Here is a 72,089-nt window from a genome sequence, read left to right as displayed (position 1 = left end):
ACCTTGGGCTTCTTGAGGAGGGTGTTGATTTCGGCGTGCTTCCAGCTTTCCGGGAATGTAGCTATTTTGAAGGAGATGTTAATGGCCTTCCATAGTTAGGGTGCGATAGATGCATCTGCTTTGTTGAATAGGTGGTGTGGACACGGGTCTGATGGAGATCCTGAGTGGCTGGAGTTCATGACCTTGCGTGTCTCGCTGTCGTTGACGTTGGACCAGGAGGTCATGCGGATGGCGCTGGTGGTGTTCACAGGGGAGGTGGAGTCTGGCGTAGTCGGGTGGTTGTGGTGTTGAAGCTGTCGTGGATGTCAGCGATCTTGCGGTGGAAGACGATGGCTAGTGAGTCGCACAGTTCTTGTGAGGGTGGGATGTCGTTGGCGCTGGGGTTGGAGAGTTCCTTTATGATGCTTAAGAGTTCTTTGCTGTTGTGTGTGTTGTTGTGCAAGCGGTCTTTGAAGGAGGATCTCTTGGCTAATCTGATGAGGTGGTGATGTCTGCGGGTGGTGTCCTTGTGGGCTATGTGGTTGTCCGGTGTGTGTTCGTGGAGCCATATTTTCTTCAGTTTCCGGCATGTGTGTTTGGAGGTCTTAAGCTCGTCGGTGAACCAGGTGGCTCTCTTGCTGGCATGGCTGTTGGAGGGTTTCTTGAGTGGGGCGAGGGTGTTGGCGCAGTCGCCGATCCACTGTCTGATGTTGCGGGCTGCGGCGTCTGGGTTGGTGGGGTCAGTGGGTGGGTTCTGGGCGAGGGTGGTGATCAGCCAGTCTTCGGTGACTTTGCTCCAGCAGCGGCGAGGTAGCTGTTAGATGCAGTGGTGCGTAGTTGGATTCTTGAGGTGAAATGAATGCAGCAGTGGTCGCCTGTGGAGAAGATGGGGTCCAGCGTGTGGACGGTGGCGTGGGTTGGTGTGGTGATGAGTTGTTTGAGGGCGAGGTTGTCGATCAGGTTGGCGGAGTTGGCGTTGTTGTTGTTCTCGAGGGAGAAGTTCAGGTCCCTGAGGAGGATGTAGTCCGTGGAGGCGAGTGCGATGGAGTCGCTAAACTGAGCCCGGGGTCCGGTGGTCTGTAGATGAGTGTTCCTCTGAGGGTGGTATTGGGATCGGTGTGGATCCGGAAGTGCAGGTGTTCAGCGGTGTTGACAGTGTCGTCTGCGTGGGTGGCAACCTTGAGGGAGGACTTGTGGACGATGGCTATTCCTCCTCCGATTCCGTTGGCGCGATCCCTGCGGGTGATCTTGTAGCCGAGGAGTCGTTCCACCAGGTCTCGGTCAGGAAGGCCACGTCTGGGGCGGAGGTGTCGGCGCGATGCCTGCAGAGCGGGTGTTGAGGAGTATGCAGCGGAGGTGGTTGGGTCCAGTCCTTGGAGGTTTTGTGGTTCTGTCGCAGGTGAAGCTGCAGGTGCGGCTGGAGAAGGGTCCATGGGTCCGTTTTGGGGTGGCCTGGAAGCAGGTGTGGTTTCGGCCGGCTGCTGGCGTTGTAGTGGAGTCTGGTGTTGTGGCGTTTGCAGGGTCCAGGGGTTCTGGCACTGGGCGCGGCCCAGGCGCTGACGGGCGCAGACGGGCTTGCCTTAGTGCGCCTTTGGTGTGCCAGCGCAGCACCTTTGGCATGCCAGCGCAGCGCCCGCTGCCCGGCAGCACAGCTGCCGCGCAGCTGCCACCATTTTAAGGGGAGATGGGAGGGAGGAGCAGCTGGGAGGTGGGAGGCAGGGTATAGCGAATGGGTGCGGGGAGCGGGGCCGCAGGGGCAGCAGCGGCGGGAAAGTGAGCAGTGGGCACGGGGGGCGAGGAAAAATAGCGCCCAGGAATGAACAGCAAAGAGACCAGGGATGCAGGGCACAAGCGCTGGTGGAGCTGCAGCAGGGGGGAGCGACCTACCTGGAAGGTCAAGGGTCGCTCTCCTCACCACGCAGCTGCCGACATTTTAAGGGGAGCTGGGAGGGAGAAGCAGCTGGGAGGCGGGAGGCAGGGGATAGCGAATGGGTGCGGGGGCGGGGCCGCAGTGGCAGCTGCGGGGGGAAAGTGAGCAGTAGGCACGGGGGGGTGAGGAAAAATAGCGCCCAGGAATGGGCAGCAAAGAGACCAGGGATGCAGGGCACAAGCGCTGGTGGAGCTGCAGCGGGGGGAGCGACCTACCTGGAAGGTCAAGGGTCGCTCTCCTCACAGCACAGCTGCCACAATTTTAAGGGGAGCTGGGAAGGAGAAGCAGGTGGGAGGCAGGAGGCAGGGGATAGTGAATGGGCACGGGGCAACAGGGTCAGCAGGGGCGGGAAAGTGAGCAGTGGGCACCGGGGGGGTGAGGAAAAATAGCACCCAGGAATGGGCAGCAAAGAGACCAGGGGTGCAGGGTACAAGCGCTGGTGGAGCTGTAGCGGGAGGGAGCAAACTACCTGAAAGGTCAAGGGTCACTCCCAGCGAGCCCAGGCAAGTGTCACCTCATCTCACACATTGTTGGGAATATCTGGGGCGTGGCTTAGCTGCCGATGGTGCTGGTCGCATAAGAACCTGCATAAAATGAGGCCTCGCACCCGTGGACACCACCGGAGCATGGAGAAGTAAAGTGTGCCTACCTGAGCGCTCCCCTGAGACCTGAGGGGTGATTTTGGGGAGCTTTTCGCTGCTCTTCCGACCAGCTGCTGAAAGAGGCGAGGCAGACGCAAGATGGCGGCTATGCGTCTGTAATAGCCTCCGGGACGGACCTTTTGGCGATCGGGGCATTGCGGGGAGGGGCTGCCTATGGTGGAATGGGCGCTGGCAATGATTGGCGGACGCCACTTTGAAAGGAGAGGTGTCGGCAGAGGGCAGAGGGAATCCTGACCTGAGCTGTCGCGGCCTCCGGAGAGGAGAGCTGCAGGGAGGTGAGCTGCGCTGGGAGAGTCAGGACCATCACTGTGCCCAGGCGGCGACCGCTCATGAGCTACGGAGCGTGGCGTGCCACCCTGAGGGAGCATTACCGATGGATCGGAGCGGGGCTGTGGAACCGCCCGCTGGGCTACTGGACGTTAACGAAGTGCGAGGAGCAGCCTCAAAATGGCGGTGGATGCATAAAGGTGGCCCAGAGGACTATGCTGGAAAAGATCACCGGGCATAGTGGAGGAGCTGCCGGAGGGGCGTAATTGCAATAGAAGGTGGCTGAGGATTCCCCGCTCGTTGAGGTGGGGGGCAGTTCCTGACTTGCACTGCGGCGGCCGTTTGCCCACGAGGACGCAGGGTGGACAAAGGAGCTGAGGAGACTGTGATCGCTGAGGAGCCAGGGCGGAGAGCGCAGACACATCGGGAGTTGACAGAGGGCCCGACTGTACACTGGTGAGCGGGGTGCTGGGGGCCCGGGCCTGCGATCTGCGTAGGTTGATGTCGGATCCCGGGACCACGGCGCTCAGTGAGCTGGGGTGCGGGGGAGGGTGAGAGCTTATGGAGATCTGCGAGAACGTTGGCAGTCAGAACAGCTGACACAGAGGGGCTGGCAACTGGGAAGCCGGTGAGAAGCACGAGTGGACCAAGAGGTCGAGAGCAATAAAGGTCCAGGGGCTGAAGTGTTGCGGTTAGTTAACCCCCCCCCCCCCCGATGGAGAGGAATTATCTGGAGCGTGGATATTGGATATTTGGCAGACTCCAAACATGATTGCGGGCCATGAGGCTGGCTGACCTGGGGCGTGTGAGCGAGTGGAGGTCCGGACAGTAGGGAGCGGGGGCAACAAATAACCCCGACAGAGACCCTGGGCGTCTGCTCACTTCTGGATTGAACTGTTTGGGGAGCTCTGAGATAAACCTCTTCTATTGTGTGCTGGAAAGGGCTCCACGAGGGTGCAGTGCTGACAACCTCCGTCCACTGGACGACCACTGAAGCCTTTGCGAGCCCATAGGGGGCTGCCGCGAGCCCCTGCTGGGACCTGTTGCTGCACCCGCAGAGGAACAGAAAGAGCTGAGCCCAGCGTTCATGGCTCTCTGGGCTAGAGACTGGGAGCTGAGGTGCCTGGGGCGGAAGATTGAAAAGACCTGCCTGAACAGCCGCTGACTCTCCTCAATATGGGGAAATTGAAGGGGAGGAAAGACAGGGCTCAGCCGCAGTCGGACGGCGAATCCCCTGGGCGGAAGGGGCAAGAGGGCCAGAGAGCGTCGCAAGACCTCCACTTGCAGCACCAATTCGACAAAATTCTACCAGCCATAGCAGACTCCAGCACAGTTCTAAAACAAGACATAGCGCAGGTCGCCACGGGTCTAGGACTACTACGAGCGGACCACGCCAAATTGGTAGACAGGGTTAAGCTGGTGGAGGGATCGATTCAGACCGTCGAACCGGCACAAAAGGAACTGAAGGCAGCGGTGTCGAATGCTTTTGATCGTATCGGAGTGCTGGAAAGGCGAGCCGAGGATGCGGAAGGCAGGAACCGGCGGAACAACATCCGCGTAGTTGGTCTTCCCGAGAAAACGGAGGGAACGGACATGGTGCAATACCTTGAGACCTGGCTGAAAACAGTAGTGGCGCCGGAAGGTTTATCTTCGCACGGATAGACCCTATCAAGTTGGAAACAGTAAGGTCAATCTGTTCCCGGATTATACCTTTGAAACCCAGAGGCACCGATCATCCTTCCTGGCCGTTAAGAGAGAGCTGAGGGAAGAGGGACTTCAGTACTCCCTGCTCTTCCTGGACAGATTGAGAATCATAGTGGATGGTAAAACATGTTTCCACGACACTCCAGAAGATGCATGCGCCTGGCTGGAGTCCTACAGAGCAGGGACGGATGGACATAGCCGTGAGTTGCAAAGCTTAACAGAAGGGCTGCCACCACGGAAATCACAGAGACTTCGACAAAAGCGGCGAGACATGTGGAGGCCCTCGTTGTCACAGGCGGAAGCGGTAAGGCGAGGGGTGCTGGAGGTGATATCAGCTATGTCGGGAGAACAGGAGAAGGGTTCCCCAGGAGGGTCCGACTCAGAGAAGAATAAGGGACAATCCGACACGGAAGCCTCGGAAGCAGACAGTGTACGACTACCAGTGGTCACGCCAGAGACGGCTGATGGGATATTGGACGAAGGTTGAAGTGACTGGGAAGATAGATGAGAGGCTGCTGGGAGGGGGATAGGTAACCTGGAGGACTGCATCGGTCGTGGGGGGGCGGAATAATTGTCCATCAAAGGGTATGCACTGCGTGTGCACTATTGCTGAAATGCTCGGGGGAGGATCAGGGACTGATTGAGGGGTGGCGAGGTGGGAGGCCCTCCGTTAAGTGGGGCTAACATGAAGCGGATGATGTACGAAGGTTGGGCGGCGGCCCGTTGGCACAAAGTCCCCCTCGTTGCCCATAAGGCATGCCTTCAGCCGCCGCTGATAGGCTTAGATGTGTATTCACAATGACATTGGTTTGGATGGGAACTAGCTGTTTGGTTCTAGGACCTGTTCTTGGGGGGGTGGGTATGTTGGGTTGTTGGGAAGGGGGTTGGATCTGGGGGTACACCGGTGCGGTATCAGGAATTTGGCTTGGAATGCAGACATTACACGTTTATGACTGGGGATACAGCTGATTTACGATGTATTACCTGGAATGTGAGGGGGCTCCACACGATGACAAGACGCCAAAAGATACACGCATATCTAGTTCGTAGAGGGGTCCACATAGCATTGCTCCAGGAGACTCATCTTACCAAGGCAGAAGGGGTAGTGTTACAGAGGAGGTGGAGAGGACAGATATTTCGCACCACATACTCAGCATTTGCTCGGGGACCACTGATATGGATCAGGGCCGGAGTTCCTTTCAGGTGACAAGGCAGACAATAGATCCAGAAGGCAGGTTTGTGGCCATAGAAGGTAGACTCTGTGGCAGGGACATAGCGATTTGTAGTGTTTACGCTCCTAACGTTGACCAGACGCGCTTCTTGGAGCGATTGTCCGGCTCACTGGCTCATTATCTCGCAGGCTCTGTGGTGATAGGGGGGGGATTTTAACTCTATAGCGGACGTGTCAATAGATAGATTTTATCCCCCATTACCAGGTTCCCCTGTACATAGATTGGCTGAAAGCAGGCTGGATTGGCAGAGCAGGTGGAACCTGTTGTATGTGTGGCGAATGCGCCATCCACTTGACCGGGACTACTCCTATTTTTCAGCGATACATGACCTGCATGTTCGCCTGGACACGGTGCTGTGCTCGCCGTTAGTAGTGCCCTCTATAATGAATACTGAATATCTCTCCAGAACGATTTCTGATCTTAACCCGCTGTTTTTCACTGTGCGTTGGGTGACAGGAGAGTCGGCCATCCGCACTTGGAGGCTTCTGCCTGAATCGCTGGAAGATCCGGTCTTCCAGGGGGTAGTGAGCAAAGGGATCACCCATTATTTTGATGAGAACGCTGGTTCGGCCACTGCAAGGGCGATAGAATGGGATGCCTTTAAGGTAGTCATCAGGGGGATCTGCATTGGGAAACACGCAGGAGTGCGATAGGTGCTGCTACAAGATGTGACCTGGGCCGAAGGCAGACTGCATAGGGCGGAGTTAGCAAGGCCTGGTCATCCTGAAACTCAACAGGAGGTTCTGGCAGCGAAAGAAGAGGTTGTAGCGGAGGTAGAGAGACTGCAATGTTTTGATTACAAAGCCTACACTGCGAGAACACACGTGGAGGGGAACAGGGCAGGAACACTACTGGCTTGGCTGGCCAACCCAGCAAAGAGAGGCTCCCCTATATTGGCACTAGAAGATAGGAATGGTAAGGAGGTCTACACCCAAAACAAGATTTTGCATTGTTTCCTGCAGTATTACGAGGACCTGTACGACAGCTCATTAGTGGCGGGGGACCTTGAAATCGACTCCTTCCTGGGAGGAGTAACACGCCCATACTTGGAGGACAAGCAGGTGAAATGCTTAGGCCAGGATTTAGAAATAGGGGAAGTCAGGAGCGCTATCAAACACATGGCCCGAAATAAAACACCGGGAGTATACGGCTTGCCGATAGAGTTCTATGCGATGTTTGTGGACTTATTAGCACCAAGGCTCCTGGAGGTATACAAGGAAGCCAAAGAATCGGGGCAACTGCCTTCCTCCATGCGAGAGGCTTTGGTGATCCCGCTTCTGAAACCTGGTCGAGATGGGAAAAACACGGCCTCCTATAGATGTTGTCCATGCTGACCACCAATTACAAGAGCTTGAGCAGAATTTTGGCGACCGCCTCCTAAAGCATATGACAGACCTAATTCATGTAGACCAGGACGGGTTTATCCGGACTAGGAATACATCCACTAATGTTAGGAGGTTGATGCGAATACTCGAGGAAGTGCAACCAGGAGCGCAACAACCAATGGTGTTATCGGTCGATATAGAGAAAGCTTTTGACAGCTTGGAAAGGCTATATTTGTATAAGACCATGGAAAGGTTTGGCCTAGGAGCTGACTATGTACGGTGGACGAAAGTATTGTACACATCTGCCGTGGCCAGAGTGCGAGTTGGATCGTTGATCTCACCTCAGTACCCAGTGGCCTGAGGAACGAGACAGGGGTGCTCGCTTTCCCCCTTGTTGTTCGCGCTAGCAATAGAGCCGCTGGCGGCGAGGGCCAGATTGGGCGAGACCTACGATGGCTTATGGTAAAGGGGGGACCAGCAGTATATTTCGCTGTACGCTGATGATTTGCTGATGTTTCTCGAGGATGCAGAGAACGCGCTGGAGGGAGCTACGAGTCTGTTGTCAGAGTTTGGAGACATCTCAGGGTTACGGGTGAACTGGTCCAAAACGTGCCTATTCCTGATGAGGCAGGGAGAGCCCCAACCCATTACACATCGAGAGGTGCAGTGGGAACCAACTTGTTTAGCATACCTGGGGGTGCATGTCTATCATAGTCCCACTGATGTACTAGAGCAGGGGTACTCATAGTAAGGCCCGTGGGCTGCTGGCGGCCCGGCAAGCCTTCCCCGGCGGCCACGGACCTTTTAGACATCGTACCAGAGTTTTTTTTTTTTTTTAAAGGCTGTCTGCAACCAGAGCTGACTACGAGACTCTGCTGCCTGTGGTGGCCGAGCGATTTCCGCCGTAGTCAGAGTGGGGCTGCAGGGGCGCTGAGAGGTGAAAATAGCCTCATTAACATGCTAATGGTCTTTTAAAGAACTGTGAAAGGCTTGGGTGCTGCTGTGTGCGCACGCCTGGAAGCTGTCACAGCCCAGGAGGGGGGAAAGGGGAGGGCACACAGGCAGGGAACTGGCCCAAGCCCAATATTTACTGCCGAGACCCCCTCCCACCCCCTGGGCTCCTGTTCGTTGTTAATGGCCCTTCTGGTAGAGCCCGTAGCCCCGCTCCGCTCGCCATCAGGACCAATCATCTCCACCGCAGCCCGCGCGCGGCTATCGGTGGCTTCTCTTGCCCTGGGCTCCCGCTTTGATATGCTAATCCGCCCGAGTCCAACACTCTGCAGAAACCATATTAATGTTGCTCATACCGAGCCCGGACTCCCCGCAGCTGCGTATGTACAGATCCAATTTCAAAAGAAATTAATGAGGGCGCATTCTCTGCTTTTAATGAGTCAAAAATATGTTTGTTAGTATGTTTCCCTGTAAAGCGCTTCAGCCGCAAAATCTCAAAGCGCTGTATTGGTAGTTGGTGTAATGTAATTCTATCGATTGTTGACTTCTTATTGGCCTCAGAGAGATGAAAGGTCGAGGGGGTGCGCCAGAACTGGAACCGGTGGTTTGCAGGCTGCCCACAAGCCCTTGCAGCGTGTGCATTATTCCACTGAGCAGATTTACATGGTTCCTTTACATTCGAAGAAAGTGTAAACTGCCTTTAACTAATAGTCGGGGCGTTTAATAATACCCCCTTGTTATTCTGCATGAAAATTCTGCCCCCTTTGGAGCTGCCACGTCTAAATATTTGGATAAAAAGATAACACGCTGACACTTGGCCCCTGGCGTTTGTGATGTGAAGTCTGGATGGCAAACTCCAGCGAAAAAAAATCAGAGAAGCTACGGTTTGGCTGCTTTTGTGATCACGCAGCCGTTATTGCCCCCGGCATCTTTCGATGCTTAAACAGCGCCATCGCCCCTGGGCCAGGAAGAGAGGCCCCGGCATCCAAAAGAGCGCCTCTCCCATCACCCTGGGCAACGTAAAATACAAACCACTTTGTATCAAAAACATTCTTTTCCACTGTTGGGGGTCGGCAGGGGGAGTTCTGTGGAATTAATATGATCTGATATAGTTTGCATTTTAAGAGATCTCCGGCTTGTCAGATCGCTTCGAGTGGCAGGTCTTTCCACGCTTTAGGAGCAATGTAGTAGACGTGAGGGAAGGGGAGGGAGGGAGGGAGAGGGGGAATAGGGGGAAGGGGTGTGAATGTGAGGGAGGAAAGGAGAGGAAAGGAGAGGGAAGGAAGAGGGAGGGAGAGGGAGGGAGAAGGAAGGAGAGGGAGGGAGAGGAAAGGAGAGGGAGAGGGAAGGAGAGAGGGAGAGGGAGAGAGACAGTCAGAATGAGGGAGCGAGAGGTAGTGAGAGGGAGTGAGACAGTCAGAGTGAGTGAGACAGAGGGAGACCGGGGAGGGAGAGAGGGAGATAGAGGGATGGATTGAGGGAGGCAGAGAGAGAGAGCTAGAGGGAGGGAGGGAGACAGAGAGAGAGAGAGAGAGAGAGAAAGAGAGAGAGAGAGGTGTGTATGCCGGGTATGGTAGCTCAATGGACGAAGGCGTCTGCTGCGGGGACCTGACCCCGCCCCCACCGGTGCGGCACTTGGACACAAACCACACTGTAAATTTGCCCCCCGAGAGAAAGTTTGTAAGTACCCATGTACTAGAGGGTAATGTGGGGAGATGCGTGAGAGCCCCTAAGGGCAGTATGGCCTCCTGGGCTGCACTCCCGCTGTCACTGACGGGTTGAATAGCCCTCTTAAAAATGATAGCGCTTCCTAGACTACTGTACTACTTTAGAACACTACCAATATGGATCCCATGTTCGGTGTTCAAATCGCTAAAATCACTCATAGTGGGATTCCTGTGGGGATCTAGCAGCGGAGAGTGGCGCAGGACACGCTAACTAGACCTAAAAAGGAGGAGGGACTAGCGGTCCCAGATTTTGAGCTGTATTATCTGGCGGCCCAATTACAAATACTGACACAGGCGGTAGCAAGTGAATTTAGAGGGCCAGAACATCAAGGAGGTAGGGGAATCCCACGCCACGTCCTATCATATACAATTATACAACAAAAGTTGGACCTTAGGGATCTCACTATGGAAGAAAAAACACTGAGACTGTGCTGGAATCGATCCCAGCGCAAAGTGGGAGTCTTACACCCCTATGCGCCTGAAATACCACTGGGGATGGCAACAACGCTGCTGCATGGCGGCGATTGGACGCCAATACAGGACTGGGAAAAAAGCAGGGCTCCAATTCCTTGGTGATCTGTACGGGGATGGGGTGATGCTACCCTTTCAGGTGCTACAGGAGAGGTACGACCTACCCAGGGGAGGATTTATTATACATGCGGCACTGACAAGAGCGATACAGAGGCACTGGTGAGGAGGGATGGCAGAACCTAAAACAACAATGGCGTGCCAATACACCATGATGGCAGCTGGGACTTTCAAGGCGGTTACCTGCCTCTATTCCAGGATGATAAACGAAGGGCTAGCACCCTTAGACACCTTGAGAGGAAAGTGGGAATCGGACATAGGGAAACCTATACCTGAGACAGCCTGGGCACAGATAGTACGAAGGGCCTGGAAGAGTTCAAGGAATGCGATATTCCAGTTAGTGCATTTCTATATACTCCACAGAGCATATTTAACGCCAGGGAAAATGAGGAAATATTTTAAGGTAGAAGAGGCAGCGTGCCCTAGGTGTGCGAGGACAGGAGTAAAATTGGAGCACATGCTGTGGTCCTGCCCTAAGATGGGGAGTTATTGGGAGGAAGTGGGAGACACCCTGAATACTACCATGGAGCTGCAGTTGACCTTCAACATGGCCACAAGCGTTTTGCACTGGTTCCCTCACACGCCTAAAACCAAGGTAACAAGTAAGTTTGTGGACATGGGACTAATATTAGCGAAAAGGGAAATAACAAGACACTGGAAGGCGAAGGAGGGACCTAGTAGCAAGAGATGGAGGGCTGGGCTTTTAAAGTGGGCGGGGAGCGAGAGCACAATTAGGTACCAGCAGGCGAGACGGCTTGACAATGACAAGGCATTAGAAACAGCAACAGCATGGGAGGCACTAGTACAGGCATTACGGGACTATCAGACGAATGAAGACTAAGGAACGGACAACGGAATGGGGGGGTGCCCGAGCAATAACAGGTAAATGAAGTAAAACTGTCAGTAGTAATTGGTAGCTGGCACATGATGGAAAGTCGCAGCAGGTGATACACGGTGGGGTGGAAGGGGGAGGGGGTACAATGAGAGCTGAGGGTATATTGAAGCAAGTTAAATTAACAGTAGCAGATGTTGATAAATGATCGCCAGAAGATGCCACCATAGCCATGTTGATTAGCATAAGAAGGATATCACAGAGAAGACTAGAGAGGGGACTGGTTTACCTTGATGGAAGATGATCAGTATGTGTGTGCATAATGTATATTTGAACTCAATAAAATTCTTTTAAATCCAGCAGTGTCAGGCAAGTCAGGCAAGTCAGGTATCAAATCAGTTTTCCCCTGGCTAAAGGGTCTCTTCAACCACATCACCATCACCGCCACCGAATTGGAGGCTGTCTTTGTCTCTACCAATGCCATTGCTGCCTCCTGGAGGAGGAGTTGCAGGAAGCGATTTGGGTCATGGCTTGGGTTATGGCTTGATTTACGACGCTGTGCCTGGACTTACTCCCAGTAGAGTACTATCAGACATTCTCTGTATTACTCCTACCCCGTCTACTGGAAAAGCTTTGTGACGTTCGGGAGCATGGAACGCTACTTCAGTCTAGGTTAGAGGCAGAAATAAATATGATCCCCAAGCTAGGTAAAGATCTGTTAAATCCTGTATTTTTGAGACCATTTTCACAAGTTTGGGGTGGACACTAAGATGCTAGCGAAAGCCTGCACAACTAAATTGCGCAGTGTGGTGTCTCACTTAGTGCACTGGGATCAATGTGGTTTCACACCTGATAGGGGGACCCACATTACTCTGAGGAGGTTATCACACATGCTTCATTCCATTGCGGATGGGGAACTGGAGGTGACATTGATCACCTTGGATATCAAAAAGGCAGTCAATGCCCTTAACTGGCAGTATCTCTGGGAGGTTCTCCCGAGGGTGAGTCTTGGCCTGGTCTTCTGTACTGGCTGTAGCTGCTTTCTGCTGACCCTGTCACCGAGTGTGATCTGGGCAGGTGGTGTTGGATAGTATTCCTATTATCCTATTAGGAGGGGCACTAGACATGGTTGGCCCCTCTCACTGCTCTTTTTTTGCCATAGCAATTAAGCCTATAGTAATCTGCCTTTGTAGTGACATTTCAAATTGAGGTATAGAGGAGGGTGGTGTGACTTATGTTGTTCCCCCTTCTGCAGACAAAGCACGTATATATGTAAAAGAGAGCTGTTGCAGCACTGCTGTGGATCATGACCTTTGTTGCTCCAAGTTTAAGGTGCCATCTAGATAGACCACCACTCGAGAGGAGGATTTAGAAGCCCTTCCACCTTGTTGCCACCTCCCACTTGCCAGCCGTGAGCGACAGGCGCTCCCCGGGGTACAGGTCCCAAGATCCGATCTTCACCAGGAACCTCTAACCAGGCCCACTCAGCTTCAGGGGTGGTAAATGTTAGACCTGGCACCTTGGCGTGGGTCTCCCTTCCGTTTTTGCTGTTGCCTCATGTGTTTTTACTGGTGTTAGATGCTTTGGGTAATGTGCCACTGATGTCCAGTGCTACAATGTGAGTGCTCCCTATTGTAAATTAATCTATGGATTAGTGATTCCATGATTGGCTTGTTTGGTTTACTTGTCAGTCCCTAGTACAGTGCACTGAGTGAGCCCAGGGCCTGTAAATCCAAATGCTGCTGGTGGGCTTGCAACACTGGTTGTGCCACCCACAAAGGCAGCCTTGTAAAATGTGGCTCAGGTCTGCCATTGCAGAGCCTGTGTGCAGTCTGGTATTGCCATGCTTACTGGGCAAGTGCACCCACTTACCAGTCCCTAAACCTTCCCTTTTCTTCATATCAGATACCCCTATGGTAGGCCCAAGGGCAGGGTGCATTGTAAGTATAAGGTAGGACAAGCCCTGAGGTATGTGGCATTTCCTAATAGTGAATTGCAGCCATTTTTATTTTTCACTATTGCAAGGCTACCTATTCCCCATAGGCCAGAATGGGCAGTTTGATTATTACATCTTATAATCCTAACACACTCAGGGAACTAGGTGGAAATTCGAGTTTAGTATGCCTGAACTCAGAATGATAAAATACATCTTTTAGTGAAGTTGGTTTTAACATTCTATATTTGAAAATACCATTTTTAGAAAGTAGGTATTTTCTTGTCTAACTATACAAGCCTGCCTCTGCTAGGTTGTGTATTCCTTGTCTTGAGTTTGAATGACAGGGGCTGGGGGATTCCAGGAGACAGGGTGAGTCAGCCCAGTGATGAATAGAGAGATCTGCATCTAGATGGGAGGGAGGAGTTGCACCTGAGACCTGAATAGGGCTGTGCCTTTCCTCTACAATGCTGGCTCCACCTCCTGTGGTGCGTCTGATGTCTCAGCTCTGCACTGTGAAAGGAAAGAAGGAATCATGTCAACAAAGTCCTCCAGGACTGACGAGAACTGGTTTGGACTACACAAAGGCCTCTCTGCCTTCAGAGAACAAAGAGAAAAGTAGTATAAATATTGGGACCCAGACCCAAGAACTTTAGATCACTTTGGTAAACAAGAAGAAACCTTTGCTGAGGAGAAGAACCTGAAGAAACTGAGGAGAGATAATCCCTAAGCTGAAGTGCTGCTTGGGGTATTGGCCTGCAGTGGTTGCCTGACTGCCAAAGAGAGGAGAAAGGAACTCTGTGTGCTTTATTTTCAACTTGTAAAGGATCTCCAAGGGCTTGAGAGAAGAGCTTGCCTCCTACTGAAGTCTTAGGAACAACAGACTTCAACCACCAGCTCCCCAAGAGTTCTTTGGAAGTGCCTGCAGCTGTTATGGGCCTTCTGAGGGACTGCGTGTCGCAAAGAGCTAGAAGCGCGACTCGCGAAGAAGAAGCGTGTCACCGTTGCAGCCACTGAGGCACATCACAGAGATGTCGCTGCTGTAGCTGTCGCATTGCACGGCATCAGGAGAAACTTCTCACAACATCATAGAAGCGTGTCTTAACTACTGCTGTTGCATCACTGAGTAAGGATGTCGCCACTGTAGCATTGCACCGGAGATGCACCTCACATCCATGGAGAAGCATGCCGCCATCGCAACACCTGTTGCCGCATCACTGAAGAAGGGTGTTGCCGCTGCAGCTGTCGCACCGAGCAGAAGCATCTTTGCAGTTCGTAGAAGAGTGTCGCCGCCAAAGCCACTGTCGTTGCATCACTGGACAAGGGTGCCGCCGCTGCAGCTGTCGCATTGAGTCGAAATATCTCGCAACATCGGAGGAGTGTGTCACATCAAGAAGAAGATGCTATCTTTGTTTCTTTGCAGCAGATCTTCAACGAATCACTGTCTTTGCGTGTAAGGAAGTACCGCATCACCATCCCTGCAACACTTTTGTTGTAGAAGCGTTACCCATCTTAAGGTACATTAACTCAAAGTGTTGCAGTTTAAGATCTAAAGAGAACTAAGCTAATTCTACCATTTTAAGTACAGTATTGTGGATTTTTGCTGTTTGTGGTCTTGTGTTAAATCCATATAAAGAATACTTATTTTTAATATACAACTTGTGTGGTGTCCATCTGTAGTGTTGTCACTTGGTTACTGTATGTGTTCGCAAATGCTTTACACACTGCCTCTGAGATAGCCTGTCTGCTCGTGCCAAGCTACCAAGAGGGTGAGCAGGGGTTATTTTAGGAGTGGACCCCCTTAGCCTGACTAGAGGCAAGGGTCCCTATTTGTCACAATTACCTACCTGTGCCAATTAGAGACCTCCAAATATAACGTAAAGAAGTGTGATTGGTCTGCAAGCATTACCTTTAATTTCGCTTGGATAACGGAGTATATATTACAGTGCCATAGCTCTCAATTTCTGCTTAATTCCCCTAAGAATAAGCCGCTGCTGAACCTGTCTTGTATAATCCGGGAAAATTTGTATCACATGGTTCTCAAGCTGTAGGTCTCCAGTCTGCCTGACTGCCTGCAGTATAGCATTCTTGTCCCGGTAGTTAAGAATCTTCACTATCACAGAGCGAAGGGTCTCGGCAGGCGGGCTCGGCATCAGGGCACAATGAGCCCTTTGTACCACAAACAACTGACACAACCGTGCCAAAGAAGGTATTGTTTTTATCCAGTGTTCAAGGAAAACCTTGGGGTCCGACCCTCCACATCCTCTGGGAAACTCACAAAGCACAGATTACACAGCAAGACCATACCTCCGTTGCCTTGGCCCTAAGTTCCAAGGTGTCTGTTTTGGTCGACAGGGATCTCAACTCGAGCTGCAGGGGGCCACCTCCTCCTTAAGTTGGGAGACATCCCACTCTGTGGCTAAAGATCCCTACGCCATCTTGCAGGATCCGCTCTCAGCAAGCCATTGCCTGGGAGACAGTGTCTATCTTTACCTGGACTGCAGCACTCAAGGCCTTGATGGCAGCAAGTGTTTGGGTGCCCCTTGGGCCCTGCAGGACCAGTGGGGTTTCCACAGAGTCTTGCAGTGGGGAATTGGCCATTGCACTTGAACCTGAGCCCCAAATGTGTCCTTCTTAGTTTGCTGGACACCTCTCTGTTGTCTATTCCTCCCCATGTTAGGCTCTGCAGAGGGCATGGCTCCCAAATGGGCCCCTCCTTGTGTCAGGGAGTATCAAATTATACTACCACCAGGGGAGGCGTTCAGAATATCGCCCAAGTCAATGCAGGATTCAAGGATCTGTTAAGCGGATGTTGAAGCTGCTTCGCTACAACATCTCAGTTGTATGGGTGATAGCCGTTAGGGCCACCAGCCAATCCCCAGTTTCTTGGTTATTTCCCTCAGGGAACCACCTTCCCTAGCCATGTGGGCCATAGGGCCCAAGTCATCAGCTTGATCATGGGCGCATCACAGCCAATAGAGTGCCTAAGGATATCATCATCTACTTATATGAAGATGGTGATGTCACATCCTAGCACCACACCCCTGCAGATAGGCCCTGCAGTAGTCCTTAGGCTGCTGGTATTCAGGGTGGGTGGGGAGGGGCAAAGTCCTATTCGCTAGAGGCGGCAATGCAGAGGACTACATATAAGCCATACGATATGGGCCCTCCCACCACCACCAAAGACCAGCTGTCCTGCCCCCCCAGCGTAACAGCAGCCCACAATAGTGCTCACCGGCTGTAGCTGTCACTGGCCACCCAGAACACAGTGCCCCAGCTCACTCCAGTCACTGGATCACTGCTGCCTCCTCAGTTCTGCCGCCAGTGCCATCAGGTACCAGCTGGCTGTGGCCCCCGAGATAGAGACCGTGCAGTCATGTGGCAAAGCAGCCACAGTTCTCACCACACGGAGCATACCAGGCAGCAAAAAGCAACTGGAGGGAGAAACACACACACCTGACTTTTCAGGTACTAGCAGATCAAGACACCTCACCACCTACCTTTCGGCTGCTGCGTTTGTGGGCACCAGCAGTTCTCATCCAAATCCCCCTGACGCACGAATTCATCCCTAAGCCCCAATTACAGGACCTGGGCTCTTTCTGGACTCCCGCCGCTGCACTGCCTCAGGTCCGGCCCAGCCGCAGCTCCCAAAATGGAGACTGCAGATGCGCCTCTGCCATCAGTGTCCTGACTCCATCCCCAACTCCTGATTTGTCATGGCTTCTGCCATGCTGCTCAAAGGTCATCTCAGCGCAGGCTCACCAGCAACAGCGAGTGGTCCAGTGGCTCACGAGCAGCTCCGGTGCTCCTCAGGGGCCCAGAGCGCGTTGAATGCAGTGTGGGCCCCGAACACCTCTAGACAGCCTCGCAGCAGCAGGCCACTCACAGATGTACGGACGCCTCCAGCAACCCTCTGGAGTTGAACATAAGGCCTCCAGTCATCTTTCCTGTGGGAAGTCCACAGACCTAACATCATTTCAAGTAGCATTGAAAAGCTAGTATTTTCCAAATAAAAATAAATCAGCCTTTTGGTTAATGAAGGGCAGGTTTCTTTAAACACTTAGGGTCTCTTTAAAATTTAACATACACTGATATCATGTTTAAAATAAATGGGCATTTCAAAAAGCAAGGGTCAAACTCATTTTGTTTTTGGCCTCATATGAAAATTATTTCATACATGTGTAGAGAGCAACCCGGACGCTCTATAACAATGTTCAACATGAATCACTCCTCAGGGCGCGCTTGTCCTGAGGAGATAAATAATTAATTGGGAGCCAGGTAGGCTGCATTGTGTACATGGGCTGACACGCCACACTGGCTACGAGGCCGGTTCCAACCAGCGACTCTCCTGCTCATCTTTTTCTGCCACCTCGCCAGACTCCAATCTGACCTAGGGTGCTGCTCTGCCAAGCGTGCGGCAGCGGGCACACCCCAATCCTCCATGCTGAAAGGGAAACCACACCCTCCACTGCGCTCGGAGGGCATCCTGTCCCCCAGCGGTGACCATTGGAGGCTCCAACGATGCCTCTGCTGACAGCCAGGTGGGAGCATCCTCAGCTGCCTTCCTCCATCTCCACGGACTACCGGTCGGCAGCTTGCATGTCCCCGCCTGATGCCCAGCAATCAAGCGTTGTGCTCTCTCCTGTGGCCTCACATCGGCTGGCGGTGGCCCGTCCTGACGAGACGTGAGCACCAGGCCCAGGTAAGAACAAAATGTTCCCATCAGGGGACTGGGACATCGCCTGCAATATGCAAGATCAGCTTGCTGCGCCTCACAAGGCCCCCGGGGCTGTCCTACATCTAAAATAAATAAATAAAAGAATGAGAAAAGTACTAGTTGCTGGGGTGCAACGCAAGAGTAACAAAAAGAAAAGAAAAATGTAAACATATCAGGATAAATAAGGAAATCAAAAGGGGGAGCAGGAACAGATAATTGAATTAAGAAATAGATAATAAAAATACAGAAAAAGAAGGGGCACATAATGAAAAAGAGGACAAAAGAACAAGAGAGTGAGACCCCAGCCACCATGAGCACTGTGGTACATAAACAAGGATGCGTAGTCCAGGTGTAGTAGTAGATCCCTCTTTATTAGCAGGTAGTAAGGTGGCAGGTTACAGCATAGGAAGATACAAGGAGAAACCCCACCAGGAGAGAGCTACCAGCTCCTCAGCCTCAGATGACCAACAGACAATCTCCACACAGGGAGGCACACTAACATTCCATGATGTCCCAGGACATTCTGATAAAGTGGTAGAGAGGGAAAATACATAGAACCATTTACCACACATCCTCTTCCGTTAACAAACAACAGCAAGAAAGAAGTTAAGACGGAGCAGAAGGATTCAGAGGAGACTGTAGACACAAGAGCTAATCAAAGGGACAAATTGAAAAGCAGGAAACTCAAGCAAGAAAGCAGAAACAAAGGACAATAAAAAGAGGCATGTAGAAAGATAAACGTAAGATGCACAGATGAACTAAATGCAAATTACATAACATGCCCATCCACCCTCCTTAATAAAACAAGGTAGCGAACCTGGCAAACCAAGTAGGGTGAAACCACAAAATGACAACATGTGTGCAGATGGAAGTAAGCACAATAAGATGAAACAGCAACCCACACAGAAAAAGGGGATGCCTTGCAATAAAGATTAGTGCATGACATGCACTAACAACCTCCCCTCCAAGGGTACACCAAACAAGGCAACCTTTAAACTGTGGAACGAAACAACTCCCCAGGAAAGGGTACACCAGAGGAAACTAACGCCCCTGGAACAAAGTACACAGTAGCCGCACACTGGCAATAGTGGAGCAACTACACCAAGAGGTAGCGCTGACAACGCACCCCTACAACCCACATAGAGTGATGCAACTTAGACCAATACAGACAACCTCCCCTAACAAAAGGGTACACAATTGAACAATGTAGAAATTGTTCAACGCAACATCACTAAATGGCGGCGCTGACAATGCACACCACCTTCCCCAGAAAAGGGTACACAAGGATACCAATTCTTGAAACTTTTGAACAAAATAGTTACATGCAGACAACCTCCTCTAATAAAAGGGTACACCACGAGAAAGTGCGCAACGTAACTTCTCCAAAGGGTAACATCAAGACCCTAGGAAACAAAAGGTAGGCACTGACTAGCACCACAACCCCACAACCTCCCCTAAATAAGGGTACACCATAAGTACTAACCCTAAGTACATGGATGGGGTAAGATAAGACACAAACACCCTAGCTGCCCAAGCAGGGGGAAACACAGGATACACACCCTGTGAGACCAAAACTACAACATCCCCTATATATATACAGGGTACACCATAAGGTACAACATCGCCCTAGTTACACAATATGGCATTGACTAGCCACACGCCCTGCCCTAAGTAAGGGTACACCGTAGGGTAAGATGTTGCCTCAGGAAACTAAACTCCCCACAAAAGAGAACAACAAAAAGTACTAGGTCACCCAAAGAGAGTTCTGTGTAACTCTAGGTGTATGTCAAAGCAACCACAACAACAGACACAATATGCTCAAAACATACACCCACCCACAACATGCACGGAGATACTAAAAAGTTCACCACAATGACATACTACAACCTCCCAAAGGTGAATAGAACAATCCATTATGCCCAACACACATATCAACCTACAACATACACAGAAATACAAATAATGTAAAGCATAGGCAAATGAAGAGAAAAAAAACAAAAAGTTTTTAGCTCCGGTGAGCGATTTCTCACCCGAGATCTTCATAGCCAGGATTGTCCATAAACTCCGAAGCATGACTTAACACCAGGTGACGTGCAGGCAAGTCCAGAAAAGTTTCCACAAGATCCTCCACTCAAGGAAACGAAACATCCAACCAAGGGAAGAAAAATTGCTGAAGAAGAACATCCAATGTTGAGATATCGACTGCCCCTGTGCCAGCATTTGAGAGGAGGAGAAACTGAGTGATGTGTGAGAACTGTACAGTGACTTCGACAGTCCAGAAGAGGAGTTCGTCAAAAGTTAAAACATCCACAGACTCTGCACAGACTCTGCAAAGGACAGTTGAACCACATAGAAGGCAGAGCGATAAACGTCCACGAGGGAAAACGACCACGTAGCTTGAAGGTTGTAGCTTCATAGAACCAAACTACTGTTGGCGACGCCTGTGTGAGAACAAAAGTACTCGAAGCTGCTGCAGACTGACATCATGACGCTCCGCCTGGAGCTCCCCGAGTGGCTCAAAGCACGCTGCTGCACCAAAACACATCAAAGCAGCAGAAGCAGTACAAACGAAGACAGACGTCATAGAGTCAAGACGGGTGCCGCTCTGAAGAGGTAAGAAGTGCGCAGCTCGTGCACATTTCGAAAATTTAAACATGTCAGCTCAACAGTGATGCGTGCGCCCCGTGCGCATTTCCAAATTTAAAGATGCCGGCACAACAGTGACGGAGAGGTGTCACCCACAGCTTCAAAGTTGTACGTGCGCCCTGTGCACTTTTCCCAAAATGAAAGATGCCGGCAAAACAGAAATGGAGGGGCGGCCACTGATACTTTTAACTGTGAGAACGGCCAAGACCCCACGACACTCTGAATAGGTGAAGTAACACTCAGGGCAAAGTAAAACACTGTCCACATAGAAGTAAAAAAAACAAGACTTCACAGACTTCACAGGTTGCTGTGCTTGAGAGAGTGTACTGCCAGCGCCAGGGCAGCACCATAAGAGCAAACACAAATAGTGCTGAAAATAAATGCCCACACTGCGTAAAAATACACAAAACACAGTGGTTGTAATAAAGGCGAACTGTCAATGCAAACAAGAAAGCCGGAAGGCACAACAGGGTGATCAGGCCCGCTGAAACAGTGACTCTTGTAGCTGGAAACAGTCAGTGTCCAGATGACAAAGAAACGGCAGTTAGTTCTCTCACAACACAGACGTCCAGGGTGCAGGCTGTCCAAGATAAAAAGGACACTGGTGGGGTTTGCTGGACGTTACTCCAATTAGAAAAGAATATAAACTTACTTCTGTTTGAATTTTGACTAGGTCCCAAAACAGTCCTTGGTTTCCTTAGTGTTAAGTTGCAGTCCTCTTTATGCGCAGGATAGGTTAGTCCAAGAAACGTCGCCAAAATGTGGTACATAAACAAGGATGCGTAGTCCAGGTGTAGTAGTAGATCCCTCTTTATTAGCAAGTAGTGAGGTGGCAGGTTACAGCATAGGAAGATACAAGGAGAAACCCCACCAGGAGAGAGCTACCAGCTCCTCAGCCTCAGATGACCAACTGACAATCTCCACACAGGGAGGCACACTAACATTCCATGATGTCCCAGGACATTCTGATAAAGTGGTAGAGAGGGAAAATACATAGAACCATTTACCACAAGCACACCACCACACGCAGGTGCAACTGACCCATTAGCAGGTGCAGCTGCACCACCCCAACATCATTACCATGCCGCGGTGATTCCGCTCCTGTCATTCACTGAGCTTGCTGGCCCAGCGACTGCTGCCCCGGCTGGAAATCCTGGTTAGGGCACCTCAAACACTACTTCAGGGGCACAAGAGAGACAAACAGAGCAGTTCAGATATATTTGCTCATGTACTATGGTGGTGGAGTGTTGTGTAACCTCTTGAAGACCCTCCGAGACACGGGAGATGATGCTTTTGAAGCTGCAGTGGCAGCCCTGAATCAGCATTTCTAACCCCAAATCAATCCGGATTTCGAGCGCTTCAAGCTGCAGAATGCCAAAGAATCCGAAAAGGATTCTGTTGATGTTTTTTATGCCTGAATGAGAAGGCTCGCAAGCACATACACATTCCAAGACCAAAGGGAAGAAATACGGGCCCAAATCATCCTTTAGGGCTGGCCGGTGCTGTTACCGTGGCAAATCCTTTGTCAACCAGGAATGTCACTAGATGACATCCTTATACCGGCCAGATCCCACAAGTTGTCAAACTCCCAAGCCGACGAGATGCAGGCAGCCCTCAACAGGGGCGCAGTTGCACCCAACACCCCCCGGGACATCCAAGTCAAGGAGAAAAAAGTGGAGGCCATCCAAAAACACCCTTGCCCTGCTGGTGCTGCCCTGAATACGCCGATGAGCGGGCCCTGTGGAATCTGTGGAGCAGCACATCAACAAACAGGTGTCTGCTATTGAAAAGGGTAGGTCTGCTCCCAGTGCAGAAAACAGAATCACTTTGCCAAAGTATGCAGAAGCAGGAGATCCAGAATAGCCTTCAGCAGGCCATGTGGCCCCACATCCAATATTAGGCAGCTGTCGATTGATGACCACCTCACCCAAGAGGATACCACACCACCAGGGCAAGGGTTCGACATGGAGGGAAAGGAAGACAATGTGTTTATAGTATCCATTGCAGGCCATGTGGACCAATGGCGATGGCCGCCTCCCATGTGCTTCATTCAAGTGGCAGGCTCCACCATGCAAGCATTCATTGACACCGGGGCATCAGTGAATGTCATAGACTCTGAGCAATATGAACGCCTCACACTGTGCCCCCCTCTCTCATCAACCAATGTGAAGATATACACCTGCTGCAGGATCTAGTGAGAGGAGTGATAGAGGTGGAAATGGCCAATGACAAGCATGCAAAATGGCAAGGTTCCACGTGATGGATGGGAAGAACGACACTCTCCTCAGCTGCCACATGGCGGAGGATCTATAGCTGGTTTTCTTTGCCAATCAAGTGTTCGACTCCCCCGCCAATGCCATCCTACAGGAGTTTCTGCAGCTGTTAGAAGGCTTGGCAAAATTCAAAGACAAGCAATTCAAGCTACACATTGACTCCTCGATCAGGTCGACAGCAATGAGGCACAGAGGCGTATCCTACCACCTACGACCGCAGGTGGAGAAGTTGAGGAAACTTGAGGAACTGGGTGTCATCAAGAGAGTCACAGGCCCAGCCCTGTGGCTGGCACCTCTGGTCATCGCCCCAAAGCCCAAGCAGCCTGGAGCCATCCGGCGGTGTGTCAACATGCCTCTTCCCATCCAGAGGAAACAACATCTGACAACCACCATGGACTACATTGTGGCCGACCTCACCGGCAAAAAGTGGTTTTCCAAGCTCGACCTAGATGCTAGATACCATCAGCTGGAGCTTGCGCCAGAGAGCAGATATATCACCACATTTTCCACCGACGTGGGCCTGAGGAGGTACAAATGACTGAGCTTTGGGGTCTCGTCGCCCACCAAGATCTTCTAGAATGCTGTCCAGGAGACCCTGTCTAGTTTGCAAGGTGTCATAAACCTCAACAATGACATACTGGAATTCTCGGACATCCTAGAAGAACAGCACATGCACCTGAGAGACCCACTTCAATGGCTGGTAGTCAGTGGCCTCACCCTCAACAAGGGGAGGTGCTCATTCCGACAGAAATCAGTTGATTTCTTTCGATACATCTTCTTGCGTGAGGGTGTCCTGGTAGACCCGAAGAAAGCAGCTGCCATTAGGACAGCTTAAACACCCACCACCCCCATTGAAGTTTGCAGTTTCCTGGGGATGGCCATTCATACTAAACCTGGCCTCCCTGTCAGAGCCGCTGTGATCCCTCACAAGCAACGGTGTGCCCTAGGAGTGGACCCTGCAAATGAATGCATCCTTCCCCTCCATCAAGATGGCGGTAATGGACAAAACAGTCATGGCATAATTTCACACAGGGAGGCGCACCAAGCTGGTTGTCGATGCAAGCCCAGTTGACCCAGGGGATGTTCTCCATCAGGAAAGGAAGGAAAGGAATGGAAATCCATTGTGTACGCCAGCCGAGCACTATCATACACTGAGACACGGTATGCCCAAATTGAGAGGGAAGCCTTCACCATCAAATGGGCATGCAAGCTCTTCCACCTGCATCTTTATGGGCTCGAATTCTGGGTGGTGACAGACCACAAGCCTCTGAATCCCCTGTTTTCTGGAACGCCAAAGCTAACTCACCCCAGGAGGATAGAAAGATAGGCTGTCCAGCTTCAAGCATACAGCTTCAAGGTCAAAATTTGCCCAGGTGCCAGCAATCCAGCTGACTTTTTATCATGCAACGCCATTGTGGTGGACACACAGCAGCCACATGCAGATGAAGAGCACACCGAAGAATTCATAAAAATGATAACCCAGGATGCGTGCCCCAAGACACTGATGCTGGAGGAAATCGGGGTGGCAACAACCCAGGATGAAAACCTGATGAAGGTCAAAGAAGTACTGCTCTCCAGGGGATGGCAACACTTCCTCAAAGGAGCACACTCCCTGAATGCAAAGGATCACCACACAAGGCAGCAGTTATGGAGAGTCCGCAGCGAGCAAAGTGAAGGCAAACATGGGATTGTACAGGATTGTAGTCAAAACAAGGAACAGCAGCAAAGTGTTGTTCCCGAGCATGGGTGCCCTGGTCGAAGAGATGATTGGGAAATGCCATTCATGCATTTGCTTCATACCGGAAGTGAGCCAGCTCCGGCCGCAGTCATCACAGAGGAGCCCTGCACCGAATCATAGTCCAACATAAGCATCAATTTTGGGAGCTTCTCCGATAGTCGCAGACAGACTCGCACTCAAAATTCCCCATCATCAAAGTGATCTCATCCACAGCCTTTCCCCAAGACCAAGCCGTCCTCAACAAGACATTTTCGATTATGGGCCTCCCCGACGAGATCAAATCTGACAACTGACCCTCATTCCAGGGCAGGCAAATTCCAGGAGTTCCTGGCAGGATAGGCCATTTGACACAGGAAAATCTTTCCGCAATGACCACAGGTGAACAGCGAGGTCGAACATTTTATGTGTACTCTCAACCGGGCACTAAGGATTGGAGTGGAAAAAGAGGAAGAAGCTGAGAGTTCTCTCTATCAGTTCCTGCACGCATAACGACAGACCACACTCAGCACCACCTGCTGTGCCCTGTCCCATCTGCTTTTCAGGCGTGCCCATGGGACAGCATCCTGGTGGACCTGACCTAGCACCCAGCTGAAGTAGACGGTGAAGCCACTCAGACGGGAGAGAGATCACGAAACGGAAGGCAAGCCTCGCATGACGGGTCAAGTCACCCTCTTTGTGCACGGGCGACTCTACGGTCCTGAAAGACAGGCACCCCGGGTGAAAGTTCCGATCGCCCCACAAGCCTGAGGTGTGGAGAGTCATCGCCATCCAAGGGAACATGGTTTCCGCTCAACGGGATACCCGAATTTGTGACCAAAAATGTATCCTGATACAAGAAAGTGTCGGTGGCCTCCCTTCCGGAGGCCTCACCTCTTGAGGATTGGTTACTCTCAGAACCTCTCCCGACAAAGGCAACATCTTGCACATACTGTAAATTATGCAACAATATGCCCGACTCCATCCAGTCCCTGTGAGACAAGTGGGAGGGGGATGTAGGAAACCTGGAGGATAACGAATGGAGATCGGCGCTGATGTCCCCCAGGGAAACGGCGATAAATCACCGCTTCAGGTTGATCCAATTGAAAATCCTACACAGAGTCTATATGTCCACTCCTCTCCTGGCCAAACTGGGTAGGCACCCTGATGACATGTGTCTCCGAGGCTGCGAACTCCCTGGCTCCTTTTATCATGTTCTGTGGGAATGTCCAGTAATCCAGCAGTTCTGGGATAGGGCGGCTCGCAAAATGACAGAAGCATTAGGGAAACCCATTCCTCTTTCCCCTAAAGAAGGGATTCTTGACGTGTAGGGTGCCACTGACCTCACGGAGGTGGAGCTTCAATGGGTGGCCTTGGGTTTCCTGTTGGTGAAACGTGCAGTGGCAATGCAATGGGGTGCCCCCCGGAGGCCTCTCCTGGTGGGTTGGGTGGCTGAAATGGATAGATGCATGCTGGCTGAAAAATCTGTATTTAAGATCAGGGGATGCCCCAAGAAATGGGACAAAAAGTGGGGACACTGGAATGTATATGGAGGTGGGATCTGTACCTCCCCCACTGTGGATATGGCTATGGATAAGGCTGGACCTAGACGGTGTAATGATCTTTAATGTGGGTGACCTCAGATATTGATCTAGTGCACCAGAGCACCCCAAGCATGCCCCTGACTAGTAGCCCAGCTGGAGCGGAACCCAATTCTAACTCTTGTAGCCAGGTCTATGGCCCCATTCAAACTGAGCCCCCCAGCTAGGGGCTCAGAGACATTGTGTATGTTATACCTCGACCGTGAGAATCCTGTAAATGATTGACGCTAAAGAAAAGGAGGGATGTAGAGAGCCACCCCAGCTCTCTACATCAATCTTGTACCTGTATCACTCCTCAGGCCGGGCTCGCTGGAGGAGATAAATAAAGGGTTGAAAGACCTCTTGTGGTCTTTGCCCACACTCTATAACCAAGTGTATGTCATGCAATCATATGGGAGCCGGGTAGGCTGCATTGTCTACACTGCCGAACCGCCACAACTTGGCATTTCCCAATACAGAATTTTTTTTATTTTTTTATTTCTGCACTATACCCTTTCCTACATGCTCTGGCAAGAATATACAACTGACAATCTTGTTGATATAAATATATTAGCCTTTCATGAGATTAGAGTCTGTGATTGGTTCTTGGGGTTTACAATAAAGCACTAAGAGGATCATTATGATGGCAGACGAACATCAGTCTGCCCGCCACCATAACGGAGATGGAACTGACTGCCAGAAGTGCGGCGGCCCCACCTGCCCAATTAGGATGCGCTCGCCAAACTGGCGGGCACATCCTGCTCTTTACCATTGCGGACGGTGCTGCTTGCTGCAGCATCGTCCGCAATGGTAGAAGGGCATGCACCACATTTCCCTGCACCACGTGGCAGGCAGCACTCGGTGCAGGGAACTGCAGTAGGGTACCATGGGTACCCCCCAAGTGCACCCTCCAACACCCGGGCCCTAGGGGGCCTGCAACGGCCCCGTAGCCAATCCCCACCAGAACTTTTCATGGCGGCATCGCAGCCATGGAAAGGTCAGCTACCCCACCAATCCTAATATGGATGGCGGTGCCTAGTCGGTACTGCCACCATATTAGTGGCCAAGTCCGCCCGGCCGGCAATCGTAACGATTGCCGTAACGATTGCCGAATGGCAGAAAAGCGGCGGACGGACTCCGCCGCGGTACCCACCTCCATTGCAATCTGGCAGTGGGTAAACCAGGTTATGATGGCGGGTGGATCGCCACCGCCGGGACGGCAGTGCCGATCCGCCCACCATCGTAATCAGCCCCAATGTTCTAAAGGTAATTCTAGCCAGCAGGTCAACCCGTATGTCCTCAACTTCTCTGTGAAAATGTATAAAGTGTTCCAAGACTTTTTTCAAACGTTTCCCCATTACTACTAAAGAAATTACGGATTTTGGGGCATATTACCAAGGGCCATTATCGCCGCATTAGCGGGACTTTTTCCCGCTAATGCGGCGATAATTTCATCGCCCTATTACCAAGCTGTCGCTAACACCAGTTAGCGACAGCTTGTAGGTGATAGCGGGCATTTAGGGGCCCACTTTGCATGTCAGCGATAATTATCGCTAATGACATGCAAAGTGGGCGTGCCAAGATGTTAGCGACTGAAAACAGTCGCTAACATCGCTATCTCCGATTACCAAATTTTGGAAATATTCGCGCTAAGCGCGAATATCTCCAAAAGCTAACGCCTGCCCTGAGCAGTTCTTAGCCATGTTATCCAATGGTAGGTGGATAACATGGCTAAGAGCATTAGCTCGGTAATGCATGAATATCACTGACTTTTCAGCGATATTCATGCATTTCGGCCGATTTTTATCACTTAGGAGATAAACCTTGATAATAGCAAGGCTCCTAAGCGATAAAAATAGGCGAAGCACGGCGATAAAATTATTGCCCCTAGCCAAGCATAGCGATAATTATCGCTTATGCTTGGTAATATACCCCTTTGCTTTATGAATTCAATTTCTAGAAGAAATATAATCTATTAAAGATACAGGCAACATATTTTCATCTAATATCCTTAATTAATGTACTCACTTATTTATAGCAGATATTATTATGTATTCTAACCGTTAAATCAGTACATTTATGAGGAAAATCCAGAGACTATTAATTCCCTTAATGTGCTTTTCCAACAATGGCAATTTTCATCACGTCAATATTTGTTGTTATTGTTTCACTTATTTTATTTCTTTGTTGTTTCTTTAGGAGATGAACATGACAAATAAGGAATGTTCGGGCAATGGTACTACAGTTACAGAATTCCTGTTCCTTGGATTTCAGATGCCTCCCATAGCAAAGATGGTCATCTTTGTGCTGTTCTTAATAATTTACATTTTCACAGTAGCCGGGAATGTTCTGATCATCGTCACTGTGTCTTCAAATGAACATCTTCACTCTCCGATGTACTTCTTTCTTGTTGTTTTGTCTCTAGTGGAAATCGGGTACACAACATCAATTTTCCCCATTTTGTTGGGGACCTTAATATTGGGGAAAATCAGCATTTCCTTTGCGGGATGTCTCACACAATTTTTTTGTGTCGCTTTTCTGGCATGTAACGAGAGCTTTCTTTTAACTTTAATGGCTTATGATAGATATGTAGCAATTTGCCATCCACTACACTACTCAACCATAATGAGTTTAAGGCGTCGTATTACGTTGATCACTAGTGCATTGATTGCTAGCGCTGTATATTCATTTGGAGGTACCTTTTTAGTGTTCACCTTGAAGTTTTTTGGCCAAAACGAGATAGACCATTATTTCTGTGATTTTCAACCCATTTTGAAAGTAGCTTGCTCCGACTTTTCTTTGGTTGAATCCGTATATTTTGTTGTAGCCCTCGTTGTGACATCGATCCCGTTCACACTGATCATTGTTTCATACGTATACATTATCTCAACTATCCTTCAAATTCCCTCAGACACAGGAAGGCAAAAGGCTTTTTCCACTTGCAGCTCTCACATTAGTGTGGTTATTATATACTTCGGAACGTTGATAATTGTATATGGGATACCAAAAAGTGTCTACTCCCTCAATCAAAGCAAAGCTTTATCCCTTTTGTATACTGTTGCAACTCCATGTCTTAATCCCATCATATACACCTTGAGAAATAAGGATATAAACGAGTCCCTCAAAAACCTTCTACATAAAAAAAGATTATAGGAGAAAGTCGTTCATGTATACTTTTATTGCTCTGGTCATTTAATATAAGGAGTTCATAAAATGCTCAGTAGTGGTTAAACAGAGTTTAACAATGTCACGTTGATCATGCTTAATGCATGGGGATCCATCTGTTTACATGACAATTGCGTAACCATTAAATTGGTTTCCCACGGAAAAACTTGTGAATCAATGGAAAAGTGCAAGTTTGCCCCATTTCTGATTTTTTAATGATGAAGTGCATTATCTACACTGTGTAAAATACACATCTTTCTGATTAACCAGGAAAAGAAGGTAGAGATGGGGGAGTTGAAATGTGGATGGAGTAAAGGGGAGAGGTGAGAAAAAATAGGGGGCTACAAGAAACTGGATGTTTGGACTGAAAAGGAATGGGTAAGAAGGTGAATAGGGAATGAGAGAAAGTACGAGAGAGAAAGGTGAGGGATGTCAAGCTTGATAGAAGCTTTTGATCCATTAGGATATTTAACCCTTCCACCAACTCTCCATTAAAATGTTCTAAGAGGAAGAACATCTAGAGGAGGCGCAAGAGGAAAAAGCAATTGCAATGCAATTGGTCCACCTTTGGGACCTTATATGTATTTAGCTATGCAGCACGTTAACCTGGGTGCCGAAATGTCTATGGTTCTTTAACATGGAGGGAAAGTAAGCACCATACTGTGTGACATGTCAGGTATGGGAACACATGGAGAGAAATATTGCCTTTCAGAGGGAAATGGTATAGTCCAAAGCTCTGTGTTTAATATAAAATCAGGGCCTTCGGTGGTCATATCACTGAAAGTACAAGCAGGGCCAGCTTTAGCGCTATGACCACCTCCACTGCGTATTCTATCACTAGAACCCTTTACCAGTGACCAAGTCTCCATAACCACTTTCTCTCAGATGCATGGAATTAGTTATATAGCGCCACTCATGCCAGTGTAGGGTGTCAGAGAAAAACCAAAGGGGATGATGGACGGAGCGTTGACAATACAAACACTCACCCGCAGTCAACTGATCTGGGTTTAATCCATCACCGTTCTTTAGCTCACTCCGCCACCCCAGTTCAAACATGGCCATATGCAAATCAGTCTGACCCTGTGCCTCATGGGAACAGTCCAGCCCGAACTGCCAAGCCATGTCTTCCCTGGACCGGAATCAAGCTTCCCAGGATCGGTTTCTGGCATTCCAGCCGTCTTCAGCCGGGCTTGCTTGAATCCAGTGGCAAAGTGAGCAAGGGACTCACGTCTGAGCATACCCTGCCAACTTAGGGCGAACAAAGAAAAACCAAGGGGGATGATGGACGGAGCGTTGACAATACAAACACTCACCCCCAGTCAACTGATCTTGGTTTAATCCATCACCGTTCTTTAGCTCACTCCGCCACCCCAGTTCAGACATGGCCATATGCAAATTAGTCTGACCCTGTGCCTCATGAGAACTGTCCAGCCGAACTGCCAAGCCATGTCTTCCCTAGACCGGAATCAAGCTTCCCAGGACCGGTTTCTGGCATTCCAGCCGTATTCAGCCGGGCTTGCTTGAATCCAGTGGCAAAGTGAGCCAGGGACTTACGTCTGAGCATACCCTGACAAACTTAGGGCGAACAAAGAAAAACCAAAGGGGATGATGGACGGAGCGTTGACAATACAAACACTCACCCCCAGTCTACTGATCTGGGTTTAATCCATCACCGTTCTTTAGCTCACTCTGCCACCCCAGTTCAGACATGGCCATATGCAAATTAGTCTGACCCTGTGCCTCATGGAAACAGTCCAGCCCGAACTGCCAAGCCATGTCTTCCCTGGACCGGAATCAAGCTTCCCAGGACCGGTTTCTGGCATTCCAGCCATCTTCAGCTGGGCTGGCAGTTCGGGCTGGACTGTTCCCATGAGGCACAGGGTCAAGGCTGATTTGCATATGGCCATGTCTGAACTGGGGTGGTGTGGAGTTCAAAAAAACGATGGATTTAGGCCCAGATCTCTGTACTGGGGTGAATGTATGACATTGTTCTGCATTCTGTCCATCAACCGTTGGTTTTGCATTTGTCAACCCGAGTGGGATGGGTATGCTCAGACGTGAGTCCCATGCTCTCCACACCACTGGAGTCAAGCTATCCTGGCTGAAGATGGCTGATAGCCAGAAACCGGTCCTGGGATGCTTGATTCCCGTCCAGGAAAGACATGGCTTGGCAGTTCGGGCTGGACTGTTCCCATGAGGCACAGGGTCAAGGCTGATTTGCATATGGCCATGTCTGAACTGGGGTGGTGTGGAGTGCAAAAAAAACGATGGATTTAGGCCCAGATCTCTGTACTGGGTGAATGTATGACATTGTTCTGCATTCTGTCCATCAACTGTTGGTTTTGCATTTGTCACCCGAGTGGGATGGGTATGCTCAGAAATGAGTCCCATGCTCTTAACACCACTGGAGTCAAGCTATCCTGGCTGAAGACGGCTGATAGCCTGAAACCGGTCCTAGGATGCTTGATTCCCGTCCAGGAAAGACGTTGCTTGGCAGTTCGGGCTGGACTGTTCCCATGAGGCACAGGGTCAAGGCTGATTTGCATATGGCCATGTCTGAACTTTGGTGGTGTGGAGTGCAAAAAAACGATGGATTTAGGCCTAGATCTCTGTACTGGGGTGAATGTATGACATTGTTCTGCATTACGTCCATCAACTGTTGTTTTTGCATTTGTCACCCCGAGTGGGATGGGTGCTCAGACGTGAGTCCCATGCTCTCCACACCACTGAAGTCAAGCTATCCTGGCTGAAGACGGCTGATAGCCAGAAACCGGTCCTAGGATGCTTGATTCCCGCCCAGGAAAGACATGGCTTGGCAGTTCGGGCTGGACTGTTCCCATGAGGCACAGGGTCAAGGCTGATTTGCATATGGCCATGTCTGAACTGCGGTAGTGTGGAGTGCAAAAAAACGATGGATTTAGGCCCAGATCTCTGTACTGGGGTGAATGTATGACATTGTTCTGCATTCTGTCCATCAACCGTTGGTTTTGCATTTGTCACCCCGAGTGGGATGGGTATGCTCAGACGTGAGTCCCATGCTCTCCACACCACTGGAGTCAAGCTATCCTGGCTGAAGACGGCTGATAGCCAGAAACCGGTCCTAGGATGCTTGATTCCCGCCCAGGAAAGACATGGCTTGGCAGTTCGGGCTGGACTGTTCCCATGAGGCACAGGGTCAAGGCTGATTTGCATATGGCCATGTCTGAACTGGGGTGGTGTGGAGTGCAAGAAAACGATGGATTTAGGCCCAGATCTCTGTACTGGGGTGAATGTATGACATTGTTCTGCATTCTGTCCATCAACTGTTGGTTTTGCAAGTGTAGGGTGTCAGAGCACTTTGCATCACACACACATTACACAGAGATAATTAATCATACATGTATAAATCAGTGTATAGGAAATGTTTCATAAGCCAAAGGACTAAAAGTGTGGGAGTCACATGTCATCCATAATGGTAGGCAGTATAGTTTAAGAGTGCTTGGTGTGGAGAAGCACAAACTCAGAGTTGAAAAAGAAACAGCATAGTTTGGAGTTGTCTTTAATTATAAGAATAGATTTATATCCAAATTAACCCTTTATGCAACATTAATCAATGTTCTATTGTATACTTTGCAGTGTGTATGCAGTTCTTTGATGAAAGTTAATAGCTCACTGTTGAATATTAGGAGTTTACATTATAAATTGCAAGTAACAAAAGGATGTCTCTTTTAAAAGCAGTAACCTGCGGATCTGTTTATATTATATGCACTCTGTAATCTACTTGGTACAGGTTTTTTGCAGCAGGTATATTAACCCTCTACACTAACTTCACATAAGTCAAAACCTCAACGATACAAAATGCTGATCTCTCTCCAGAAAGATAATTATTCACACAAGTTATCTTGACATTTTTATGAGGTCTGGTAATTGCCGGAGGAAAGGAATGGTGCAGCAGGTGCTTTAACCCCTTCGATGCTGGTGACGGAACCATTCCGTCATCAGTCACGGTTGAGCTGTGCTGATGACGGAATGGTTCCGTCACGACCACACCCTGTTCTGCATTGTCCAGCACAGGGGAGGAATTCAATCAGCAGCCAAGGTGTTAAAAACATAATAAACTTGCAAACTCGGCGCCCCAGGAAGCCAGCACCCGGTGCGGTGGCACCCGTCGCACTGCCCTAGAGCCGGCCCTGAGTTCAAGATTTGCAAAAAATATTATCCTCAATGGGTGCTCATGGAAAACAATTTCTATGGACTGGAATCTAGAGAATGCTAAAGTGATTCTGGTATTTTACTGACCTCGCTGGTCTTTTTTTATCAAGACAGTTAATAGAGGCAGTTGAACAGAAAAAAGTCTGTAAGCAGAAGCAGACCAGTCCTAGGGCTGTTATCCTGAGCCCACAAAGTACATACACATTTAAGTATATAATAAGTATATACTAAAGCAGTTGCGGCCAGTGGAGGGAGTTCCATCGAGCAGAAAGGCAGTGCGGGGAAGGGTCAGGAAGGGAGGTTTAAACCCTGGAATATGGATGATTGGAGGTAATTAAGCAATATAACTCACAGTACTCATTTACAATTTGCAATTTGTAAATTGCAGACACAATTCAGACTGCAGAAAAATTCAGACATACAATCACCCTGAAATTGTTAGAAAATGGTTTATCAGCCAGGGGTGGCTTAGTAGTTTTCGTGATTGAGGCACATGAATCTAACAAAACAGAGGTATTTTATTCATGAGTAACATTCCCAGCAGCAGATGCAAGAACACAGACTTTTCACTACAATACAGAAGGAGATGCACCCGCTGAATATTGTCCGTTCGAGGACATAGAGGTTCCGCTCACGTACCAGCAACATTTATACTTGTTTAAAGGTGCCCTACACCCCATAAGAGGAAGAGGAAGATTAGGCCCAATCAGAGGAGATGGGGCAACATGGCCAATATTAGCTGCCTACATACCACATCTTGACATTGAAACAATGCCACAAGGAGACTTACTCATCCAACATAAAGATTTAATTAAAATCTACACAAACATGATGCAATTGATTATGAGGACTTTCACAATCCAACCAGCAACAGTTGCAGCAAATGATTCTCAGTCTCTGGGTACAGCAACTAAAATCACACCACAAACATTACATGCAGTTTTGGGCAAAATGCCCACAAAACGCAAATAAATGCCATTCTGGGAAGCTCAGCAAATAAGACCGTTAGAAGCAGTATTCCCGAATGCTATTCCATTTGAAAAACACTGAATGCTAACAATCTGTTTGCCCATGGGGATAACATCATAAGTAGAGGATTGTATTACTTTGGGTACGGTCTTTGCTGCAATTTATACCAGAACTCATGGTGTACTTTCCTTAGCAGTGATACCCGATGTATTAGGAAAAAAACAGAACGAGTGCGGGGCAGAGCCTGCTCTGAACTTCGAGATGAGGTTACTAGGTAACTATGCAAAGGTATCAGCCATAATTTTAGCTAAAATAAAAGGGGAAGCAGCGTCAGTGGCTATCCGCCAATGCCTAAGGGAGTTCAGTCCTTCAGAACAGGAACATGAACTGCCGAAAATAATTGAAACTGCTTATGCAGAATTAGGCAGAGGCAGTTTGGGTGGGAAAGCATTAAAACCACAGCTATTGGGCAGTCCTGAGAAAAGGACACCTCAAAGCAGACACCTGCTTCTTCTAAAAAGAAGTGGGACAATAAAAAAAAAAAAACATTTAAGGGAAATGGATCTCAATCCCGAGGTAGATCTCCTCCACAGGAGCCCTCTAAAAAGAGGTATAATCTTAGGAATAGGGATAATATTAGGAAACCTGACAGGTATCAGGATACTGATACACATTCCTCTCGTTCCATTCGGGGTTCATCGAAAAAACCCAGAGAGGGAAGGACGGCCAGAAAGACAACAAGAGCGTACAAAGTCTAGAGACAAGCAGCATGCTCAGGTTTACACTTCCAAAAAAAGAGAAGCCAAAGCAAAAGCCACAGTTCAAAAAGAAGAAGGTTGCAGGTCTAAAGATCAGACATGCCCAGAATTCTGAGAACTCGACTACTGAACGGGGAATGGGCTCTGACACTGCTAGACAGTGTGGTAGAAATAACAATACTCGCCTGAACCTAATGGAATATCTGGTGATAGAGGACTTGAATGATTATATCACAGTAGAAGCACCTGACACTAGGGTGAGTGTCCCACATAAATTGTATGAAATAATGCTCCAGATGGAGGGGGACAAGCGTAGAAAAGTCTAACGTCTCTTTTTGCAAGAACCCTACATTTAGCTATGAAATTGTATTAGCAGAACAAGATTGACTGCCAGCATTCGTCCAGGATTGTCCTCGCGGAGAAACTGCAATTTTACCGGCATTTTCAGACCCTATTCTCAAGCATTTGTAACACACATATGCACAGGTGTCGGCGGTAGCCCAAGCTCCAGCATTATATTAAAACCAAGTTGGATGGGATGAGGATTCGACTCACCACATAATTCCTTTAGAAAAAATCCAAATGCAAAGGCAGAATCCAATAAAGCAAGAAGATAAAAAACAGGTCAGGAAGATCTTAGATCCACTTGAATACCAAGGAGTGATTGAAACACACACTTCTCAAATGAAGAATCCTTTGTTATCCAATAAAGCAGGAAGATAAAAAACAGGTCAGGAAGATCTTAGATCAACTTGAATACCAAGGGGTGATTGAAACATGCATCTCTCAAATGAACAATTCTATGTTTCCAGTCATGAAACCCGACAATGCATATTGTCTTATTTTAGATTACAGACATTTAAACACTTGCACTAAGCCATTCACAGTCCAGAATGCACACAGTGCTGCATTAATGAATAGTCAAGTCAAGCCAATCAAGCTTTATTTAAATATAAATATCATAAAAGCAATAAAAAAATTCAGTATAAGAAACGACTCATCAATGGGTAAAAACATGCAACACAATTCTCTTTTGTTCAATATAATGTACAGCTTTTAAAATATAATCAATCAAGGTGGATAAAAACATGCAACGCAATTCCCCTGAATAACATTGTGTGGAAAAAAATACAAGACAACACTTGATATCTTAAATGGATTTTTTTTACCAAAATATAGCACCTAAAAGCAGGTATTTAACAGCATTCTCAGCGCTAAGGTTCCAAATCAATTTCGGCTACTCCCCCAAGGGCATAGGAACAGCCTGGGGTTGTTTTTGGTCAGAGTAAAAGAGTTACTTGAAAAATTGGATGAAGAGGCATTGTCCTATGTGGATGATATTTATCTGATGGACGATGAAATAGATAAGCACTTGAACAGGGTTACAAATTTAACTTAAAAAAATCAAAAATTGCCCACCTCAGTGTCCTGTCTTTAGGATAAGAGCTTTCAAGTAAAGGAAAAAGCCTGGCAGCCAATTTTTTAGAAAAATGCGTGCTGCTCGAACCTCCAAAATCCTTAAAAAATGTACAATAAATACTGGGATTCCTGAATTTTGATCGAGCATACATTTTGGATTACGCAGAAAGAGTAAAACCTTTCTACGACTTAATTAAACCTGATTTCTCAGCAAGAAATTGGACAAGGGAACATACCGATCACTATGTTCCTTGCAAGCTTCCAAACACTTACAGACACGCATAAAGGTACGCAACCTGGTGATCCTTATAGTTGCAGGTAAATCTGGGTACACCTATTTAACATATAATGAAGGTGAGACAGTGCCAATTGCATACAAGTCACATTTGTACACAATTCTAACAGCAGTACAGACTGCTGTAATGAGAGAAAGTTGTCAAAAAAGGAGGGGTTTGGCCCAAAGGATTAGAGGGTAGGTAGGGCCAGTTATACTACATAAGAAAAAAATTACCTATGCCTCTAGTGACTTCACAACACTTATTCATATGAAGTAAGATGAACTCAAACTAATACGTTTACCTTAGCAGTAATTTCTGCCTTTTATTTCATTATGTTTTTTTAATTAATATCTTTGATCACAAAAAGAACACATAGTCAATAAACGAAAGATCACATTAGTACTTACACAGTGAAAATAAACAACGTGAAAATGTCACACCATCACATGACGTGTGAATCTGCTCGGCGAGCTGCTAGCAACAATGGAGGCAGATCCCCACTTGAAACCTTGAGCCTGAAGCTTTATTAGCCACAAACTATTTTTAAAGAGAGTGAAGGACTGTCAATTGTTACAACACTTCCTCTGCGGGGCCACGCCTTTGGGCCCCCCTCCCCGAAGGCAAAGACCTGCAATTGCTGTCTATTGTTTACAAATCATCTTGGCCACACAATATTGAAAACCAGATTGGCAACCACTGCTTGTTACATATTGCTGATGGTCACATCAAACCGGCACAATGCAGTCTGTTCGTGAGAAAGACTAATCCAGCCCTGATGAGAGTGCGGCAATTGATTTAATCAGCACTCGAAACGCGTCGGCAGACAAATGAACTTAACTCCTTGGTTAAATATTGCAAATACACCCCCTTGTGTCCCTGATATTTCAGAGGAATTGATTTATCCTAAATATAAGGGTGCTAGTTGTCTAATTTATCATTTTGTATGACAACTTTGTATTTCGTATTGTGTACATATTGATTGTTCTTTGTGACATTTCATTCGTTTGTATTGATGTTTGATTATTATGAGTTTATTTGTAATTGTATGTCAAAACACATTTTCACGTTGTTTATTTTCACTGTGTAAGTACTAATGTGGTATTTCGTTTAGTTGACTATGTGTTCTTTTTGTGATCAAAGATATTAATTTAAAGAAAAAATGAAATAAAAGGCAGAAATTACTGCTAAGGTAAACATATTAGTTTGCGTTCATCTTACCTCATATGAATAAGTGTTGTGAAGTCACTAGAGTCATAGGTAATTTTTTTCTTATGCAGTAATGAGAGAAAGAGCACTGGCTCAGGGGAAATGAATAATAGTCGTGACTCCGGTTCCAGCCTTAGAGGCTGCAACAAAGGCAAGCATACCTAACGCTAAAGCTTTACATCCAAGATGGATACAATGGGCTAATTCTCTCACTGCAACAGATGTAGAATACAGGTAAAACCCAAATTTAAAGACACAAGCATTCTTGCAATACAAACAAGAATATCCTCCACTTAATGAAATAATGCCTCTTGATCAGTATGAATATATTATTTACACTGACAGATCTGTTCAACCGGCCATAGGAAGTAAGCAACAATATAGCATGGCATGTGCAATCTTTAAAAGTTGCATGCGGGATGTAAAGATCCATTTGAATTGTACTAAAACGCAATCTCCAGGAGACTGCACAGCTCAGTTGTCAGAGTTAAAAGCACTTACATACGTAAGGAATCCAACCTGATGCTTTTCCGGAAACTCCTCAAAACGTGGTTATTCCAAAATCAAACGTAATACTGGTCTCGGTTTGCATGCGTCCAACTCTAGCACTGGGATGCCTTAGGGTAGCTTTTGCGCTATATAAATGCTTTTTCATTCATTCATTCATTCACTGATACTGGCACTTGTAAATTCGGATCGAGAATTCCTCATGCTAGTCCTGTACGATTCCTTTTACTATGTGCAGTCATATAATGAATACTTGCAATACTGTGTTCAAAATGGGTTCAAAGATGCAAAAGGTGGCACAATTAATTGAAATCCGAACTACCAAGGACTCATGTGATACACACACTGAGTCATCAGCGTGATGATGTTCACGTTGAAGGGAATTCATTGGCTGATGAAGCTGCAATGGGGGCTGCATGCACAGTTTCCGTAGCTGCAATCACTCATTGTAAAACAAGAATAGTCTGTGAGATTATGGTGTCTGTTATTGCTTCAAGCAAAAACAGTGGTGCAGTACCAAAAAGATTTCCACTCAAGTATCCTACAAGTTATATGCCAATAAAATTCCATTTGCTCAGATTCCTGGAGTGGTGGATAGAGTAATTCCAACCATTGATCGTAGGTTAGGTTTCATCTTAGCAGCATACAAAGGGATAGGTTCTGCTCATGCAGGAGTTACGGCAACTGTTTCTTTTTATTAAACAACCCTACTGGTGGGCAGGTTAATAAACCAGACCAAAGACTTCATCTCAAAGTGCGATATCAGTCAACAAAACAGATGGTCCACCGTAGCGTGCCAACACAGATCCCATTGTAGACAGCATCAGACTATACATTTGCGTGCGTTTATCAGAACCACTGCAGCCCTTTACAAATGAATGGTAGCAGTGAACTCCTGCTCAAGATTCCTATGGGTGTGACCCCAGTACTCAACTGACACTCGAACTGTTATAAAAAATGTGCAAGTCTTCATAGGGACATGCGCAATTAGTACATTACATTCTGACCAGAGCCCTGCGTTTAGCTCTAGGGCTTACAAGGAGGCCATGGAAAGTTTGGGTATAGCATTGTGGTACTCATCTCCGTACCATCCAGAGGGAAATTTAGTAGTGGAGAGAAAAAATTGAGACTTAAAGCAATCTTTAACAGCTGCAGTACTAGGCACGGGAGAAAGTTGGGTAAAACATCTTTATGTAGTCCAGCTCGCTCTCAAAGACATGCCAAGAAGTTCTCTAGGGGTGTCCCTCCATAAGAAGTCCTATTTGGGACGAGAATGTGGGTACCTGATCTTGATTGTGAAGGTGCATTGGCGGATGAAAAGCCTTTTGACATCCATGATTGTTTGGCTGTTTTACAGGATCTAAATGAATCCAGGACACAACTAAGTAAAGGCTACCAGAAGCAGACCGCTACTGGGAAAGTCAAATTAGTCACGGCAAGTCCTGTCTGGATCCCAAAAGTCGGGGATCTGGTCAGAGAGAAAATAGCGAACGAGAAAGAATTTGGGCCATCCTACAGAAAACTTGTACCGGTCCTAAAGATTGAAGGAACGCGAATTGTACTTCTACTGCCTCTTGCATGAAAAAAGGAGAAAAGATTTGTCTCAATTGACCTAATCAAATGACACTATGTGGCCGATACTAAGCAGTAGGCCACGTGGAGACCAAAGTAGCAGACACCTTACTCTCGCTACTATTCAAGAAGTTCAAACTGAAAGACTCATCATGTTCGAAGAGTCACCTATATGGAATGAAGGACTATGTAACAATGCAATGGAACACGTTCCCCTTGAACATGAAATTCAACTTCAAAATGAAACTCAAAATAACAATCAAGTTGCAATTAGACCAAATACAGACGTCTACGTCAATATGCCTCAACAAGAGCAAAATACGATCTACAAGAACAAATCTTGATGCAATTCCAACAATTGATCGAACTGCTTCTGGCTACTTCATAAACTTTGATACGTTTTCTTTGGATCCAACTGAACATGAAAAAATCCCCACAAAAAATCTGCAAAATCACACAAGCAGCAAGTTAGAGACTTTTGAACTTTCTTAGAAAGACTTACCTGGTATCAAAATGGGTAGGACTAAGGGTATCATCCGGGATTCTTTTCTTTATTTTCTGGTTCAGCTTAGTGATAGTTTTTAACATGCTTATTAGTGGACAATACATTCGTCAAAGCTCTGCTGCCCAAGAAGTGAACTTAATTTTAAAACCACATCAGTAATCTCATCGAGAACAAAGAGACTTGTCATCAGTGAACATTACAGCAGTTCCTGATCCAGATGGTATAGTTTGGGTGCAAGGCTAATTTCGATATATTTGGGCCGACAGATATTAAAAAAAGTCTACATTTACTTAAAACATCATTGAGTGATATCATTACCTCAAGTACATTTTCCGATGATTGGGATTTTGAAACTGTGAATAACATGTTATCTGATATAGAAAAATCAGCAGCATTTTCTATTAGTGAAACATTGGAGAGCTCAGCAGATTATGAATCTATGTATTGTTATCAACATTATGGTCATCTTTCTTTGCATAAATCTGCTAATAGAAATGTGTTCACATACCATCAGTGGAAACATTGTCCGACACCGCTAAAAGGCAGTTCAAATTCATTTGCACAGAAGTTCCCATATTTTTCAGGGTTTATATGTATGACCCTGCCTCGTATTATTATAAGGTTGCACTAACATCCACACAGAAAAATGTTGACAAACGCCAAACAGATTTATACTGGATTCTTTATTGGCCAGTTGTCTGTACAAGGTTACAACTTATTGCAAGACACCATGAACTTAAAATTGGCCTGGGGTACTAGAGGATGGCAAGTGGAGGGAACAGAAGCTTTATTCAGAGTGTGATTTATCCATAAACAAATCATGTTTTTGAACGAGACAGTACAACAGACATCTTGCCTTGGCCTGGCCAAAAGCAAGCTCTTGAACACACATCGGATGCCAACACCATCACTGTCCGAGGGTAATGGAACATCATACGAAGAGGTTACATTAGATGGCGTCAAACAATACAACAGATCAGACCCCGATTGGAGGAAATAGTTGATTTGGCCCACAGACACCAATAGCTGTCAATCTAGATTCTTGGGTAGGACCGTAGGGTTCAGTATCCATAGGCCAGATCCGTGCTATGTACAGGGACAACATCCAGGGGTAGTGACATCCTACAGTGTTGGGAATGTGTGCCGTAATTGGCTAGAAACCTCAATATTCACAGAAGTGAAACACTTATCCTTACTGACACGGGACATGGATCTTAGGGATTTTTTACGAGGTCCCAGGAAACAACGTCAGAAACGTTTCATATATGCTGGCATTTACGCTGCCTACAATGAAATTTGGAAAATATCCCAACAAGAGGGCGCAGAAAGAATACGGGCAATAGTCTGCATTAATTTAGAGAAATCTCTAGCAGTGGTAGACAAAGGGTTAACAACATTGACCCCGGGATATATTCCATAGGCAACATTGTATCTTCTGTGATAGACATTCTGCAACAGGATTTGGCCATATTACAACACAGACAATCTCAATTACATTCTGTTATGTTGTTAAACTGGACACTGCAATCTTTGTGTGCAGGCTATGTGCCTTGGCATTTTATCAACAGTACAATTCTGTTTTCTCAGTCCCCTCTGTATCTGTCTGAAATCCTATCCCCGTATGTTCCCACACGTCAGTTGAGGTCTGAGGGGGTCGGCTTTGTGTGCCTACCTGCTATTAAAAAGGCAAGGATCGGTGGTCGGTCTTTCAGACTACTGGCGGCTAAACAGTGGAATGCCCTCCCGATGGAGCTCCGGATGGAGACCCAGGAAAACTGTTTCAGGAAAAATTTAAAAACGTTATTCTTTCCCCAAGTTTAGGAGGGTTAGGGCTCTGGACTCCTGATTGCAGACGGATTTAACCGCAGCGCGGGGACACACTTGCATTAGTGTAACCATTGCGCTTTACAAATGGACATATTATTATTATTATTATTTTCTGAGTACAATTTCACAGATAAACAAATAGAAATGGTAGCAAAATAGACAATGCTGCATATCGAAAAACTTGATAGATTACCATTTACAGTGGCAGAATCACCGCAAACAAAATGGCTAATCCATGGCCACATAACTCTAATGGTCACTACTTTTCAGTTTTAGTATTGCCTTGAACAAAAACAGGCAGGCAAATATGAAAAGATGGGTAAGGGACATATTAAGGAATCTTGGGAATTACCATACAGATTTTGATGCTAGAGTGGGGATCGAGAAGTGTTTCTTAGTGGCACAAACTGCGAGAGCGCTTTAAGTGGATCGCTCATATGTCAGGACATTCTACTACTCGGGGATTGTAATCGTTCTGTAGCAAACTTGTCCTATCATCTGAGGGGTGCCCCAGCTGTTGTGATTACTCCAGCATTTGGGCTGCTTTCGAATGGGACATACTTGATGCTGAACGGTCAAGGCTGCTGCGGAATGCTCCCAGTCATTGCATATCTGGTAACGGTGAGCTCCAGGGTAACTTGTTGTATGCAAGTATTGTTTCCACCAACACATACAGTCAGGGAGGCACCATTATGGCCTTCAATGTATGTTTCTTTAATATGGTTTGATTCTCTAGGCAGAATGAAAGCCAGGCTTGCTTGTCTGTGCCCTTAACTTCTGCTCGAGATACTTTTGAACTCAAGATCGAAAGGTCTTTAGCTGAGATACAGGTGCTTATTAACATAAATTGACCTTTCCATTTCGTAGAAATGGTGAATCGTATCTTTAACATGTCTGATACGACTAGCATTGTCCACCTATTTAAGACCATAGGTTCTGGACATCTAAGCACCTTTCAGACGATACTTGGAGTTATACCAAACTTCATACACTCTGTATTCAGAAGAATCTTTGAAGGACTTCCCTTTATCCTGTTTCTAATACCAGGTATCCTGATTGTCTTCTACCTGCTACGCAATGGACGTCCTAGTCACAAAGGAGATGGAAAAAGCGCACCTGGAGCGTAAATTCTGTGACCAAAGGGTACAACATCTAGGCATGCCTCGCCTAAGAGAACTAAGTACATCTTGGTTCCTGTCATTTCGACCAATCTGGATGGACTGCATCTTACCTGACCTCTGATGCCTGTTTTGCGGTGAAGAATGCGTGTTAGAACTTTGTTTGACATTCGCATCATGTGCGCAACCGGACGTGAATGCTCTACTGGACCCGATAACGGCCCATGTTCTGCTCCTCAGCGCATTCCAATGTTGTTGGCGGCATTCCTTGACCCACCACAGGTTGTAACTACACCTGTTGGTATGGACATCTGCTCCTCCACGGGCACCCACACTTTGGATGGCGCACAGGCTGCCCTAGAACAAGCTGCGGAGAGCGCAGAAGATCATCTGTGCTCAATTGACATACTCTGCGAGGTGTTACAAGGGCCGTCTACTGCTGAAGCAATCAACAAAAGTGTTGCGTCTACCAGCCAGGACACAAAAACAATTGACTCATTTTGACTCATCGTGTGCTGGGAGAAATTCACCCTTTTTTAATCACAAGCTCAATTTGGAACTCAGATACAAAATTGACATTCCTTTTCATTATATTGGGCATAAATGGCTTTCTAATGCTTATAGTGGTTCGGACTATAACAACGGACACTTTTTAGAGCTAGCGACTGCAATTTTTTTTTCCTTTTTACGTTTTTAAGTCTTTTCAGAAATGTTTAGGTGTTTTTTAAACATTTTTAACTAAAGAAATGTTTTTAACACTTTAGAGCATACAAATGTCTAGTAAGAATGGTAGTACACTTATAAGTTACATATGTTGTCCAGTCGGAAGAGTAGTGGGTGTTATATTCCATATAGTACCCTATTTAGGGGCAGGTAACACTGCAAACTTTCACCTATATCCTTCCCTACATCACATACATAACAGTTCATAGGGACTCACCTTTTACCTAGATACAACACTGCATTCAGAACGCAAGTTTTTCCCTTGTTCGATACTCATGCATAATGCATGAGGCTTCTTGAAAGCACAGCAGGACTCACGGCAAGATGAACATCTCCTGTATAATATCTATGTTAAAGTTCAATCCCGACGTCATTCTTTAGGCCAACACAGTAACACAGCAAGGTAGGACCCCTAGGGAGAACTGTTGGTATATATACATCATGTCTTGCTTAGGCAGACAGAGGTGACCTTGTCTTCCCGGCTGACACACTGAGCAGAGATGCTGAGATTCCTGCATGCAGACACTCCAGCTAGCAGTGGTCTAACATCCCTTGCGGGGTGTCCAACTCGAGACCAGGACTGGTCCCATATTCTCTCCTTTCTCAGGTAATGGGGTTTACTAGACCTTAGAGGGATTCTTGGCAAAGGGCATAACACCTACACGGATGTTAGGTACATTTTGGTACAGCTAGTTAGGGATACATCGTAGGAGTGCGCTCTTTATCATGTGTTTTATGTACTTGTATATATTCATGATTACTGCAAAACAGTAGAACTTTACCATCCCTTTACATTTGTAGTACTGCTAATCATATATCTCTGCTACTGTCTAACGGTTGTTACAGCAAATCTACTCTACACTAGAATAACAACTGATCAATAAATCCTTATTGAAATGCCCAGACTGTTTATTCTGTGTATCTCTGAGACAAACGAAGTGAGCATGAGTGACTAAGTGAAAAGTAGTATATTGTTTCCATGATCCTTAGGGATCAGGGTTGCCATGTTCTGAGGTTGCCAGAAACTATTCTCTCCTCGATAAGAGGAGATTCTAGTGGCACTGTGAGCTAGCTTATGTAAACAGGCTGACATATCCAGTTGGGGTGCTTGGAACTAGTCTACCACCAAACCCACAGTTTATGTTATCCGAATGCGCAGATCCGGTATAGGATATATAGGAACTACACAACAGTGGGATTCCCGGGTACTATGCCTTGCATGAATCTCATGAGATTTTCTTACCGAAAATGCCTTGCAAACATCAAACTTTGCCAGAAGTCATGCATTTTTTAGACATTCCTGTGATAGAAACTTCGGGCATTCACAGGAATCCACAACATTCCTACCACCCAGCATTGCCCTATGTGTGCCAATACAATCGTTGCACCACTTGTGTGGTTGGGCTTAGTGCCCGCAACTGGGACCGAGGTCAATTGGAGTCCCCTCGCAAGGGCATCCAGTTCGCTGAATTTGGTCCGTTTCTGTCTCTGGCACTAGCCCAGCTATACATGGAGCACAGCTTTTTTTTATCAGCAAAAATAGGGTAATACTGGGTGGTAAGAATTTTGTGGATTTCTACAGCTTACAACAGTTACCATCACATAAATATAAGGAAAATTAGGGATTTCAAGCAAAGTGTGAGGTTTATAGGACATTTTGGGTAAGAAAACATCATGGAATCCAGGTGAGGTGCACCACCCTGGACTCCCACAGTTGTCAAGTTTTCAAAAATGTTCAGGTTTGTTAGAAACCTTGGGTGCTGGCTTAGCTAGGGCTCCAAATCCACAGCTACCCACTTTGCAAAAAAGTGTCAGTTTTGAGTGGAAATATAAGATGTGTCCATGTTGTGTTTTGGGCTGTTTCCTGTCGCAGGCACTAGATTTACCCACACAAATGAGGCAGAGACTTGGGGGAATGGTGTGTAGAAGGAAATCTGTGGCTCTCCAAAGATTCCAGAGTTTTCTACACAGAAATGTGTGGAAAATGTGTTTTTTAGTTCCAAGTTTGAGGTTTGCAAGGGATTCTGGGTAAAAAAAACTGGTGAAAGCTACGTAAGTGACCCCACCCTAGCTTCCCCTAGATTTTTAAAAATGTGCAGGTTTGTTAGGTTTCCTTAGGTGCTGGCTGAACTAGGCTACCTACTTTTCAAAAAAGGGTCTTTTTTGAGTAGAAAGATGTGACATGTCCATGTTAAGTTTTGGTCTGTTTTCTGTCATTGGCACTAGAGCTACCCAAATAAATGAGGCACCATTTGCATTTGAAGACGTGGGAGCATGGAATAGTAGAACACTTGTTATTTGCAATTGCATTTCACTGCATGTGTGCCTTCCAAATGTATGCCAGTGTGTAAGAAAGAAGAAGTTGTGAAAAATACCCTCTAAACCTTATGCTAGTATGCTGCACCCACAAATTCTGAGATGTACAAATAACTACTGCTTCTAAGCTCCACATCTCATGCCCATTTCAGAGATACATAGGTTTCCTTGATACCCATTTTTCACTCTACATATTTCACCATATGAATTTGTCCATACTCGGTAAACAATGAAAAAACATTGTATGGTGAGTTCAGCTATTGGTTCTGGGTACTTTGAGTTCTTTGAGAACCAACAAGCCCTATATTCTTCCACAACCAGACTAATAGATGCCACAAGCTCAAAGGTAGCACTCCGAACTACCGACCGAACGAACGGGCACAACAAAGCTATGGGAACTTTTCCCCTCATAAGACTCCAGATTATTGCCTGGAGACCTTACTACATTTAATGGTTCTACCTTTCTAATCTCAGAGACTTGAAACCTTGCCGATAAGTGTGAAAATATACAGATTGCTGTTGCTTCCCGAGTGGGTAGCACAACAGTACAAACTGAATCTTTATATAGACTCCAATCCGGTGCAGGGATGTACCTAGGATCCACACATAGCTATCTTTGAGCTTGTGGCATCTACTATCGGCCTTCTTAAAAGTGAGAACTACTAGTCAGAATCTAGGTCGCATGTGAGGTCGGGATTGATCCAGACATTTTTGCCGGGACATATTTGGGCAGAGCTCAGGTCACCTTATAGATTTGTGAACCCTATACGTTACTAGGTCAGCGAAATTCCGAGCCCTGAGGAAGTTCTCCCATGGATAACGGAACGCGTTGGCTGGAACTTAAAGCTTTTTGATACTGATTGAAAAATAAAGGAACTTAAGTAAAACTTATTTCTATAATCTGGACTCTGTTATTCCGCGCACGCCCATCAAATTGTAGTCTAAGGATCAGGAGCACAGAGGCATCAATAGACGGTTGATGCTAGGGCTTGCTGCGTGGGACCTGTACACATATCAGAACTGGCATGAGGTGCAGAAAATTGTAGATAACCGTCTTTTATCTTGTTTTTACACAAAAAAGATTGACCCATATGCATCACCACCTACAGCATAGCCTCAAACCAAGTAAGCAAGATCGTCATTAAACATTGGCGCATACTGAATAGCGGGCCCAAAAACTTTGACAAACCCATATTCTCGCATAGGAGGGACGACAGCCTATGAGACATATTGGTACATACACGACCACGCACAAACAAAGAAACAAGACCTAGTCAAGGTTTAATTACCCCGATAAAAGGACATCACCGTTGCGGTAACTGCAGCGTCTGCCACTCGACTAAGACAACCAAAATACTAACATTCAATAACAACACAACATGGGAGCTGTGACAGTTTACCAACTGCAACTCCCAATCAGTGATATACATGATCACATGCCCCTGTAACCTCTACTACATAGGGGTGACCAAACACAAGGTAAAAACTAGAATCTGTGAACACCGAAGTAATCTGTGATATGGCGACCTACCACAATGATGTCCACTCATGTTAGTGAGGAAAAGCTCACTGCCAGTGACCTAAAATGGTTAATCATTGAGCAACTGAACCAAGAGGCACAACTGTTCAAGAAAGAGCAACATTGGGTGTTTAGACTCAAGACACATGTAGGTGATCTTAACTAAAACATTCCCTGGGGTTAATTCACATGATTTTCCTTCCTCTACTATAGACGGTGCCCCGGGATCACCCCTCAACAGAGCATTTTGCATAAGCATCATTACATATACCATATCTCATGTCTACACTTATGCCTCTTACTCTATGCATTAACCAAATCAGACCCTGACTGATCATTCTATGAAGAATCTTTATTTTTAGCCACACCGACTTGAATGCGGTTCCATATTAATATATATAGAAATATAAATGTTATATTTAAGAACTTTTTGGCTCGATTCCCTGCAGGTGTTGCTAAAATAATTTCCTACTAACCCCATTGCCTTCCCTTCATGTAAGTCTTGCCATAACCGTCAATCTCGGCATGGAGAATCAACTTTTGGCTTGTTTTTCCAGCAGGTGATACTAGCAATGCACCGCTATTGGTTTTCATTGTACATTTTTTCATTCCTCTTGCATTCTAAAATATGTTGACCCTGTATTCTTTACCTCATTAAAGCCTTGCAATAACCGTCTACTTGGTAAGGCGAATCAGCCGACTGTGGACGCGAACCCATGTTAGTGGGATCACGTACCAAGAAGTAAAACCCATCACGAGCGGACATTTTGCACAGGTTGCGTCCTACTCTCCTGACAGCATGAGGAGGACGCCGACGGCAGCCAGGTTCAGAGATGTTTTAATCTCGGTGGGTCCTGATCAACAGTACCGTCAAAGCCACAGGCAGGTTGTTCCTTAGAGGGAGGGAGCAGCCTTGAAGTAGCAAGTCAACGCGGGCCCCTGCCCCGTTTGTTTTGCATTACAAATTCACATCAGTGTTTCTCTCCACAATAGGGTATGACTACAGGCATCCTTCTACCCCAGGTCGGACTCATGGTGCCTAATTTAGGCTACTATATGTATGAATTTTTCATTTTATTTATCTTAGAAATAGATTTGATAATATTGTGTGTGTCCTACACTTCTTTGCTTTACGGTATCACTAGTTGTGTTCACTTTATAGCAATAAATGCATGCCACATTTCCCCACAATGGGGTACCAACTTAGTGTGATTATAGAGCACACTATCAAGTGAGGTACTGGGTTTTTCAGAACCGGTACTGATCCGGTAACCCAGCGGTGTCAGGGCAACACCCAAAGACCTCGAGTCCTTTCCTGATTCAGACCACAGAAACACGAGTCTTCTAGGTGAAGTCAAAGATCGAATTTATTGGCTGCAACCAAGTAACAGGCGTCCTAGAAGTACAACAACGTTGTGTGTATATTCTCAGGAGACTGCTCCTTTTTACAGAGCCAGCCTACTCCTTTTATACAGAAATATCACCTTCAGGCAAGAATTCTTTAGTTTACAGTACGGTCATATACATATTTCCACAATAATGAAAAAGCAAAGTCATGATGGCAAACGCACATTTTCGTATGTCCAGTTTGTGATAGATTACCCAGCCAGGCCCAGAACTCCCATCAGATATTGATGAAACCCCAATAAAATCGGGCACCTCCTCCTTGTAAAACTAGCCATAAAGAAGAAACAGGGACAGGTGTGTGTATGATAAAGTGTGGTTTGTATGCGGTGAATGGTTTATGACATGTTGTGCCTTGATGCTAATCTTGCTCGGCCACTGGGTTGGGGACTGCCCGAACAGGTTTGGCTGGAGGCAGTGAAGGCAGCAAGCCCAGGTCAGAGAGGAGTCAGGAAAGGTGGACCTGTCCTTTCAGCTCGAATTCGGCCTGGGTCAATTGACTATGTAAGGGCAATCCACAAGATGGATGCCGCTCACAAAATGGAACCCGAGGGTTCAACACAGGATGTGCGATTTAGGGGTGTTCCCGTCACTCAATCATGACGCAAATGCACAGGCATAATGTCCTGATCATTACCGGTCTGCCGATACCAAATTCTTCATGATACGATGATATTCTCTGACACAAGTGTTGGGCTTCTGTATATAATATAGCAGGGTCCAAACTTTTCAGAACCACAGCCCCTCCTTTTGCCCTTATATAGGCAATAACTCATGCTAATCTGAGTCCAAATCTGTATTCATGAAATCATGGAGATGCTGCTGTAGCATCATCCTGTTGCTCAGTTTGTCCTTGGACACAGGCTTCCTTACACATGATGTAGCACAGAGGCCACATATTGCAGGAGCGCACTGCACACACAGGCAGAATAAGAACAGAATGGCTAAGATCATTCCAATGAATATCAAAATTTTCCACCCCCAGGCAGATATCAGTTCCCAGAACCACCCCAGGAAGGACCAGTCCCCTTTATCCACGTGAATGGAATCAGAGATCTTGTGCAGTTTGGAGATGGCCTGGTATACTGTTGGAGCATTGTCAGGGATGAAAATGCAGCAACTGGATTGGATCACTCTACATACCCCACCACGGTCTGCAAGTATGACATCCAGGCAACCCTATTTTGAGAAGTCAAAAGGCGGTCTGACTGGAGCTCCGCAGTCAAGTTACTAAGGGCACCAGCCGTTTCAATCACGGCGGATTCAACTACCCTCGTCAGTTGGCGAATGTTCCTGCTGTTCACCATAGGCCCCCAAAATGGCAGAAAACCCTTTGCGAAATCTCCAAACTCCTGTTCCGCAGTGTCGTCTTTACTCACAACACCTCTAACTGTCCTTGTCCGATGGTAATCTGCCTCGGCCGTGTAGGTGGGTGGCAGCAGAAACGAGATAAAACATGTGCCCGAGAAGTCAGGGGGCAACCATGTGTATGCCCTGTCGCGGCAGACGAAGTAGGTACCCTTAGCTGCTAAGAACGAAGGGGAGGTCTGAGACGAGAAAACGTAAGTCTCAGTACAAACACTCTTCCCTAACTGAGCTCTGGGGTTTTTGCCATTTCCCTGCAGACATAGGTGACCTTGGTGGGGTACTATCCAGATTGGGGAGGATTTCTTTGCTTTCTGGCTCTCAGTTAAGGAAATCCCATATTTAGTTACGTTCCATCTACTGTAAGGCTCTAATTCGTCTCTGGGAATCGTCCTATATGTGTCAATATCCCTGCTCATATTTCTGATTCCTGTCACTAGTGCCTTGTTGCTTAAGTTCTTTCCTGCGGGGCGCGGGGATATGGTTCCATAGCAAACAGGAACATTGTCTGGAAAGCCCACAGAGACCCGTAGTAACTAAATGGCAGGACAAAATACGGGATACCCTTATCTGTCGTGTGTGGCATAAGTCCACATACCCAACAATTCGTTGTGTTCATTACTGATTGGTGCTGGTGGAGGAGCTGGACGAATGAGTTGTTTACAAATTCTAATCTTCTGGCAGACTCGTGTTCAGGTAGGGGTGAAAGGAATGCGGGGAAACAGTAGGAGGAGGTGTGGGCTGAGTGTCGTGTACAAATGAAACTCGAAAAGTGAATAGAGTATAGCCAATCAAAAACATCATTATGCTTCACAACATTAGAATGCATATTATCAAAAATTATTTTCTTGCCATTATAGTGCATATTGTCTTTTTAAAATTCGTAAATTTTGCAGGTCTCTCCATCTTAGGAAACTCCATCCTCTAAGTTGCTGCCCGCGGTGGGAGATTGATTCTGCTAAGGAGTGCCTCTGTTCAGTCCAGGGTAATTCCCTTAGACCAACCAGAACTGTCGACCTAACCATCTCCAGCTGCACTCCAAAGACTGTGGCAACCGCGACCCTAGCAGCAGAACCGGATGGCGGTTCGAAAAACAAAAATGAGCAAATTTCCTGGATGAGAGAGCTGCACAATCAAAAATAGTTCTTGGGGGAAAGAAAACTTTATAAGTTTATTTTTATTAGTTTGTTTTTCTTGGCCTCAGATTATATTGCTGTTTCCCTGGTATGGTGTGGTCTTCAAACAAGATTTTAGGTTCTGTAGTGTCCAATTGCATTGACGGTGGCACAAATCCTTGCAGAATATTATCACTCTCCTTTTCTGTAGCAGTTCCTTTCAAACGTGCATCACTGAAGGGTAAGAAGCGAGGCACAGTCTCAGTCTCTGAGTCGGCGACACCCTCTTGGACCCACCGGTCATAGGGCAGAGGCAGAGGGATCCGTTTGCAATGGATCCCGTGGATCCAGTTCTTCTTTCCTTCCACCCGAACGGCTGATCTTGTGGAAAGAAGGACGAGGTGTGGGCCGGTCCACCTGAGCTGTTTGTTCTTTGTTCGCTGAAAGTTTCGCACCAGGACACAGGTGCCAGGTTCAATTGTGTGGCCTGGATCATCAGACGCTGGCGGAGAGGAACTGTGGACCTGTTGGTGTAAAACACGCAATTTAGTTGTCAATTCGTGCAAATAGTCAAGCAGTACAGGGTGCTCTATCTCACTGAGTTTTTTGGGCCTTGGTAGTCCCCATATGTTGGCCGGGCGGCCGAACACAATCTCGTACGGACTAAGTCCCATTCTAGAATGGACAGTCATTCTGGTAGATAGGAGTTCCAAAGGCAGGGCGTCAGGCCATTTAAGGCCTGTGCTGGCTTGGATCTTAGCTAATTTCAACTTGAGGGTGCCGTTGTAGCACTCTACTAATCAAGCTGATTGGGGGTGATTTGCAGCGTGGAACTTTTGGTGTATGCCTAGACTTTCACACACTCTCTTCATCACTTGTCCCACAAATTCACTCCCATTATCACTCCAGACTACTCGAGGCATTCCGAACCTGGGGAAGAATTCTTTGACCAGGGCTTTGGCTGTGGACAAGGCAGTATTATCCTTAAGGGGATACGCCTCCACCCACCTGGAAAAGGCACAAACAACAACGAGTATGTATTTCAGGTTGTTGCACCTCTCCATGTGGATGAAGTCTAGCTGCAAAACCTCAAACGAATACGTTGGAGGCGCAAAATGACCAGCTGGAGTTGCGGTTCCCCTACCAGGATTGTACTTCAGACACACCGTACAGTTCTTGACCACATTCTCTGCACATTTTGGGATGCCACTATTCTGCCATACTGGGGCCAACAACTTACAGATCCCTTTCACACTGATGTGAGCCACTCCATGAGCCATTGTCACCACTGCAGGCACGTACGCATCGGGTAACAGCCATCTCTGATGCTCTGACAATTCGACCCAACAACCACTCGCATCCAATCTACCCTTGCTTTCTCTCCATTCATTCACCTCTTTCTCAGTGGCCTCGGATTGTATAGACTTCACGCTCTCAATTGTGTCTTCACACATGCCCACATCACAAATCCATCTCGCGGGACCTGCAACATACATTCGACTCATCACGTTCCTTGCAGTCTCTTTCGCAACCTCATCTGCAAATGCATTCCCACGACCAACATCATCTTGAATCTTTTTGTGTGCACTGCATTTTACAATCGCAACTTGTAGTGGCAAGGTCAGTGCCTCGAGACTCTCATTAACTAGCTGACCATGTTGGATTTTTGCGCCATGCGAGGTCAAGAACCCACGTTCACGCCACAAACGTCCAAAGCTATGGGCCACGCCAAATGCATACTGACTGTCAGTGTACACATTCACTTTCAATCCTTTTGACAACACACACGCCCTTGTAAGTACAATCAATTCTGCTGCCTGAGCGGAGTTATGTGGAATACGTGCAGTTTCAACAACTGTATGCAAAGTGGTGACAGCATATGCTGCAGTTGTGTCACAATTCGGGAGCTTGAAGCATGAACCATCCACCCATAAGGTACAATCGCATTCAACAAGAGGAGTATCTTGGAGGTCTATTCTCTCTTTTGTTTCTTCCTCCGTTCTAAGAAAACAATCATGCTGCTCTTCAGCATTCTCTGTCTCAACTGGAATTGGTAATAACGTGGCTAGGTTTAGTGTGCTGCATCGTTTGATGTACACATGGCTTGCTAACAAAGTTAGTTCGTAACCTGACAATCGAGCACTAGTTAAGTGCTGTGTCTTGGTTCTGTTCAATAACGTGTCCACTACATGTGGGACCATTACCACTAACGTGTTATTCATCACTAACCCAGCAGACTGTTGAATAGAAACAGCTGCTGCTGCTGTTGCTCGTAAACAACTTGGTAATGCTTTAGCTACTGGATCCAAAGTCGACGAGAAATATGCACATGGACGCTGCTTGTCTCCAAACAATTGTGTCAACACTGATAATGCACAACCTTCTCGCTCATGGACATACAATGTAAAGGGCTTACTGTAGTTGGGGGTACCCAACACAGGAGCCGAACATAATGCTGTGCGCAATTCAGAAGAACTTTTCTGACACTCATAAGACCAAGGATCGGGGTTGGGTGTATCTTTACATGTTAATGCCACCAATAGTTTGGCTAGTAAAGAAAAATTTGGAATCCACTGTCTACAGTACAATGTAATACCCAAGAAAGCACGCACTTCTCTCTGTGTTCTTGGCACACTTAATTTTGCTATTGCCTGGATTCTTTCTGGGGTCAGTTTCCTTCCCTCCTTCGATAAGAGATGACCTAAGTAGGTCACTTCTTGTCGACAATATTGTAGTTTAGACAGGGACACTTTGTGATGCAGATCACATAAATGACGCAACAATGACAACTTGGCTTCTTTACATATTTCCTCGGAATCTGCCGCAATAAGCAAGTCATCAACATACTGAATGAGTGTAGCGCCTTCAGGTAAAACAATTGTATCAAGCTGTGTTTTTAGAGCTTGACTATATATTGATGGACTTTCACAGTAGCCCTGCGGAGCACGTTTAAAGCGGAAACTTCGTCCTCCTAAACTGAAGCCAAAAATATCCCTACTTTCTTCAGCAATTGGGATGCTGAAGAAAGCATTCTTTAAGTCAATCAGCGAAAACCATGTTGCAGAGGCTGGGATCATAGTCAACAGGGCAGTAATGTCAGGAACAACTGGAAATTGTGGCACTACTATTTTATTCACCTCTCTAAGGTCAATCACAAATCTGTACACAAGCGGCTGAGAAGGGTCAGTTCTTTTCAAAACAGGCAGGACAGGACTATTGCAAACATTGCCTCTTGTCTCTTCAATCACATCCTTTTCAATCAGATCATAAAAGATCGCTAACAACGCTTTTTCACCTTCACTGGAAATCTTGTATTGGGGAATTCATGGCATTCTAACATTAGCTTTTAGTGTCACAACATATGGTGGTATTTCTAAGAGACCCACATCGTTAGGACCAGTAGCCCAAAGTATATCAGGGAGAGACAGCAATTTTGTCAGAATTTTGTCCCTCGACAAATACATTGGAGAAACCACTTTCTTACCTAGTGTAATTTGTACTCCCGAAGGAGAATAATACAAAGTCGCATACAATCTTTTTAACAGGTCCAATCCCAACAAGTTCTCACCACAACCTGTTGTCAGAATAAGGGGTGCTTCAAATTCACAAGGACCAACAGACAGAGACATAGGACATGAAATCGGGTTCCTAACCGGGGCGCCAGAAAAACCTACAGAAACATTCATTTCGCCAGACAAAGGTGCGCCAGGGAGTTTTGAGTGCATCATAGAACTCTTTGTAGCACCAGTATCCAACAGAAAAGGTTCTGACACACCTGATGTAATCACCTCAACGTATGGTCCACTCTGATGTACTGGAACTGAAACAACTCCCTCTCTTTGTCCATGGCTGTCCTAGCGATCATTACCCTCCACATACTCATCTTCTGCATAGTAATCATCAGCGTAGTACTGAGCTGTCCTACCAGATGCGTTATTCTGCTGATCATACTTATTCATAGAATCCTGGGGCGGAAAGGAGCGTGCATTCTGATGGACGTTTCCACGTCCTCTACCTCTAGGTGTTTTCTGGACACCTCTACCTCTAGTGTTTGACACACCATTTGCGCGCTGTAACAATGATAGGGCAACTATATTTAAAATGACCTTCTTCCTTGCAATACGAACACTGATTGGGACCTACAGGAACGCGTGGCTGAGTATACTCTACTCTTGGCTTTTGAAACTGTGGAGGTTGCTGATAATTATTCTGATAGTTATTCTGACCGCCATTATTCTGGCCACTACCACCACGTGGCGGGTATGCTTGCTGTAACAGGACCTTCGTTTTTAACTCTTTAGTTTTCTTTTCTGCTCTTTCTTTCTCATCTTTGTCTCTATTTTCATAATATTGTGCAGTGGCCAATATCTGTGCTGAAGAAGAGACTGCCCACGAACTCTCTGAATCCTTCAACTTTTTACACAACTCTGGAAGCAGGTTGTGTACAAATTTATCGACGAACAGTCGCTGACCACCTTCTGTGCTCATATCTTGACCACTGTGGTCGACAAACGTTTCTTCAAACCTGATAAAGAAATCAGATACCGTTTCATCTTTCTTTTGCTTACACGCAGACAACTTATCCCAATTTACACGCAATTCGGGCATCAAATTCTTCATATATGTAATAATTCTACCAGGGAGTTCTGCTATTAAAGGTTCAGGTTTAGCACCACCAACTTGTCTAGTATCAGCTGCAGTAATATTTGCCCATGTATCGCCTAGCTCTTGATCATGATCTGTGTGACGAATCTTTCCCCATAAAGGCTGTGGAACAACATTCCCAAATAACATATCGATATCAGCTAAATTCATGATACAGGAGCCTGCAGTCTGAGATAATTCTTTGTAATATCCTTCAGGATTTTTGCGGGGATCGGGCAATGTCTGCTTAAGGGCTAATACTTCAGCTCGTTTCCAAGGGACATGTACCCATACACGCTGGAAATGCAGCGGAATCGCTGGATTCACATTCGCATCGCCTTCCCTCCAAACTGGAGGAACTTCTCTCATGGGATATGTCTTCCCTTCTTCTTGACAGAAGAATCATGATCAAACAGCGACTTGGAAACACCTTCAGTTCTAAGGGATAACAACGTCGCAACGGCTTTCCTAACATCTGAACCCACAATTGTACCTTTCGAAAATTCAAACCGTACATGGCTCAACTCGGGCGGACTAGAGTCCAAATCATTCTCTTCTAAGTGTTCGCATAGAAAAACACACATTTTCTCAAAAACGTACCTCTGCTTTGATGCTTCCCACTGATGGAAAACATCCGTAACAGATTCTAGATCATATATTGTCGCGTTAGTCACCCATCAATGTGCCAAACGATCCAATACTTCTTTCTCCCTAGAATCAGGCAGGTGGCTACGCAACTGTGCGTGCCCAGAGGCAGGAGCCGGACTTGCCACTCCAAACATCGGATATAGAATACTAGAAATAGTGCTTGCCACTCTCTGGCGGACAGATGAAGAAGTTGATGAAAAGACAAGTGGGAAAGCAGGATGAGATGAGGCAGATGCAGAGGCAGTGTCAGGAGTAGTACCAGGAGTGGTAGTCGATACAGTAGGTAAAGTTGCAGGAAGCATAGGGAGAGCAGGTGTAAAGGCCAGTGCCCCTTGGGAAGGCTGCACCGGAGGAACAGGAGCCAGCTGAAGAGTAGCTGGTGGGTGCTGTGGAGGACCAGGGGGTAGAACAACCATAGGTTGCGCAACTAAATGTTGTGGAGGTGCCGTAGCATTTTGCGCGTAGGGCGGTGGTGAACTTAACAAATGTGACATTAGGGTATCTTTTTCAAGCTCTTTTGCTGCTTCTTGCTGAAGAGGCGGCAAAACTGGGTAGCGTTTATCTACTACCATTTTACGTTGCCTGTGCAACTGCTCACTCATCGGTTCTTCTTCATTGTCTTTATACTGCCTAGCAGCTTGCATTACAGAGATACCCCTTTCTCTCTTATCTTTCTTCGCTAGTTTAATTTCCTTCTGTTTGGCCTCCTTACGCCACAGGCGGAAAGAGTCAAACATTGCCGGCCAGGCTTTCTTCTTAAATAGTTTAACTTCGAGGTTATCTAGGATTTCAGCATCAACGCTACCATATTGGGGCCATTTTAAAACACCGTCCTTTCTGGTGTATTTGATCCACACTTCATTGTATGTTATGGGGCCTACCCCATGTTTTAGATATAATTCATAGGTTGGAGTTCCAATCGGAGGAACCGGACACGAGTCCTCCAGAGTAATTGATTAGATGTGTTTGTAGATCTAGGAATCACTGAGTGGGTTTTTAGATACTTGTATTGCTGTGTCAATGGATTCAAATATGGTAGTCTTTATTTTACTGTGAGTGATGAAAGGTTATACTAGTGTATGATGAGGTGTATCTAATTGTCACATGGATGATGTCATCAGTGATGTCATCAGTGATGTCATTTGAGATGTCATCAGTGATGTCACTGACCATGTCATGAATGATGTAATATGTGAAATCATCAGCAGTGGATTGCGGGCCTGCAAGTTATAGTTAGCAGAACTAACTATAACGAAGGAATTTCAATGGCTTTGTACGAGTGAAATGTCCAGCTAACTATAACACCCCTAAAACCTTTGTTTTTTTCAGTGAATTTCTAAGGATTTTTAAATGCTAATTCCTAACCATACATTTCTGAAACCTATGTTTCTTTCAATGAATTTCAAAGGTTGTGTTAATGACAATTTTTAAATGTAATAATTGTTATATTTCTTTTTTTATATTGATTTACTACACTTTTTTAAACTATTTTTAGATATTTTATTTTTTAAAATAAATTATAATTACGTTATACATTACATTACAAAATATACTTTCTCAGAACAAATTACTTTAGTTTAAGTACTTTGCAAATAGACAATAGAGTTTTAAGTACAGTAGTTACAGTTGTTGCAATGGGCAACACAATTTCAATCACAATGCAACATTGAGCTCAATTGGAATTTCTAGTTAAATGCAATTAGTTACTTTATGGATTACTTTTGTAACCACAGGACTGGATCCTAGATTCAGTCCTGGGACATCTCCTGTAAACAGTTGAGTAAAATCGTTTTGGTTACAGTAGTGCTTTTTATGGACTATTATTGTATTTTAAAAGTTGACACTTAGAAACTTTTTCACATAGAATCACCAATGTTATCCTAAGGGAGGAAATTCACTTAGCAAGTAAGTAGTGTTATCGTTACTTTTTCTTACTCAGTGGTGGATCCTGGATCTAGCACTGGTGCATCTCCTGTAAACAGATAAAAATTGTGATTAAGTTATACAGGCAATTTTTAAGGAATATTTGTAGTTTGTGAAAATCGACGCTTAGAAACATTTCTTGTGAAAACCAGACATTGGATTCCTGTGGAAGGAAATACAAGTTACTGATAAGTATGCTTAGAATTACTTTTCAGGGTCAGTGCTGGGCTAAAAGATGCAGCACTGGGTACACTAATGATAACAGATGAGTAAATCGGAATATGTTCGAATGATTTTAGGGGAATATTTTAAAGTTCAAAATCTCCACACTTAAAAGAATTTCCAAGTGAAGCCAGTTAATGTTAGCCTATGGAACGAAATTCAAGTGACTGGTAAGTACAGTTAGAATTACTTTTCAGGATCAATACTGCGCTCAAAGATGCCGCACTGAGGTATCTCCTGATAACTGGTGAGTAAATTGGAAATCGTAGTTCGGTTGATTTGAGAGGGTCCCTAGGATCAAAGTAGCCCACTAGGTACCTCCAATAAGCGCCACAGACCTGTGTTGCAAAGAGGTGTAAAAAGGGGCATGGCCTCTGAACACCTATCTGCAACGTAGCTCCCTGGCGCATACTGGAGATACCTGTTGGGCTATTTGGCCCTCAGGACCCTCAGTATTGAAAGAGAAATAATTCCCCAACTTAAAACCCCAATGGGGTACAGTGGTGAAAGAAGGGGACGTGGTCTTAGGTGACATGTCTGCAAACACACCCTGTGGCGCGTTTTAAGTTAGAGAATTAATTCCTCCTCAATCCTGTGGGTCCCTGGGGGCCAACTAGCCCACCAGGTACCTCCAGATGTTCAGAGATGTGGCAATCAACTGTGTATAAGGGAAGGAACTCGCACATCAACAATAATGTATTATTTTAATACTCAAATAAATTTAAAAAACGAATAGCACCTTTTAAAAAAAATAAGGATAATAGGGGTGTTGGATGGGGAAGTGTATTAAAATTGTGGACAGAAACTGTACACAGTAGCCAATAAATATACTTGTTTAAAAAAATAAATACAAAGATATTTATTTTATTACTCGTATAATAAAAGAGAGAAAGATTTAAAAGAAAAAGTATGAGGATATAAAACAAAACTAAAACTGTTTAACTTTTACAAAAACAGGTGCGCAAGTTAAACAGTGGAAATGTGAGCACGTGTCAACTGAAAAACGTGACACAAAAAAAGGGGGGAACACTAAATTGGTTCCATAGTGACTTCAATAACCAAACGTTTATAAACCACACCCGTAGGTTGATTACTTTTGTTTCTGTGATTTCATTACGGGTGACCAAACTACGAGCAAGATAACGTTTACGATTGTCCGATTAATCTTTAGTATAGTCCATTTCCTCCGAGGGAATATAAAGTTAATGTATATATTGAAATATATAAAACATTATGCTCCCTCCAGAGTTGTTTGATGTATGACGATGGAAGGAGGAAAGAATTTTAAAGAGAGGTAAATTAATAGTATAAGTTTATGCTTTATATATTTTTCTAATGCAAGAATATTATTCTGATTTTCAAATGAAGTGTGTAAAAGTATAATTGTACTTTAGAAACTAAATGACGTAAGAACAGTTCATGTATTAGCGTTGCAAATGGAAAATACTACAAAGACACTGAAAAAAGAAGTTTTGAGATATGTAAAAATAAAAAAAAACAATGATCAAGTAATTCTCTTTTTCTTCTAGAGTGAAAATGCGTTCATCAGTATGTATATTGTGTAGTACTGTTAAGTATTTTCACTCATGAAGAACTGGAGGTTTATTGTTCCAAGCAGTAAACATGGTAACAAATATTAATGTCAATTAACAAATAATAAAATAATCCTCTTAACAGTCACAATGTTTTCATAAAAAGTAATTGAAAAGAAATGTACAACAAACAAAAAAGAAAGATGAAGTAGTGAGGGAGTGTTTGTAGTAGCACTTCTATTCTACTTTATCTGAAAGTAAATCATGCCCTGTTATATTAATAAGAATTTGGGGCAAACAAAACATTTGAATAAAAAATAGTGTTTGCGGAGAAAAAAGAGAGTGTGTGCATATTTATATAGCTCGAAGTTGACCTAAAAACAGAAATTTACATGAGCACCGTATTTACAGTACATTTTCAGGCAGGCGTAGATTACATCATTTGTCTTCAATAACAGGATGTGGACGCGACTCAGAGGCTCGAACACTGATTTCCAGCACCAAGTTCAACAGTGTACCTGAATGACCACATACGTATATGTATTAGATGCCCTTCATGTGCCAAAAACTGCATCCTAAAGCTTTCATAGCCCTGTACTACTACAGCTACAACACTTCACTGAATGTACAACAAACATTCATATTCGCAGAAATACATCATGTCCACCATTTTTTTATGTGTGCAACTATGGATGAATATAGGGTCAGCGCTACCCCGTACCTTCCATGTTGGCCATGCTGTAGTACTTTACAGATATAATGACACATTTGCGTTTAAGACCCGAGTGACATCAGCACTACAACACAGACACCTGAAACAGTTGATTTCTCATATAGCTCATGACAGAACCACGCCCATAGCTCCGGAATCATAGTTTAACAGCCACGCGCAGCACTGGCATACGTCAGTCCAGCCCACTCCACTTACGCTTCCAGGAAACCACAACAAATTTAATGACACTTTCCTAACGCTGAGGTGATGATAATTTTAACGCTGTCTTTGTAAATATGCCCCCAAAGACTGTGCACTTAACATATCAATCCACCTGGCCATGGGCGGATTTTGCGGATCCACGATCCGCGGATTTTGCGGATTTGCGGATCGTGGATCCGCAAAATCCGCGGATTTTGCGGATTTGCGGATCCGCGGATTTGGGGCGGGGGCGGGGCTTCCATGCGAGTGCACATGCCTCTTGTGAGGCCTCTATCCAGCATCACAGCTGATTTTCCACGGTAGAGTTGGGAAGAAGGCACACCTGTCCAGCCTCGACGACGCTCACGATTGTTTTTGGGCTGATGAAAGAGTCACTGAATTTGAGCATCCACTAGTTCGAGCGACCATGTGTGTGTTACTATGCAATCGCCCCGACGGGCGCAGGGGTCCCTTGAGTGAGCTGTCCATCATAGTGGGTGAATGGCGGGAAGACGGAGCAAACCGCGAGTGTGTGGGCGGGGCCAAACGGGCAGGGCTACCATGCGAGTTCACATGCTTCTTCTGTGTATAAAAGGTCTGAGAAAGATCAGTTCAGCAGATGAAGAGAAAGAAACCCCTGGTCACAAGAACAGCACGGGTATTGTGCTCGTGAAAGTCAAGGATGCAAAGGCCTCTATCCAGCATCACAGCTGATTTTCCACGGTAGAGTTGGGAAGAAGGCACACCTGCCTCGACGACGCTCACGATTGTTTTTGGGCTAATGAATGAGTCACTGAATTTGAGCATCAACTAGTTCGAGCGACCATGTGTGTGTTACTATGCAATCGCCCCGAAGGGCGCTGGGGTCCCTTGAGTGAGCTGTCCATCATAGTGGGTGAATGGCGGGAAGACGGTGCAAACCGCGAGTGTGTGGGCGGGGCCAAACGGGCAGGGCTACCATGCGAGTTCACATGCTTCTTGTGTGTATAAAAGGTCAGAGAAAGATCAGTTCAGCAGATGAAGAGAAATAAGCTCCTGGTCACAGAAACAGCACGGGTATTGCACTCGTGAAAGTCAAGGATGCAAAAGCCTCTATCCAGCATCACAGCTGATTTTCCACGGTAGATTTGTGAAGAAGGCACACCTGCCTCGACGACGCTCACGATTAGGGCATGTTGTAACTATTTTAGGATGGCGCCGGCAAGCTGCCAGCGCCATCCTAAAATACTTACTAAATTAGCTTCAACAGGAAGCTCTAATAGATAAAATAAAGCAGGAGCAAGCACCTGCTTTATTTTATCTATTAGAGCTTCCTGTTGAAGCTAACTTAGTAACTATTTTAGGATGGCGCTGGCAGCTTGCCGGCGCCATCCTAAAATAGTTACAAGTTGACAGGCCAGCCAGGCTTCAACTTTTGCCCCCGGAATCCGCCGCTCGTGGATTTGCGAATTCGCAGTAAATTCGCGGGAGTTCGCGGATCGCGAATTTACCGAAAATTCGCAAAATCCGCAAGCGGAACCGATTTTGCGCTCATGCTTAAATCCACCTCGCATATTAAACATGTTTAAGTCTACTTCAGAACACATGTTAGGATCCGACATAAACCGCAAAAAGCAAGAGTTTTGCTATCGGTCATCAAATCCAGGGCCGCCTTGTAAATACAACACTGTTGTCATACATCCCTCTTCCTTTTTATATTCTCATAGAAACACCTACCTTCCCACTGAGAACACCTACATTGCAACTCATTGGAGATACGCGGCGACCCCTTAGCAAACCGGCTGCTAACATGCATTAATGCATCTTAGCGTCATCTAGTAAATAGGGGGATAACATTTTCACTGCATTTTTGGCTTTTTTTTTAAAAATTGTGGCGAAATGGCACTTGTTAATATTCCCTCAAGTTTGCTATGACACAGCGAGAACCTCGACTCCCGCCCTGCCATAGCAAACAGCAGTGTCCCGGTGTAGACACCCAAAGACACAGCAGGAGCTGCTCCTGGGGGGTGGTGTTCCTCAAGGCTTTTGACTGCTCCAGAATGGAGACCAAGCGGCCGCCCCTCTCAAAATATAAAAAGCCCCGAAGGGAGGCAATCCCCGAGGCTTAGACGGACCTTTGAGCTCCCTCACCCATTTTTTTTTGTTAGCACCGAGGAATGGCGGTCCCCGGACTACAGGACCCCTCTAGACCCCCATCAAATGTTATATTTTAGACCCCGGGATTTGGCCCTCCCAGGTAGCTAATTTTTAAACAAGCACAGGAGCTAGCGCTTCATTTTTAATTTTTATTACGGCGGATCCATGCACCCAACGCAAATTTCTCTGTTTTAAAGAAAACCCCCAAAAAACAGTTTTTTTGAGGCCTTAGGAAACCCTGTGGGACTCCCTTAGCAGGTCTAGACGGTCAAAATGTTTCTTACCTGACCCCTTTATACATTTTGAACACTTGTTCCACAAATTTTTAGACCCTCGCTTCTACCGAGGCACAAAATGGCTGCCAACACTTTCTGGTTTCGAATGTTGACAACCACTTGGCAACAAATTAGCATTCAGCGCATGATCGGGACGGTGGGCTTAGTGTGCTCAGAAGATACGCGCATCCACGAGGTCATAGATATATATATATATATTTACTTGTAATTTTCCAGAAACTACTGAACGTATAATCACCATTTAAGCAAAAGGCACGAGTCTGAACCAAGGACTACCTCTTTGCCAAATTTGGTATAATTCCATTCAACCGTTTGGGCTGTAGCCGCAATGAACGGTTCCTATGGAAAATTGCATGGGGAAAACACATTTTGGGACCCCCCCTTTTTTCTCTACCCTTGCTTCAAATGCAATATTTTAGACCATAGGATTGGTCCTTCCCAGGTAGGTAATTTTTAAACAAGCACAGGAGCCCGCACTTTGTTTTTATTTTTTTATGGTGGATCCATGCACCCAGCGCACATTTCTCAGTTTAAAAAAAAAAAGACAATTTTTGGGCCCTACGGGTCCTTGTGGGACCCCCTAAGCAGGTCTAGAAGGTAAAAATGTTTCTTACCTGCCCCCTTTATGCGTTTTAAACACTTGTTACCTAGTGTAATTTGTACTCCCGAAGGAGAATAATACAAAGTCGCATACAATCTTTTTAACAGGTCCAATCCCAACAAGTTCTCACCACAACCTGTTGTCAGAATAAGGGGTGCTTCAAATTCACAAGGACCAACAGACAGAGACATAGGACATGAAATCGGGTTCCTAACCGGGGCGCCAGAAAAACCTACAGAAACATTCATTTCGCCAGACAAAGGTGCGCCAGGGAGTTTTGAGTGCATCATAGAACTCTTTGTAGCACCAGTATCCAACAGAAAAGGTTCTGACACACCTGATGTAATCACCTCAACGTATGGTCCACTCTGATGTACTGGAACTGAAACAACTCCCTCTCTTTGTCCATGGCTGTCCTAGCGATCATTACCCTCCACATACTCATCTTCTGCATAGTAATCATCAGCGTAGTACTGAGCTGTCCTACCAGATGCGTTATTCTGCTGATCATACTTATTCATAGAATCCTGGGGCGGAAAGGAGCGTGCATTCTGATGGACGTTTCCACGTCCTCTACCTCTAGGTGTTTTCTGGACACCTCTACCTCTAGTGTTTGGCACACCATTTGCGCGCTGTAACAAGATAGGGCAACTATATTTAAAATGACCTTCTTCCTTGCAATACGAACACTGATTGGGACCTACAGGAACGCGTGGCTGAGTATACTCTACTCTTGGCTTTTGAAACTGTGGAGGTTGCTGATAATTATTCTGATAGTTATTCTGACCGCCATTATTCTGGCCACTACCACCACGTGGCGGGTATGCTTGCTGTAACAGGACCTTCGTTTTTAACTCTTTAGTTTTCTTTTCTGCTCTTTCTTTCTCATCTTTGTCTCTATTTTCATAATATTGTGCAGTGGCCAATATCTGTGCTGAAGAAGAGACTGCCCACGAACTCTCTGAATCCTTCAACTTTTTATACAACTCTGGAAGCAGGTTGTGTACAAATTTATCGACGAACAGTCGCTGACCACCTTCTGTGCTCATATCTTGACCACTGTGGTCGACAAACGTTTCTTCAAACCTGATAAAGAAATCAGATACCGTTTCATCTTTCTTTTGCTTACACGCAGACAACTTATCCCAATTTACAGGCAATTCGGGCATCAAATTCTTCATATATGTAATAATTCTACCAGGGAGTTCTGCTATTAAAGGTTCAGGTTTAGCACCACCAACTTGTCTAGTATCAGCTGCAGTAATATTTGCCCATATATCGCCTAGCTCTTGATCATGATCTGTGTGACGAATCTTTCCCCATAAAGGCTGTGGAACAACATTCCCAAATAACATATCGATATCAGCTAAATTCATGATACAGGAGCCTGCAGTCTGAGATAATTCTTTGTAATATCCTTCAGGATTTTCGCGGGGATCGGGCAATGTCTGCTTAAGGGCTAATACTTCAGCTCGTTTCCAAGGGACATGTACCCATACACGCTGGAAATGCGGCGGAATCGCTGGATTCACATTCGCATCGCCTTCCCTCCAAACTGGAGGAACTTCTCTCATGGGATATGTCTTCCCTTCTTCTTGACAGAAGAATCATGATCAAACAACGACTTGGAAACACCTTCAGTTCTAAGGGATAACAACGTCGCAACGGCTTTCCTAACATCTGAACCCACAATTGTACCTTTCAAAAATTCAAACCGTACATGGCTCAACTCGGGCGGACTAGAGTCCAAATCATTCTCTTCTAAGTGTTCGCATAGAAAAACACACATTTTCTCAAAAACGTACCTCTGCTTTGATGCTTCCCACTGATGGAAAACATCCGTAACAGATTCTAGATCATATATTGTCGCGTTAGTCACCCATCAATGTGCCAAACGATCCAATACTTCTTTCTCCCTAGAATCAGGCAGGTGGCTACGCAACTGTGCGTGCCCAGAGGCAGGAGCCGGACTTGCCACTCCAAACATCGGATATAGAATACTAGAAATAGTGCTTGCCACTCTCTGGCGGACAGATGAAGAAGTTGATGAAAAGACAAGTGGGAAAGCAGGATGAGATGAGGCAGATGCAGAGGCAGTGTCAGGAGTAGTACCAGGAGTGGTAGTCGATACAGTAGGTAAAGTTGCAGGAAGCATAGGGAGAGCAGGTGTAAAGGCCGGTGCCCCTTGGGAAGGCTGCACCGGAGGAACAGGAGCCAGCTGAAGAGTAGCTGGTGGGTGCTGTGGAGGACCAGGGGGTAGAACAACCATGGGTTGCGCAACTAAATGTTGTGGAGGTGCCGTAGCATTTTGCGCGTAGGGCGGTGGTGAACTTAACAAATGTGACATTAGGGTATCTTTTTCAAGCTCTTTTGCTGCTTCTTGCTGAAGAGGCGGCAAAACTGGGTAGCGTTCATCTACTACCATTTTACGTTGCCTGTGCAACTGCTCACTCATCGGTTCTTCTTCATTGTCTTTATACTGCCTAGCAGCTTGCATTACAGAGATACCCCTTTCTCTCTTATCTTTCTTCGCTAGTTTAATTTCCTTCTGTTTGGCCTCCTTACGCCACAGGCGGAAAGAGTCAAACATTGCCGGCCAGGCTTTCTTCTTAAATAGTTTAACTTCGAGGTTATCTAGGATTTCAGCATCAACGCTACCATATTGGGGCCATTTTAAAACACCGTCCTTTCTGGTGTATTTGATCCACACTTCATTGTATGTTATGGGGCCTACCCCATGTTTTAGATATAATTCATAGGTTGGAGTTCCAATCGGAGGAACCGGACACGAGTCCTCCAGAGTAATTGATTAGATGTGTTTGTAGATCTAGGAATAACTGAGTGGGTTTTTAGATACTTGTATTGCTGTGTCAATGGATTCAAATATGGTAGTCTTTATTTTACTGTGAGTGATGAAAGGTTATACTAGTGTATGATGAGGTGTATCTAATTGTCACATGGATGATGTCATCAGTGATGTCATCAGTGATGTCATTTGAGATGTCATCAGTGATGTCACTGACCATGTCATGAATGATGTAATATGTGAAATCATCAGCAGTGGATTGCGGGCCTGCAAGTTATAGTTAGCAGAACTAACTATAACGAAGGAATTTCAATGGCTTTGTACGAGTGAAATGTCCAGCTAACTATAACACCCCTAAAACCTTTGGTTTTTTCAGTGAATTTCTAAGGATTTTTAAATGCTAATTCCTAACCATACATTTCTGAAACCTATGTTTCTTTCAATGAATTTCAAAGGTTGTGTTAATGACAATTTTTAAATGTAATAATTGTTATATTTCTTTTTTTATATTGATTTACTACACTTTTTTAAACTATTTTTAGATATTTTATTTTTTAAAATAAATTATAATTACGTTATACATTACATTACAAAATATACTTTCTCAGAACAAATTACTTTAGTTTAAGTACTTTGCAAATAGACAATAGAGTTTTAAGTACAGTAGTTACAGTTGTTGCAATGGGCAACACAATTTCAATCACAATGCAACATTGAGCTCAATTGGAATTTCTAGTTAAATGCAATTAGTTACTTTATGGATTACTTTTGTAACCACAGGACTGGATCCTAGATTCAGTCCTGGGACATCTCCTGTAAACAGTTGAGTAAAATCGTTTTGGTTACAGTAGTGCTTTTTATGGACTATTATTGTATTTTAAAAGTTGACACTTAGAAACTTTTTCACATAGAATCACCAATGTTATCCTAAGGGAGGAAATTCACTTAGCAAGTAAGTAGTGTTATCGTTACTTTTTCTTACTCAGTGGTGGATCCTGGATCTAGCACTGGTGCATCTCCTGTAAACAGATAAAAATTGTGATTAAGTTATACAGGCAATTTTTAAGGAATATTTGTAGTTTGTGAAAATCGACGCTTAGAAACATTTCTTGTGAAAAACAGACATTGGATTCCTGTGGAAGGAAATACAAGTTACTGATAAGTATGCTTAGAATTACTTTTCAGGGTCAGTGCTGGGCTAAAAGATGCAGCACTGGGTACACTAATGATAACAGATGAGTAAATCGGAATATGTTCGAATGATTTTAGGGGAATATTTTAAAGTTCAAAAACTCCACACTTAAAAGAATTTCCAAGTGAAGCCAGTCAATGTTAGCCTATGGAACGAAATTCAAGTGACTGGTAAGTACAGTTAGAATTACTTTTCAGGATCAATACTGCGCTCAAAGATGCCGCACTGAGGTATCTCCTGATAACTGGTGAGTAAATTGGAATTCGTAGTTCGGTTGATTTGAGAGGGTCCCTAGGATCAAAGTAGCCCACTAGGTACCTCCAATAAGCGCCACAGACCTGTGTTGCAAAGAGGTGTAAAAAGGGGCATGGCCTCTGAACACCTATCTGCAACGTAGCTCCCTGGCGCATACTGGAGATACCTGTTGGGCTATTTGGCCCTCAGGACCCTCAGTATTGAAAGAGAAATAATTCCCCAACTTAAAACCCCAATGGGGTACAGTGGTGAAAGAAGGGGACGTGGTCTTAGGTGACATGTCTGCAAACACACCCTGTGGCGCGTTTTAAGTTAGAGAATTAATTCCTCCTCAATCCTGTGGGTCCCTGGGGGCCAACTAGCCCACCAGGTACCTCCAGATGTTCAGAGATGTGGCAATCAACTGTGTATAAGGGAAGGAACTCGCACATCAACAATAATGTATTATTTTAATACTCAAATAAATTTAAAAAACGAATAGCACCTTTTAAAAAAAATAAGGATAATAGGGGTGTTGGATGGGGAAGTGTATTAAAATTGTGGACAGAAACTGTACACAGTAGCCAATAAATATACTTGTTTAAAAAAATAAATACAAAGATATTTATTTTATTACTCGTATAATAAAAGAGAGAAAGATTTAAAAGAAAAAGAAAGAGCGAATAAGTATGAGGATATAAAACAAAACTAAAACTGTTTAACTTTTACAAAAACAGGTGCGCAAGTTAAACAGTGGAAATGTGAGCACGTGTCAACGGAAAAACGTGACACAAAAAAAGGGGGGAACACTAAATTGGTTCCATAGTGACTTCAATAACCAAACGTATATAAACCACACCCGTAGGTTGATTACTTTTGTTTCTGTGATTTCATTACGGGTGACCAAACTACGAGCAAGATAACGTTTACGATTGTCTGATTAATCTTTAGTATAGTCCATTTCCTCAGAGGGAATATAAAGTTAATGTATATATTGAAATATATAAAACATTATGCTCCCTCCAGAGTTGTTTGATGTATGACGATGGAAGGAGGAAAGAATTTTAAAGAGAGGTAAATTAATAGTATAAGTTTATGCTTTATATATTTTTCTAATGCAAGAATATTATTCTGATTTTCAAATGAAGTGTGTAAAAGTATAATTGTACTTTAGAAACTAAATGACGTAAGAACAGTTCATGTATTAGCGTTGCAAATGGAAAATACTACAAAGACACTGAAAAAAGAAGTTTTGAGATATGTAAAAATAAAAAAAAACAATGATCAAGTAATTCTCTTTTTCTTCTAGAGTGAAAATGCGTTCATCAGTATGTATATTGTGTAGTACTGTTAAGTATTTTCACTCATGAAGAACTGGAGGTTTATTGTTCCAAGCAGTAAACATGGTAACAAATATTAATGTCAATTAACAAATAATAAAATAATCCTCTTAACAGTCACAATGTTTTCATAAAAAGTAATTGAAAAGAAATGTACAACAAACAAAAAAGAAAGATGAAGTAGTGAGGGAGTGTTTGTAGTAGCACTTCTATTCTACTTTATCTGAAAGTAAATCATGCCCTGTTATATTAATAAGAATTTGGGGCAAACAAAACATTTGAATAAAAAATAGTGTTTGCGGAGAAAAAAGAGAGTGTGTGCATATTTATATAGCTCGAAGTTGACCTAAAAACAGAAATTGACATGAGCACCGTATTTACAGTACATTTTCAGGCAGGCGTAGATTACATCATTTGTCTTCAATAACAGGATGTGGACGCGACTCAGAGGCTCGAACACTGATTTCCAGCACCAAGTTCAACAGTGTACCTGAATGACCACATACGTATATGTATTAGATGCCCTTCATGTGCCAAAAACTGCATCCTAAAGCTTTCATAGCCCTGTACTACTACAGCTACAACACTTCACTGAATGTACAACAAACATTCATATTCGCAGAAATACATCATGTCCACCATTTTTTTATGTGTGCAACTATGGATGAATATAGGGTCAGCGCTACCCCGTACCTTCCATGTTGGCCATGCTGTAGTACTTTACAGATATAATGACACATTTGCGTTTAAGACCCGAGTGACATCAGCACTACAACACAGACACCTGAAACAGTTGATTTCTCATATAGCTCATGACAGAACCACGCCCATAGCTCCGGAATCATAGTTTAACAGCCACGCACAGCACTGGCATACGTCAGTCCAGCCCACTCCACTTACGCTTCCAGGAAACCACAACAAATTTAATGACACTTTCCTAACGCTGAGGTGATGATAATTTTAACGCTGTCTTTGTAAATATGCCCCCAAAGACTGTGCACTTAACATATCAATCCACCTGGCCATGGGCGGATTTTGCGGATCCACGATCCGCGGATTTTGCGGATTTGCGGATCGTGGATCCGCAAAATCCGCGGATTTTGCGGATCCGCGGATTTGGGGCGGGGGCGGGGCTTCCATGCGAGTGCACATGCCTCTTGTGAGGCCTCTATCCAGCATCACAGCTGATTTTCCACGGTAGAGTTGGGAAGAAGGCACACCTGTCCAGCCTCGACGACGCTCACGATTGTTTTTGGGCTGATGAAAGAGTCACTGAATTTGAGCATCCACTAGTTCGAGCGACCATGTGTGTGTTACTATGCAATCGCCCCGACGGGCGCAGGGGTCCCTTGAGTGAGCTGTCCATCATAGTGGGTGAATGGCGGGAAGACGGAGCAAACCGCGAGTGTGTGGGCGGGGCCAAACGGGCAGGGCTACCATGCGAGTTCACATGCTTCTTCTGTGTATAAAAGGTCTGAGAAAGATCAGTTCAGCAGATGAAGAGAAAGAAACCCCTGGTCACAAGAACAGCACGGGTATTGTGCTCGTGAAAGTCAAGGATGCAAAGGCCTCTATCCAGCATCAC

Source organism: Lissotriton vulgaris, chromosome 2_1, assembly GCF_964263255.1.
Source record: "Lissotriton vulgaris chromosome 2_1, aLisVul1.2, whole genome shotgun sequence".
Classification (NCBI taxonomy): domain Eukaryota; kingdom Metazoa; phylum Chordata; class Amphibia; order Caudata; family Salamandridae; genus Lissotriton; species Lissotriton vulgaris.
Note: the sequence above shows the minus strand (reverse complement) of the source record.